The sequence below is a fragment of the Phaseolus vulgaris genome, chromosome 1 (genome assembly GCF_000499845.2).
Source record: "Phaseolus vulgaris cultivar G19833 chromosome 1, P. vulgaris v2.0, whole genome shotgun sequence".
In the NCBI taxonomy this organism is placed as follows: domain Eukaryota; kingdom Viridiplantae; phylum Streptophyta; class Magnoliopsida; order Fabales; family Fabaceae; genus Phaseolus; species Phaseolus vulgaris.
Window position 1 is genome coordinate 38,223,422 of NC_023759.2, and position 52,622 is coordinate 38,276,043.

Sequence of the window (52,622 nt, forward strand, 5' to 3'; positions counted from 1 at the left end):
AATAGAGGTCCTTTTTACCAATGTGTTTCTCAACTTTTTATAACATTAAATGAACAATAATATATTGAAAGTTGTAGCAAAGAGGGACTATTGGTCATAGAAATAGTAAATTCTGCTTTAAAATAGCCTCTTCCCTAACTTAGCATTTCAAACCTCCTATCATAGCATTTGCTTCATTCATCAAAGTTCAATAACTGAACACTAAATAATCTTTACACAACCCAAATCATCCAATCCAAATTTTATTCTTGCAAATGAATAAAGTGAAGGTCTTGATTCTCCTTCTTTTTTTTATTGATCTAGTTGGTACACTACAATATCTTCAGTCTTTGGTTGGTTAAGGTGAGGGTATTTCCAAAAGATACTTTGATGTCTAAGTTAGAGTTCAGTAGGTGAGAATAATAAATATTATTTAATATATACTATATTGGTCGGTACCGATGAGGCAGTCTCAATAATCAATTGCCCGAGTCAAATAATATATAACATAACGAATACAATAAATAACAGTTATCACTAGGATCGACGTCGACACGAAGAAAGGATGTCCCTTTTGAAAGAGCAAAATAAGTATCTGCAGCAACAACTTGATGGACAGGAACGGGAAGAATAATCCTAGGCACCACCAACCCTTCAAACCCATCAAACTCACCAAAGCTTAAAAAACAATCCTATCACGGACAACAAAGGGGATCCAAGAGGATACCCTTTCACAGATGAGATCATCGATACATCACTTCCTGCCAAGTGGAAAGGATTAACCATCAAGCTCTACAATAGTTCCACCGACCCAGACGAACACTTGAACGTCTTTAAAGCGCAAATGACCTTATACACCACCAACAAGTCATTATGGTGTAAGGTCTTTCCTGCCTCTCTCCAAGAGGGATCGCTAGGTTGGTTCACCAGTCTCCCTCCCAACTCTGTGGGAAATGTCAAAGTCTTGGCGTCAAAATTCATCCATGTCCCTTCTAAATGTAAAGCAAGAAAATGGGGAGTCCTTATGGGAATTCATGGACAGATTCAACAAAGTATGCATGGGTATAAGAAATTTGATGCTTGAAATAGCCATGCATCATCTTGTTGGAGCCATCTGATTTGGCCGATTCACACCACAATGGACCAACGAACTTCTCAATGTCTTATGGGCTTACCGATGCACACTCCAGTCCACCACACAAGAAACCCCATATAGTCTGACCTATGGGACTGAAGCGATGATTCCTGTTGAAGTCGGAGAACTCTCTCTACGATGACAAACTCTGGATTTGGATTTGAATAAAGAAAGTTTGTTGACCGGCCTAAACCTTATCAACGAACTCAGAGAAAGGAGCAGAATAAGAGAAGAAGCGTGTAAGATAAGCGCGACGAGAAGGTATAATTCAAAGGTCAAGCCAAGAAACTTCCAAAAGGGAGACTTGGACTGGCGCATGCGCAACGACGCTCGGAAGGACGACGAAAAGTTCTCGAGCAACTGTGAAGGACCATTCCGCATTGCAGACACAATGGAAGGCGATGCTTATCATTTAGAATTTTTATCAGGAAGAAATGTACCAATAACATGGAATGCCACGCATCTTAAATTTTATTACAGTTGATAAAGTTTAATAAAATAGTGTAATCTTTCCTCGGTCGGTCGTTTTATCCCTAAGGAGGGTTTTCGACTGATAAGATTTTAATGAGGCACTTTAAAATTCATATCTTTGTTTTATTATTTCTCCAACTAAACCTACCCTTCGTACGGTTAGAATAGACCCCATCGAATCTATTAAGACCATGGACTCGACCTGTGTATTTACTCTTGTATAATCAAGTCATGAAAGATAACTCAACACGATATCCATCGTTTAAAACAATCAGAGCAATTACTAGAATTCATTTCTCGGTTGGGACGAACATCGTTTACACGATTTACTTAGGAGTTTTAACTCCAAGTGTACTTATCATCGCACACGACTAATATTTATCGTTCATAACGATTGGAACCAATGCATTACGTAGAGTAATCAGAACAAGCATATATACACTGCTTAGTGTGGTCGAAATAAAACAAAAATATTGTATCGCGTGACCAAAATGGTACAATTGTTCACTTTATTTTACCAATTAGTCAAGGTCAGAATCCTTACAACATATCTTCCAATTATCAAATACTAAAATCGTACCACTCGGTCAGATTTTACTTGTGAATAAATATAATTCATACAGATCAAATTCCTAAAGGCTCAACATGACACTACTTTTGTGTAATTACTCGATTATGGCAGAGATTAAAAAATACATAAACATTAAGTTCACCAAGTTATGTAGTTTCGAAAGATCGAATGTTCACATAGATGCATAAAAAATATATACTTAAAATTGTTCAAAGCCCACATCCCAGGTCCAGAATAAAACCACTTAAAGTGGCTCTAGTATTTCTTCAAAGGATGGCTCCAATTCGGCTTGGGGAGTGATAACGTTCTCCCCACCTGCATCCTTCATGGGAGTATCGATATTCCCGCCGATTGGCACTAGCTTGCCATCGACCACATCCTTATCTAAGTCATAACGAGGGTCTTCAACCGGTACCCCATGGTAAAAGGCCACTTGTCGAAGACTCTGGTGAAAAAAATCTTCACTAATACGCAACATGAATGCATGACACTTCTCCACCCCGGTCGAGAGTTCCTTCTCCCTTTCCTCAGCTTCGACTTTCTCCTTGGCAAGTTCAGCTTTCTCTGCCTCCATTGTCACCAACTCATCCTTTAAAGCTTGTTGAGCCTTCTCAGTTGCAACTGTCTTGACGTATTTTTTTCTTAAGAGCTTCCATCGCCTCTAAGGTTTTCTTAAGCGAATTAGCAAACTTGGTCAATTCATTATTCTGCTTGGTCACCACTGTAATAGTTCTTTCCAACTCTTCCCCAAGAGTTCAGCCGACCACCAGCGACCGACTCTGCAGCTCCACCCACTTTGCGACCAAGATGTTGGTTAGAACAACCACCAAGACGCTTTCAAACTCCAGAGTCATCTCAATGTGAACGCCCGATGCCGCCTCCAACTAGGGGTTCGGCACGGACGACCACCTAGTGGATGGTCCTGTTTCTGCACTAAGTCAGGACATTTTGGCAAGCCGACCTCATTTTTTGGCCACTGGAAGAGCAATGGCTTGCAGAGGCACTACGTCGGCTGGGACAACCGGATTCCCCTTCCCGACCGCTTCAAAGCTATTGATCTTCCTATTGGCCACTTGGCGTCTCAAGTTGGCCATGAGGTCTCCCAAGGCTGGATCCATCTGAGTCATGATAGTTGCAAAACAAAAATGAATTAAATACCATCAACATGATGAATATGACCATATACACAAGAAATTTACATACCAGTAAAATTCGTCAACCTCTCGGACGACCCATACAAAGCTACCAACTCCCGGGTAGGAAACTTATATTGGAGATGTTCAAACACAACTAAAAATGCCTTATCCAGAGGTGACATCGACGACCACATGCAGGGGACAATTTGACTAGGATTTCGGGTCTAATGAAAAGGAAATTTTGTTTGACCCTCTGTGTTATAAAAATAGTCTCGACCATCAGGTTCCACAAATATTTTGAAGTACTTTTCTTTAAAAAATTTATAAAAGGTAGTAAACGCTGCAAACCGAACACTCCCCGAACGACTTGATAAAGACAACCAACTAACTGGAGTACTCGGGCACGAATTGTAGTAAAACAAAATCAATTGAGGTGTTGGAATGATCCTAAATATATCACAAATTATTCTAAACACCAGAAGACACGCCCATGAATTGGGATGCAATTAAGTCAGCGCCATATTGAGGATTCGAAGAACCCCCGTAGTGAAATCATCAAAAGGAAGGGTTATGTGTAAATCATGAAAAATGTATTATAGACAAAAAATAAATCATGGGGCGCATTTTCTCGCCCGTGACAAACTTGGTCAGAGTAACCACATATATCGGCCATCAACGTATATGAGGGAGCATCAGATTTTATAAACGATACTTTGGATAGAAATTTATCCAAAATGTCAAAATCCCTAAAAGATGTGAGGATTTTCAACACACGTGGATCGACCCACTCATAACTCGAACCTTCTAAGATTGAACGGTCTAAGTTACTAGTCTCTCTCGTACTGCCAGATGTAGTACGGGCAACCTCAAAAGACTCGATAGTAACCATATTATTCGAAGAATCGACAAAAGAAGACATTACTGACCTGAGAATACGACAACTAAAGAAGAAAACTGGTAGACTCGGCACTCAGAGCAAATAACACAAGTTCTATAGGCAATGACGAAAGTGTAAACTCTGTCACATTGAAATGATGCCCTATTTATAGGAAACCAAATAGAAGAGAGGTTATTATGTCCCTCGTTTGGAGTCGTCAGATTTATTTTCATCCAACTGTTAATATCACTCGGTATACGAAACGATACAAAATCTCCACCGTCAAATTCATCTGATTAAAAAGTAAATATCAAAACGATGACTTTTTCCTAAAAAGCAAACATCATATCTCTGACAAGCATTAAATGCTTCCAGCGATCACATCTCGCCTCGGGAACTCCATCAGTTATCTTCGGCTCTTCAAAAATTAATCTCTTCGAGCCTGGGGGGCAAGTGTACCGGTCGGTACTAGACAAGTTAGTCTCAGTAACCGACCGCCTGAGTCAAATAACATATAACATAACGAATATAAGAAATAACAGTTATCGCCAACATTAAATGAGTCAATGCACATCCCAAAATATCCGGGAAATATCTCCAATATATAATGGATAAAACAGATTAAGTCGAATATACAGTTCCCTGAGATTAAGGAACTGCTACACTTTAGTTAGCAACTAATCTCCAACCCATTAAGGCCAAAAACCTACAAAGCAATAATATAAATAAAGCTCTTGAGAAAAGAGTAAGATACATTTTTTACATTCTACTATAATACATCTAAATCTCAGCACTGACTTGAGTGTCAGAGTGCAATCGCAGGTACCCCCCCCCCCCCGACCGATTGAGCATCAGTATTGAAGGAAAGTGGTTTAAGGACATTTGGAAATCACCGACACGTCAACAATTCTATATCAAGCCACAAGTCCTATATGGGCCCTCAACCTATACAGGTACATATACATTTGTATTGATTGATGTGCTTATTTATAGGATCATGATGGACCTTTGATATTGAGCCTAGATTAGGGTAGGCTACCGGGTTAACATTGGAATCTAGGTGATATTTTGTACTATGATTACATTAATGTGTTAAAGAGCGTTTATTAGATTTATGAAAGTCGTGTTGGTCATGTCACCCATGAAATGTTCGGTCAATGATTCGTCTGAGAATTCCTTGGCGTATGGTATAAAAATAGTTAAAGAGGCATAATAAATGTTAGTTTATCTGATTATGGGGATAACATGGTTGTGGTTGCTTTTTCAACCAAGAAAAAAATTGAAATTAAAACAAATATACCCAATTTTATAATAACGATAATGATAGTTGTCATTTTGTTGTCAAATTAAAACGATTTTAGCGTAGACCTATCTAACGCTAGAGAGATGATAGTATAATTATGGTCAGATGACCCCAAGTCGTCTCCCAATGAATCTAATAGTAAAATCAGTTAAATTCTTCCACCATTGAATTCTTCATAGGTTATCTAAAGATTACCACCCTTAAATTCTTACACAAAGTTAAACCAGATTGAACATGCGTCAATCTAATTCAACTTGAATCTCACCAGTAAAGCATGTGTCTACTAGTTTAATTAGTATCCACTTTATTCCATGCGTATACTCCATTAGAATAATTATTTCCTCTCTCTTGAATCATGCGCCCAATAAATTATCAATCATGCGTTCAAGTATAACCTCTCACAAAAGCCAATTTCCAAGGAGATTAGAAGATTAAAACAAGGAATTAAAAAACGAAAGGTTTATTGATAAAATCCTCAAAACTCAATCGTGAATTACAAAAGAATCAACCAAAAAGGTTTAACTTTCCATGTGGAGGCAAAAAATACTAAGATAAAGAATGCAAAAAAATAAACAAAGAAAACAACTTTGCACTCAAAGATATTGTTGGTGTCCTGTGTGTTTCCCTGACTCTGCTTAACTAGGCATGATCCATGCAACCTCCTTCAGATTCCATGTTGGAGGCACCACCTTTTGGTGAAAAAGATAGGGTAGAAAATGATGGAGAAGATCATGGAGAAAATTTGACTCCAACTTAGTTGAAGAAAATCTCTCTTACTTTACATAAAGTGCTCTTAAATATTTTTCTTATGTTTTGATTTAAAGAAACAACTTTGACTTTGAATATTTAGCCAATTCACAAAGCTAAACACTTCTTATGACCATTTAGTCTAAAAATACAAAATTAACAAAATAATAATTAATGTTCAAATAAACTCAATTATATGAATCTTAATTAAAACAATCAATTTACGTATTATTATAATCTAATAATTTATAATTAAATTGAGTGCTAATAAATTATGTTCATCATATCTATAACTCTAATTTTAAAAGTTATATATACTTCTGTAACTATTTTTTTTACATATTTTCTTCTAATTTTATCTTTTAAGATTGTGATAACTGTTTGTATTATATTACTATTTTGTGTTACTATTTCAATAAAAGTAAAGAAAGAGAATACTTCATTATATTACGTGATAAAATTTAACGCCATAAGTCATAATAAAAAAAAAGTTGATTTAAAGATCTCTTCTACCAACAAGTTCAAGTAAGTCTTTTATTTTTTTAAGTATTTTTTTATTATTAAACGAGTTTCACAAATTTAATAATTGTATATTTCACTTTTGTATAAATATTATTTATTATGTTTAATATTTTGAAACTGAAATTCAATTTTATTAATTAATTTGTTTTTTTATAATATTATATTATCATTTTTATTTAATTATAATATATTTTCTTATATAATTAAAGTAGCATTGAAATGATATTTAAATATAATAATTAAATTTTTAAGTTCTAAAAAGTTATTGTGGAAACTAAAAATCATTATATACTTTCTCTATATGGGTCTTTGTTGTTGATTTCATAATCATTGTCATCCACATTCAAATCTTTCAAGAAGGTGTCACGCTCTTCGCAAAGAAGGGCATTAAGGATCGAGGGGGAGTAGTGTTGTGCATCATCATTGATAGTCATTCTCATGCTTCCCTTCTCCCTTAATCTCCTTTTCCCAATTTCATTTTCCCTAAAAGTTAAAATATAAAAAACAGAAATCCATGTCAGATAATGTCACAATACCAGGTGTTCAAATTGCACAATCCATGTGTGCAAACCAATGTCACCATGTGCACCAAGTCATCAACAATTAACGATTTTGGTGGAAACTTAACAAAATGGGCCAAATTGTACATTTTAAAAAAATTGGGACCAAATTGATTTTTTTTAAACTATTGTAGTAAATTGAATACTCACAAAAATGTATGAACCAAAAAGGTAACTAAACCTACATATTATTAAGTTGTTTGAAGAGATTGTGTGAAAATTTAAATAACTAAAAAAGATTATTAAAAGGAAATAATTAATTGTAAAAATCATCTTCGTGTGAGAATAATGTGTGAATAAAGATACACTCATAAAAGTTAATAACGTTTGTGACAAGTTACTAGTATCATGGACTCATACTACTAATCAAAATATAATCTCTATTGTTTGAGAGTTTTGAATTTTCTAATGAGATATATTTCTATACTTGCCATTATCGAGGATAAATTTCAATCCATAAAAGCAAACAAAACACCCATACTTATGCATGTGTCACATTTTGTTTGCTAGTGGAGATATTCTTACACTACAACAAAAATTACTTTAGACAACAACGGAGAATCCTTGTCTAAACTGTAAAAATCATTACTTAAACTTTAGGTAATAAATTGGCAACAAATTATGAGTCGTTGTCTACGTGGTCATGGACTAAAGTAATAGACAATATTTTTTGGTTTAGGCAATAAAATATAAAAATCCATTATCTAAAATATGAGAATAGACAACAATTTTTTTGGTGTTGCTTATTCTTTTAGGCAATGGTTTTTTTTAGTGTTTCTTTTTCTTTTAAACAATGATTTTGTGTGTTACTTATTCTTATAGACAAACAATTTTTTAAGTGCCCAAATAAATTGTACTATATTATTTTAAATTTTGTTTATACATTTAGGTGATCGTATTCTAAATCAAATATTAATAGATATTTTTTTAAAGATATTAAATAAAAAAATGTATTTTATTAATGTAGTTAAAATAAAATAATTAATTAAAACACAATTTAAAATATATACTGGAATTTAAAATATATCTACAATGATTACAAACTATTAAATGAAAATGGTACCTTCATAAAAAAAAAAGTCATATTTTCATTTGAATGGATATCATAAATTGTAATATCTAGAAAATTCATTATGTTACTTATGCGTTTTATTAACGGTTAATATTTTTTTTTGTAAGAGTTGCATTTAAACTTTGTTTATTATTTTGAATTTTGCATATATAATATAATATGTATATGGGTTGATAAACTTAAAGTATTTCTATCCAACCATATAAACTAAAGTACCTAAAATTGAGCAATATTAGATTTTTTTGTGGTTCAAAGTCTTGTAAATTTGGTTCCTACCACCTACTACGAAGAATATTTGTTCATAGACAAAAAAAAATAAAATAAGAAAAAGATATTCTATATATCATAAATTACCTAGTTAACCTGACCACATGAACAAAACAAGAATATATAATTGAAGAATGAAATTAGTAGATTATTTTAAGTTGTACTACTAATGTTGGATTCATTTGCAAATTGTGCAACCGATACAATCATGGTGTGACTCTTTTAATTTACAAGCAGGCAAGCACAATGCACATGGAAGGCAACCATTCAACAATAAGAGCTCACAACTTTTTTAAGATTCAAAACAACTTTGTTGAACATCATTAGCAAAAAGAACACTAATATATTGGCTAACAAAAAGGAATTAGGTGTAAGGCTATTCTAAATGGCAAGATGACAAAACGTAACCATAAGCATCCAACACAAATAGAAAGATATACTAATAACTCTAATAATATAAATTTAAATTGTACTTTTGGATCATGATAATCTAAATTAAGATTATGAGTTGATGCAGATGAAGGAAGTAGTGTTATGCTACTTTGTTTGTCCAAAACACGTGCCATCAATTCATCTCCATCATCATCATCTAATTCAGGATTTTGTTGATTAAGCATGAATTTCATCATTGCCTGTATATCTTAAATTTGCTTTACCATGTCACTCCTTTCAGCTTTATATGTTTTTTTCATAACAGTCATTTCTTAATTTTTCTTCCAAACTTTGGTCGTCATAGTCCTTCCATAACAACGCACTCGACTGGGCTTTTCTTTTCCAAACAAAGATTCAAATGTTTGTTCCACTTAATCATTTGAATTTTGAATGAAATTTTGAAGTCTAGTATAATAAAGAAACACAATGAAGACTAATAAATTTAAGATTTTAAAATACTTAGTAATTAAATCTTAAAATACTTATAATAGCATTTTGTGTCTTCATTTAGTGCTTTTCCTTTATGACTTGCACGACTTTGATGAGTTTTGATAAACATTTCAACATGACTAAGTTCTTCCCCTTCCTCCTTATTGACAAGTTCCATTAATTAAAAATTGGAAGGTAATCAACAAATAAGATTAAAATACATTTTCAAAAGACAAGACATAAACACATTACAATAATAATACCAAACACAAACTCTAGCAAAGTTTATTGTACCGTTTCCATCATAAATTTGAAAGGATTATGTGATCTTGTTGGAAGAAAAGCCCCTTATCTAGAATATGATAGAGTCCAAGTCATTTTCATATGTTTATAATAATATGTCATCCAATTTCATAGTTATAAGGAACAAAAAGTAAAAAAAAAAAAATAGCTAGTTCAACCAGTAGTAGGTCTAGAAAATGACATTTTATACTCTTAATTATATTATTGTGTTTCTTTGAATTTAGTTTTTTTTTTTATATTTTTTTCTAGACAATTGAAGTATCATTATTGAAAATATATTTAAAGAGTTTTTACACTATGTACAAACGTTATGTTTTTAATTTTGTTTTCAAACTTTAATTTGAATATATATTTTGTCTTTGTTTTAAGGATGTTGACCTTTCAAATATTTACATCATATATGAAAGTTAATTTTATATCACATAAGGATGAATGTCTATTTTAGGTTTTATGGAAAGACTCAATGAATGTCACTCTTGACAATTGTTAATGGACATGTCTAATGTATTAAATTTAACTCTATTAGAATGACTGTGAACCTAAGGTATTATGATTGTTATATGAGTGAGATTTCTTTTGTAATAAAATTAATTGCAATTTTTGTTATTATGGTTATCACAAAATACAACTATAAGGACATATGTTGATTGAAAATTTTATTTTAGTATTACTAGTTATTTTTTACAATAAAGAAAAATAAACTTTAAATGGAGAATGGAACTACGTAAGTTATGAACTATTAATTTTAATAATAATTTTCTATGTAGTTGAACTCTTTATTTGTTATTGAAGGAACTAATGATTAGGTAAATTTGGTTCTTTAAAGGATGAGTTATACATAAAACTTAATAAAAGTGTTATAAACTCTAAATGATGGTGTGAATTGAATAGTCACATTTTGGTGACCAAAACTATCATTATTTTAATATGATTATAGAAATGTAAGGGTAGATTAATGTATCCAAACAATGACTTGAAAACTAAGAATGAAAATTGAATGAAGAATGCACAAGCTTAAACCAAATATAATCAATATACATACAAAATTTGAAAAGAAAGAAATATAAAACAAAAATCTCCTTATGAAAATTCAAAGTTTTGAGAAAATTCCATCCAATATAAACTATGGTCAAATAGTAGACGATTTATTGTATGAGAATGAAATGATAAGGAAAGTCATATCCTTGACTGCGTAAGGGAATAAAGGATAAAAGATTTGATCTTCGCCCCAAAAAGTGTAAAGCAAACCTCATGATATAGCAACATTAGGATGCTATACTAAGGAGAAGTACAACAAATAAGCAAAAAGTCTGATACTTTGTGGAAGTATTTCAACAAGAGGGAATCTTTGATTTGGTACTCCTTGTTGACTTGATTAACGGTCAACTGGAAATCATTGTGACACTGTAGTTTCCGCACTTCCATATCCTTTGTCAGAAGAAGGCCTGTTACCAGAGCTTCATACTCGGCCTAATTGTTGGATGCTTTGAAGCCTAAGTGTAGTGATTGCTCTATTATGATGCCTCCCGGTCTTTCAAGCCCTGTTCCAGCCTCGCTTCCGGTTTTATTGGACGATCCGTCCACATACAAGACCCACCACTCCTCTATGATGGGGTTGCCCTAGAGTTTCAAGATGAAATCGGCCAGACATTGAGTCCTGATCTGTCCTCTAGGCTCATACTTGATTCTGAATTCTAACAGTTCAATTGACCATGCGATCATCCTGCCTACCAGTTCTAGCTTTCGAAGGACCTTGCTGATAGGGCAATCAGTTTTAACAATAATCTCATAACTTTGGAAGTAGTCCCGCAACCTTTCGCGTTGTATGCACCAATGCTAGGGCGACCTTCTCGATCATTTGATATCGAATATCTGTATCTTGCAATACTCGACTATTGAAGTATACGAGTCTTTGTTCGGTGGTTCCTTGCGCGATTGTCGCGCTGATGGCTTCTGCTGACACGACTAAGTAAACGAGTAGGGGCTCTCCTCTGTTTGGCTTACTGAGGATGGGTGTTGCCGCCAGGCCCTGTTTTACGACGATGAATGTCTTTTCGCATTCCTCGCTCCATTTGAACTTGTTGGCCTTCTTCATTACTTTGAGTATGAATTTTATCCGTTCTGCTAACCTGGGCACAAATTGAGAAAAAGATGTCAATCGACCGACCAACCTTTGTACCTCTTTAAGGTTTTTGGGATTCCTCATCTCTTCTAGGGCTCTGCACTTTTCGGGATTTGCTTCAATACCTCAGCTTGTAAGTAGAAATCCTAGGAATTTCCCTCTTCCACCTCAAACACGCATTTTTCGGGGTTGAACCTCATGTCGAACTCTCGTAACCTTCCAAAGACTTTCGTCAGGTCCTGAGTATGTTGTTTGGAGTTTTCGAACTTAACGATCATATCATCGACATAGAATTCCATGTTGCGGTTGATTTGCTCCTTGAATATTCAATCCATTAGTCTTTGGTACGTAGCCCCTATGTTTTTTAGGCCGAATGGCATCACTTCATAACAAAAGTTTGTCTTGTCGGTCATGAAAGTCGTTTTAGGCTTATCGCCTTTGTGCATGGGTATTTGATTATACCCTGAGCAGGCGTCTAAGGAGCTCATGACGTCATGCCCTGCCACGCCATCGACTAATCTATCGATGTTGGGAAGGGGGTATGCGTCCTTTGGGCAAGTTTTGTTCAAGTCCGTGTAGTCGGTGCATATACGCCACTACTTGTTACTCTTTTTCACCAAGACGGTGTTGGCTAGCCAGGTAGTGGATTGTATCTCCTGCACAAACCCAGCTTGTTTCAACTTGCTAACTTCTACCTCGGCCACCAACCTTCCCTCCTCCCCCATTCTTCTCTTTTTTTGTGCAACCAATTTTGTGTCGGTATACCAATAGCCTATGCGACATTATCCGTGGGTCGATTCCGGGCATATCAGATGTTGCCCATGCAAACAAGTCTTTATTTGTGGTTAATACCTCCATGATTCTTTGTTTGTCAGCTTCTCCCAAACTGGCGTTGATTCTCGTATTTTGTCTTGACTTTCCGAGCTGTAGATGAACGATTTCGTCTTTTGGCTTTACGCATGACTCGTCATTTGGCCGCGAATAGAAATCCCCTTTAGCAGCTATTGAGTTCACATCCCTCTTAAGCCGGGTGTACCTCGACAAGATTCTCATACTCGTCACATAACACTCTATGGCAATTTTATGATGCGTTTTGACTCTTGCCACGCACCATCCATCTTCAACCGGGAACTTGATGGTTAGATGGAGTGTTGACACTATAGCCCCCGGTCGGTTCAAGGGTGGCCTTCCCAACAATGCGTTATACAATGTCTTAGCGTCAACTATCTGGTACCAAATTTTAACGGTCTTTTGCTTCTCGTTTTCACCGAACTTGGTATGTAGGTCAACATATCCTTTGGTATACACCTTTTCTCCTAAGAACCTGACAATCTGCTCGTCATATGGGATAACCTCGTCCCACGAGATTCCCATTCTTTTGAAGGTTTTGAGGAAGAGAACATTTATTGGACTTCCTTGATCAACTAGAGTTTTCATCATTGTGCAGTTTGCCACCTCGATAGTGATAACCATGGGATTGTCTTGATCCGTGTCTATTCTTTTGAAGTCCTCGTCGGTAAATTTATCGAGGGCATGGTGCGCTAGTTTCTTCCAATGTAGTTGACAAAATGTAGGTTTCGAGCGTGACGTTTTCGAGTCGAGTAAGTGGTCTCCCCTGTGAATCTTCCTGCAATGGTTTTGATAATCCGTTTTGGGGGATCGTTGGCTTCTTGTTGTCTGTCGTCCCTTCGTTCTGGTGTTCGCGATCTTTACCGATGATTTCTTTGGTGTGTCTTGGCCCCCCACCCCTTATATTTTCCTTCTTCTTTGCCATCCTTCCGCATAGAGCGCCTTAGGTGATCGTCTCGTATCAACTCCTCTATTTTGTCTTTTAGTACAACGCACTCTTCGGTGGTGTGACCATAATTTCGATGGTACCGACAATGTCAGGTTTGATATGCATTTGGGGGGATAGACGTCCTTTGAAAGGTGGTATCAAGTCGGTATTGAGGGTTTCGTCTAGAACCTTGATCTTTCGATCGTCAAGGGGGTGTACTGAAGGAACCTGACCGACTTTGGGAATTCCCTCGGTCTTTCGGGCGGCCGCATAGGTCGTCGTGACTCTTCCATCCGCCAATTTCCCGCATCTTTACTCACCTTCATTTTGAATTCTCAAAGCTCTTCCAACTGCATGAACTTTGTCTCCCGCTATCTTAACTCGTCCATGCTTCCAGCCGGTTGCATGCATAAGATATCGAAAAAAGGCCCCGACTTCAAGGCGATCACCAACTGGTGTAAGGCTACTTCCGGGCTTAGGTCCCAAATGCAGAGGGCTATCTTTCTGAATCTCTCCATGAAGGATTGAAGGGACTCAGATCTCCTTGCTTGATTTTTACTAAGGCTAGGAAGTTAAGTTATGCAGTTTGCTAATGGCAAACTGGGTTGAGAACTTTGATACTAGCGTGTTAAAGCAATCAATTGTACAAAGGGTATGTGAGTGAACCAGTTCAACACGACTCCCTTCAGTGAGGTGGGGAAGACACGACAGAAAAGGGCGTCGTCGACTCTATACAAATTGACCTGAGTAATATACGCATCCATGTGCTCGTCCGGGTTGCCGCCACTGTCATACTTATCAATCGTTGGACTCTTCCAGCTGGTCGGGAAAGGGTGTTTGTGAGATGACATCCCTCCCACCTCATTCAAACACGTGTGGGTCGTACAGTGCTGCGTACTATTCTCCCCTTCCATTTGTGTCAACGTCTTGCTTTCTAAGTACTCACGGGTTCTTGAGTTCTCTTAACCTGTCGGGGTGTGTCTGAGTTCTAGATTCTTTTTCATCATCTCGTTCTCGGCTTGTAGGGCCCTTAACTTTGTTTTTTTGTTTCAAACTCTCAAGTTCCTTCTTCATTGCCAACATCATGGTTATGGGGTCCGCGACCGACTCTTCGTTTTGCTTGTTGTTTCCCATCTTACTCCGGGTGGTTACCATGCGACTTTTCGATAGGTTTTTCTTTCGACCCACGGTGGACACCAAAATGTTCTTACAATTATCCAAAACCGAATGTCCCCTACCGAGTTTCTTCTATCCTCTCTTCAACTTCAAAAGTTCTTCCAGGATGTTTGAGAGAGGGGGTACCTGCAAAAAGCACTTTGGCGCTTAAGTCAGCTAAAGTCAATTTTAGTGATTCAATTCAAGATTCAAAATACATTACCTTTCATCATGAGGGTCCCCTCTTATTTACACTATTCTGGTGGGCCTTATTCTGTCAGAATGGCTAAACCAGGCCCAATAGATGTTAATCACGCTTTGCTATCTCTTAATTGGAATTAACGTCCTTATTTCACGATATGACGTGGATCTTGGTTTTTACCGAAAGACTGTTAAGCTGTTTAGGAGGCCGACCATTCGGGCTCTTGGTTTCGTGGTATAACAATGGGTGTTCACATTAGGTGAAAAGTCTAAGTTCTAAGACCTAAGTAGCAAGAAAGGAGGATCAATTATGTTCAACCGAAACCAGAAGGAGAATATATTCGGTGTGACACAATGTTACACATTCTCTTCCATATATAGATAACATCTTATTAATAGAATATTTCAAATATAATCTGCTTAACATAAGTCTATTGTATCATAATTAATATAATGTTTTCTTTAACAAAGACTAATTTATAGTAAAATACAATGATGATACTATAATATTATATAAAAGAAAATGTAACTTCTATAAGATTGAACTAAGCGACTTATCAGATCAAATGGTCTTTTGCTTCATGTTTATAAAAATGATCATTGGGTAAGACACATAAAGGTGTGGATATGCTAGCTTAAGGTTAATGTCAATACTTCAAAAACACAAATTTGAATAGAGTTCCACATGTTTTCTAATAAGTAAAATCTTATGTGTGAAACATGTGTAAAGGCAAGCAAGTTAAAGTACATTTCCAAAGTACAAACAGTGGGTAGGAGTGAATGTTTTTGCGAAACCTATAAATAGAAGCTCACCATTCACATTAAATAATTGACAAAGAGTCGATAAACAAACTGCTTAAAATGCATACATTTACTTAATCTTTCATTCTTTCAAAGTTTGAGCACTTAAATAAATTATCTTCTAGACGACTTTGTAAAAGATAGTTCTTTGTTGCATGTCCTTAACAAATGTGAAGTTATCTCTTAGAATAATGAGTGTTTGTACTTGATATTCACTCATTTGAGTAAATATTGTAAACAACGTTCTTTTTTTGTTTTTATAGCTATAGTATGTCTCATGTACTTTGTTTGTAGAGACTTTGTGTATATGTACATCAACTTAAGGTGAGTAAAATATATAACCTAAAAACTTTGTATATTAATTTTGAAGAGAAATTGGATACTTGGATAGCTTGAAAAAACTTTATATATTTGTTATAAGTGATAATATAATACTTCTAAACATTGGAGAATTAGATATAACTCTTAAGATGACTTAGTATAAAAATTGTATTATTAGTGAACCTTCTCACACATATGATATTGGTTATCTCTTTTGAAAAGTCTTGTGAAGAATTTTGTAAAACCATTAGACAATCACTTATCCTCTCTTGTAAATTCTTTCCAAAGAGTGTTTTATTAACTCTTCAATAAGCTTTTTATAGTTAGTTATAAAATTCTAAGAGTACTTAAAAAAAATAAGCTTAGACTAACTATGAGATTTTATATCCATCTTTAAAATATGTTATTTTAGTGAAACTTTTTTTAATATTATTTGTGGAGATGAGTATAAATTTCGAAAGACTATTATAAGAATAATGCTTGAGAAGTTTTGCTTGAAAACAAGTTAAAGAATACTTGACTAGAAATCAAAAGTGAATAAAATCAGTATTAATAAATATTGATAATCCTTCATAATTAATAAAACTTAATTTAAAAAAAAACTAAATGTAGTCTCTGGTTAAAAAATTTTCAGTCATTAAAAGTTCTTCAAACTAAATATCGTATCAGTCGTTAAGGTAAATTAATATAAAATATACTTGATGCATTAATTTCTTTATTTACAAAGTTTTTTATTTTTAAAAAAATAAAAAACAATTATATATATTAAAAAAATTATAACCTTCGTACTCATATTAAATAATTAAAATTTAAATAATAAAAAAATAGTTCATTGAATAAAGATAGGAACATTAATGGTTTTGAAAAATGTATTTATAAGTACAAAATTGAAATTTATGGAATAAGGTGTAAGAATAAAATAAAATACATAATTATATACGGCAAAACAGTTTTTACATTATGAAACAGTATTATTAGTATTAATTAAAGTTTATTGATAATAATAAATTTTAATATATCTCATTTTTTAAATAAATTTCATCATATTACAAAAAAAAAGTATTTCTATATAGTTGTAGATTATAAAAATTTTAAATCCCTTAACTTATTTAATAAAGCTCTCTTAAAGTTTATAATTTCAATAGTGTTTAATCACAATAAAATCTATATTAGTAATATTTATATTGTATAAATTATTGAATGAGTTATTAAATAAAAAACGCATTTTTTGTGTGTGGATAAAATTAAAAAAACACATCTATTAATGAAAAACACATCTAAGATTCATGCCATCAAGTACAATTACATTAATGCAATTTCAGAGTAAAAGAGCAAACCTTCGTCAAATGGTAACTGTTGCTTCACCAATAAGAAGGCGCCACGTATCAACACACCATGCGGTGAACCCCACCAGAACGCACCCGCATCTCTCTCTTCTCCCTCTAATTCCTCCCGATTCAAAGATCTGCAACTCTCTCCCTCCCTCTCTTTCTCTCTCTCTCTCTCTGTCGCTCTCTCGCATGAATTTTCTCTCTGCGTTGCCATGACGGAACCGACGGAGCCATGCACGTCTTCTTCATTGGCGAGGGACTCTAGCACCGTGATTCACCCAAGGCGGGAGCCCTTTGAGCACGGCCTCCTGCCAATCCCACGCCTCATCTTCTCCGACCCCGCGCAAACCCTAATTTCGTTGAAGCGGAAGCTTCTACAGTTATCCTCCAACCAGCGAGTCGACTCGGCGGCCATCTCCGAGGCACTGCAGATCTCCATTGAGCATGCCAGACTCGTCATCGATACGCTCGCCTCGATTCTGCACTCCGACTCCGAACCTCTTGTCGCTGCAAAGCTCGACGAAGCCGATTCCGTCGGCGTCGACGTCCATGATCTGGTACTATTCCTGTACATTCAATCCTACAAGAGGCTCCTCCCGCGGACGCACAAGGACTCCGCTGCCGTCGCCGATGTCTGGCCTTCCACTTCCGCCTTCGATGGCTACTTGTCCGCCCTCTCGCCGCTTCAGGTGAATTTTCCGTTTTCTTTCGATTCCTTCATTTGTTGTGAGGTAATTCGATTTGTTATTAAGCGCTACTAGGTACGACGGTGCTGTTCCGGACCAATCAATTGCTTAGTTACTATAATGTAGGATTAATTTTATCGTAGTGACTCTCACATTTGAACCCCTGGATTAGTTTTTTTAGCAGGTGTTCGTTGCTGTTTCGTTCTTTATGATTAATTTCTGTTTGATTTCCGTATTAAACTGCTGATAATTTTGTTTTGAGTGATTCTGTCGTTGATTTGGTACAAAATGTGTTGATTCTGACGTTGAGTGTTTTGCAGCTTGTGCGCAGCAACAGTAGGCGGTTTATGCCATCGCAGACTGATGAAGAGGCGCATCAGTTGTCATTTCTGCAAAAACACTTGGCTAACATTCTGTCTCTTCTAGCAGAGCCTGTGGATGGAGAAGGCGTAGAACTTCTGGTTTGTTAATTTGTTGTATTATTGAATGCTATTTATTATTTCTCATTTTCTCAATTCAAAATACTTGGTTTATTACAGCATTGTGTGTTTATTATTCTTAAATTTTTTTTTTCATCTTTGGGATATATTCTTGTAATTCAAATAGTGTTTTTGGCGATTTTCCATGCAAACCAATAAAAGGGATCTTGCATGGCATGGAAAGTAGTTTTGCATCACTTGTTGTATGCTTGTTCTTGTGTCCAACTTTTGCTTAGCTTCTGTAGAATGATATTATTTATTACTTAATCACATTTCTACATTGTTTGCGCTTTGCTATTAATTTTGTCTGAAGTCTGAGCATATACTCTGAAGACATCAGCTGTTAAGAATTTTGTAGCAGATTATCCTCCCTCCTGTGTCATCGTTCCGTATGTTTGCAACTAGTTACTTTGTTTTTGTGATATATCGTGAGCATTGCAGTATCCTAAAGGGGAGCAGAAAACAAGATTCTGTAGTTTGTCTCACTCTTGTTTGATTTATTTGGCCATGGAGTGTTTCATGTAAAATAAGAATATTGTGCTAGTGCCTCTATGTTGGTTGAAATTCATACTTTTTTATTATGAATCATGGATACAAATTTATCATTGATCTGTTTTGTCTTCTAGAGTTTCCAAGGGTTGTGATCTTCTAGTTAGGGATGTACCGACTGACAATTTGTACTAATAATGATTGAAATTTGAATTGATCTATTTATATACATGTCATGCATCATGCACTAGAGAGTTAGCATGACTGCTCCATCTCTATCGACAAAAAAACAACCAACTTTTATTTATTTGTTTTGAGTTGAGGGGTAAAAACAGGCAAGCTGGTTGCTGGCCATTTTCTGGTTCTTGTTTGTTATTACGACATTTGTTCTTGTTTAGGATTCCAGCATCTACTCTTACTTGTTAATCCGAAACCAACTTCTCTTGATTGTAATGCTAGTCCCCTCACTTCTGTGCACTAATTAATTAATTCTTACTGTATATGCACATGGCACTGCATATTACCTTGTGCATTTGGCTGTCATTAGTAATTAGTAATCATAACAATTAAAGGATACGCTAGAGTGTAGAGTTACAGCAACATTCAATTTATTTTACTTGCTGAGGCATTGATTATCACATAGTTAAATGCTACCACCTTTTCATTGTGTCATGATAGTTTTAGGAAGTGGTACATTCCAAAGTTTTTCCCTCCCAAGTAAAACTGACTCTTAAGATCATATAGTTTGTTACTGGAAGGAAAGATTAATGAATTTTTGAACCTTTTTTAATTTGTCTTTGATTAAATGTTTCATTACAGCAATTTATTTTTTATTGAATCAAATTTATGTTTTTCTTTTAGTTTATTATCTTAATATTGTTTTGTTTAATTGATAGGTTTTAACTATGGAAAGATTTGAGCGCCTTGGGTTTCTAATTCAGTTTGGTGACAAGGGATCTGAAGGAAATTTTTTCAGTCAATTTTCTCCCTTTTTTGCAAATTCAGACCCTGACATGCCTGCTGTTCCTGTTCCTGTCGCTCAAGTTCAAGATTGGCTTCTACAGAATATAGCTGCTGCTTTGGAATATATTTCTGAACGGACTTCTTCTAAGGAAAATGGGCCAGCTAGTCCTTCTGATCACGATGTTGCTATGACTGATGCATGCGGTGCCTCAGTTAATAAGGTTTCAACAAGTACTAGAGGTGCAAGTTTCATTGAAGGGATTTCCAAATCGTCATATATGAAGCATGCACCTGACATTAAAGGTTCCACTGTTAAGGTATGTTTCTAATACATATATTCGGTTTTTCAAGTATAATGTCACTCACATTTTGGATTATTTTGAGGTCTCAGTGAAGCTATTGATCCTAAATAGCCATTTAACCCTTAATATTATGTTTTCATACAAGGATGCTAATAAGTGTGGGTATATGTTGAATTTAGAAGGGGAGATTTAAGATGAAATTGCTAAATGAAGAGAATATTTTAGTGAGAAATTCTGAACAAAAAGACCTTCTCATTTAGTTGCTTTTTATGCTTACACACATGCACACTCTTAATAGTCTAAGTGGGCTATTTTCTTGGCTAACATGTAAACGGGTGCAACTTCCTAGATACATGAGTAAAACAACTGGTGTACTTGAATGTGCAATTTCCTAAGCACATGAATCTACTATTTCTTAAGTACAGTAAGTATTGTTTGTTCCAATCCAACATACTCTAGATAGGCATTGGCTTCTAAATGAGTATATAGCTCATAGTTTTCCAACTTGATGTAATAAAAAATGGCCGAAGCTTTTTTTATTTTTTGTATTGATCACATGCAATTTTCTGTATGTTTGGAATCTGAAACTGCCAGGGTTTGTCTGTTTATATCTGAACAAGATATAGGTTCATGATTTGAAAATTATTCTGAATGCTTGATGCATTATGTTAGGCATGAGCTCCAGAATAGAGAATTGGGTTTGGAAGGTATATACTAGGTGGAGGAAACAACGTGGAGTTGGTGATCTGTTAAGGTTAGTTAAACAGACAGTTAGGGTTCAGAAATTTAAATAGGGAGATGGATACAACTGTTAAGGAAGTGGAAGTTTATTTTGTAGTAACTCAAAATTTCTGTTGTAAGGGCAAACCCTTTATAAGGTGGCAGTACAGACTCCTTGTTCATGTTTGTAGAATTAACAAATTTCTTTCACTATTTCTCCCATCTAACTTTTCCCTCTTCTTTCTATTTTATTTTGAATCGGAGACTAATCTGAATCCTATCATATTTCCACTCACTGTATGCATGAAAGATTTGTTTGTGCCTTGTATTATTGTTGTTGCATTGGTTTTGAAACAGTAGAAAGGGTGAAATGCATGTATAACCAATGTCTGCATTTGATGATGTCTGTTATCAATTGTGGATTGTGGAAAATGGAGGAAAACCAATAATCTGCTATGTCATGTAGCAAATAGCGTCACAGGATAATAGCAGAAGTCACTGAATGATTGAAATATATTGTATGATATCAATGATGTATTTGCAAATAATTAAATAGTTCACAAATAAAAATAAAATTCATAAAAATTGGCATAATATTAACTCTAAGGAGGTGTTTGTTTCATGGAATCTTTTTGCATTCTCGGGAATATGAAAGTGAGAATGTTTATTCCTAGTTTTTGTTGGGAGGTTATCAAAATATTCCTCAGTATCTTATATTCCTGGGAAAGTTGCATTATCTGAACTGATTTTACGTGCTAATGGGGTGAGAAAGGTACATTTCCATGGGAATGAGGAAAGTTATTTTTTAACTCTAGTTTAACTTCCATTCCATTTTTATATCTTTAATCATTTTAAAATTTAAAAACATTCCAAGGAATATGAAAAATGAACCAAGCATATTTTTGGACATGCATAGGAATAAGATTCTGACTAAAAATTCTCTGTAATGTTATTCCTGGTATTACAATTATATAACTTAAACCAAGTTCCCCCCTAAATTTCACCAAAGATGACTAGAGGATGTATGCTGTAACCACAACAATGATAGAGGTTGTAATTGAAGATGGATTCGCAATTGTGGATCCAAGAAATACCGCTATGCAGTTGAGCTATATCATCACTATGGCTGCTATTTAACAACTCTGATTGATATTGGTTATGTTATAGCCATATTTGAAATGAGGGCATAAAATTGCCAACTGATCAGTTTGTATTGGGTTAGGTTTGGTTTTCGTGCTTAGTTTTTGAACATCTATAGTAAACTTTTTAACATTTAGTTCCTTAAAAAGGATATGTCACCATTTTATGATATGGTATTGTTTGAGTGAATATATGTTTTTTCTGCTTGAATCATGTGTGTTTGGAAATTGAGAGGTCACTTCAGATTATGGTTGATGACTATATGTAGTAAGCTAATAAAAATTCTGTTTGATCGTTACAGGTTCTAAATTGCCACGAGTCTGCCATATACATCTTAGCACCTTTGAGATATGCTACTGTCTATGGGTGTTCAGATGCAACAATAGTTCTAGGAGCAGTAGGCAAGGTAATACTTAGTAGCTTTGTGTCCTGTTTGTGAAAGGAGCATAATGATTATACAAGGAATGAACAATTATGAAATTTGTTTTTGTACCATAGTGCAATATTGTTAAATGTTTGGAATGATGGCATATTGGCAGTATGTTACGGTGGAAAATTGATATCTCCCATACAAAGGCTATGGCATGGCATTTTGTTATGACAGGCCATGATGCCTGCAATGTCCGTGGTGCCTAATGTGCTTATGACAGAAATGAAAAAACTTCACACACAGAAATGGTGGAGCTGACCCAACTATTTTCATGGTATAACCCATCACCAAATGTTGTTTGAAACCCTAAAGCAGTAAAATACTTGTTCAGCCAGCAACCCATATTCTGGCTACCTACCGTTATTGGTTTATTTCTTTGTTTTTGTCCCTTTTCTCTTCCATTTTCTGACCAGCTTCTCCAATGACCCTCCTCTTTTTGTTTCAATCAATTCTGTCTCCGTTTTTTTAATTCTGTTACTCTGCTTTTTTCTTGGGCTCTAGGGCTCCATCCCACTGCATTCTGCCCCCTTGCAATCTAGTTCTCTTATGCTCATTTATTTTATTATTCTGTTGTTACTTGAACTTGATGTCTTTTGCTTTAGAATGAACTATTGAATCTTATTACATTGTCTTCAAAGTTTATGGAATATGCTATTTTTAGTCTATTGTTTTCTTAACATCAGTTTTTTGCTTTCTTCTTTCTAATTAGAGTCTGCAGTTTATGTTATTATATGTGTTTTGCATGTGTTATAGCCCCACACCTCTGCCGTAGGCCACAATGCCATCTGCCATACTTTTATGGTGGATTTGTGGCATGCTGTATGAACTGCCATCCACCTTTAATAACACTGTTGAATGTGAGAAACAATATTATTTGGTCATTTTAATGGTAAGGTGATATGCTTGGAAGATGATACTGGTGTGATAGATGTGCAGGGGCTTCAAGTGAATGAGATTTCCTTAGGATCGAAGTTCTACTATGTATGGGGAATGAAATTATGGAACTGGGGGGGTGTATAGGATTAGGATTTAAAATTATTTTAAAAGACTTATTTGTTAAAAAAAGTAGTATGGTATTCAATCAAGACTTTTAAATGATATAAATAAGCCTTGTGGCATTCAATTAATATAAGTAGGATTTTTTAAGAAGGGCAACAAAATCTAATGATATTCAATTAAGATGTTTTTCAACTTCTAAAAATCCGTTGAGTTCTTTCAAATCTAATAAATCCTTAAAATCTTTGCAATTAAATTCTTACATTATAAATCCATTCAAAATCTAAACTGCAAAATCTTAATCATAAAAATCTTTTAAGAATCCTAATAAGTCAACATTTATACACAATCTTTTAAGATCCTTAAGACTTTTTATTCCGAAGTAGTCTTATAGAATCCTGATCCAATACACTCACCTAATTTTTCTATTAGATATTCTTCTACTATTGTAACCTTGAATATCATCATTTCCTAAGGAATACTCTATATTATAACTAAGATGTATTTTAAGTAAAGTTGATTTTAGCTTCCATTGTATGGACACAATTTGGGAAAATGTTTTTTTCTTACTCGGGTGTACAAGGAAATGGACATTAAAGAAAGGATCATAATCTTGTTGATTCATGTTTGTGAGTTCCATAAGAAGTGACAGAAATTATGATCTTCGGAAAATTTTCAATTGTGTAAAAGGAGATTGAAGTTCATGTCTAAGAATGAAAAAGAAAAGCAAAATAAAGGATTGGTGAGATGCCCAATCAATCAGAAAGATTGAATGTTCAAAAGTAAAGACTTCAACTTTCTTTGGGTTGGGGTATGATAGTTGATATCTAAACTTGTTTGAAAGTGATAGTTTCTTGTGCAACTGTTGGTTCTTCACAATAAATTCAAAAAGTAGTATTTTTTTAATCATTAGCTTTTGTGTCTGTAAATTTTCACTTTGTGAAGGACGAGATAATGATTATTGTTTCATCCCCCACACTTATGCATGCAATGGTAATCTGTTATTACTCTGTTGCTTGAAAACCATTCAATGTGATGTTTTTTACTAGAAGTAAATGCATATTTGGAGAAGTTTTTTCTATAAACACTTCTAAGAAAGAAGAATAAGAAGGAAAAATGAAATCAGTTTCTCTGAAAGTTAAAATTAATCTATATATAAACTAATTTGTACGAGTTTTTTCCCTTCACCTTCTTCAGAATCTTATTTGTAACATATGTATAGGCTAATGTTACCTGTGGAGGGGCTGATTTCATTTTTCTTTCTTATTTTTCTCCCCTGGAAGTATTTATGGAGAATCAGATAAGGCCATAATTGTCATCATTTAATATAACACCTTTCAACAAGGTACTTTTTGGTGCCAATTTTGTTTTTATTTATAATGATTTATTCTTTTGGATTCACTTTACTGCATTTTACTACTTTCAGAGATACAATAGAACTATTTACTCATCATTTTAAATCCTTTTGGTAAGACTTGGTAATGGGAGGAGAGGCATTTTACTGATATTCTGCCTACAATTAGTACTAGAATAGCTGGCGCTTAATTTGCAGAAAAGAAGTTGATCTCTGTGTTTGTGTTTTTGTTTGCCAGGCTGTCAGAGTAGAACATTGTGAAAGAGTTCATGTAATCGTAGCAGCAAAACATATTTGTATTGCTAATTGTCGGGAATGTGTTTTCTTTTTGGGAGTGAACCGGCAACCTCTTATTGTTGGTGATAACCATAAACTGCAGGTGAGCTTCTTCATTTACTGTTGCATTTTTATGAAGTTGGTACTTTGCCCTTCCAGGTTGGCTTCTGCATGAAAATGTGCCTATAGATTTTGGAACTATGTTAAGGCATAATGCTTCTACAGAAAATTTTAAAAGATTGACTTGTGATGTTCTCTGTGGCTTAATTGGTATAATTTTGCACAATATAGGTTGATACCTACGAAAAATGGTCCTCTTGGGTTGAGGTGTAGTGTTGGACATTTCTCTGACGCTGTAGGTATACAACACATGTTAGGCACTCCTCACTAGTTGCCTACATATTTTCTTTCGACAAATTAGCTCAAATACTTGTTCCAAACCAACACCTCAATCTTGGAGTCTAAGTACACTTCAAGGACAGTACTATTATGAAAAATGTTCAATATTTTAGACCACTTGACAAGTCAGTTTAAAATATTAAAAAATAATGCATCTCACTTTTTTTTTTCGGAAGGTCATTATTTGATTATAATAAAAAAATGTAAAACTTTGCAAGTTCTTTTTGAGGTGAGTACACTTGTATAGGAAGATAAAATTCTTCTTGTTTTTGAGATATTTTATAAGCAGAGAAAATGCTTTTTGACTGTGACTCAATAAATATCATATAGGAAGAAAGAGAATGAAAATGAATATACAAATCTTAATTTTTAATTTAAATAATTTGTTTTATGCCTTTGTTCCTCATATTTAATTTCGTCTGAGTCTCTCTCTCTCTCTCTATAGACACATACACAGAGAGATAGAGAGAGGGAGATTATAACTGAAAGCACTTTTATTATTTTTGTATTGCTGCTTCTATAGTTTACACTTTACAGGGTTAGTGTCAAGTGGCAATATCTTGGTATTTTTAATCATTGAAATGTCATTTGGCCTTATTTGTATTGTTAGTACATTTGTTTCCTCAAATGTGCAGAAAGGACATAATGAATGAAATCACTGCAAAATATTGGGCAACTATTTATGAAGTTACTCTCGGCCTAGTACTTTTAAATCGTGACACTGTGATACACGAGTGGATAAAATAGTTACTGTAAATAGGTGTACTTTGAGCTTGTTTATGGATCGTACTTTGTTGATGTACTGGTATTATTTGCAATTTTTAATTCTAATGTGTTGATTATTAAATTATTAAAACGCAGCACATACGTATTTATAAGGTATAACTGAGAAAGAAACAAAAAGACTAACTCCATCACCATGGAAAAGCTTTAAGTGGTGAAATGGATAAACCCTTAAAAGTCATCCTAGATTGGTATATTTGGTGCTTTGCAAGAACAAGCCTTGAGTTTGTCTTCAAAATCTCTAGTAACAGATTACTCAACTATTCTTTTAGAACACTGCAGATATAGTATTTGTTTAATTAGAAAAAATATGGTCTCTAAGAACATCTTACCGAAGTCCTTTTTTGACCACATTTATGGATCGTACTTTGTTACTGGTATTATTTGCAATTTTTAATTCTAATGTGTTGATTATTAAATTTTTAAAACGCAGTACATACATATTTAAGAAACAAAAAGACTAACTCCATCACCATGGGAAAGCTTTAAGGGATGAAATGGATAAACCCTTTAAAGTCATCCTAGATTAGTAAATTTGGTGCGTTGCAAGAACAAGCCTTGAGTTTGTCTTCAAAATCTCTAGTAACAGATTACTCAACTATTCTTTTAGAACACTACAGATATAGTATTTGTTTAATTAGAAAAAAATATTCTCTAAGTAACATCTTACCGAAGTCCTTTTTTTGATCACATTTATGCTTCTAGTGACACTACTAGCTTCTTTGTTCTTGCAATGTATGCATATTTTTCTTTATAATTCTCACTCTTCTCTGCTGAATTCCTGGTTTGAAATCTTCTTCCTTATAATGTTAACAGGTGGCTCCCTATAATACTTTTTATTCCCAGTTGGAGGAGCATATGAATGAAGTTGGAATTGTGCCCACAGTTAACCGATGGGATGAGCCTCTAGCATTGGGCATGGTTGATCCGCATGATTCATTGTCTCATCCAGCTGGTGTCTCTGATGTTCAAGCTGAGTCTGCTATGCAGGTGGACCCAGATCAGTTCACTAATTTTGTGGTATGAATTTTTTTCAACACTGCTTGTATGGAAAGTGTAGATTTTTATGATTAGGTAGTCTTTTAATAGATATTCATATGTTTTCCATTAGATAATATATCGTCCAGGGTTTTAAGTAGTGCAATATAGTGCTGCTATTGCAGTGGGGAGCGGCCCTTGCCTGCTACAGGGGCTGATGTAGCGCGGCCATAGCAGATCAAATAGTGGGCTGAATAACAGCCATAACAAGCACTATAGCGACACTTTGTGTTGATTCCAAAATTGAAATCTATAGATGTACTAATAGTGATATAATGATAAAAATACTTGGAGTTAGAAGATGATAATTGATAATTTTTGGCTAGGAAACTTTTATTTGAATTTGTTGGTCTTTGTATGTTTTGTTAAGAGTTAAGACACCGGTGGCATTTTATTTTTAATTATGAATATTATGAATTTTGAGTAATTTTTATCATTATTAAGAATTTTTATATAGTAAATTAATTCAAAATAGTGGCTATCCAGCTATATTGTTTGTGGAACGGGCTACTATTTGGAATTTAAAACATTGATCTTGTATGATTTTTGTAAATTTTCAGGTATGAACAGTGTTAAAGGTGCATTTCCTTAATCTTTATTTAGTCGTGATTTTACTCTGTCCGCATTGTTGTCATGCAGATTCCAAACTGGTTTGGAGGAGAGTCCACTGGGTCTACAAAAAGCAACCCATTCACGTTACCAGATGCTTATATGGCATCTCAGAATAAAAATGTATGCATGCTGTTAATTGATGAGTATATGAACTATTTGATTTCCAATTAAGTGTTTTTTTTTTTAAAGAATGAATTTATGTTTCAATTTGAATGAATTTTATCTTTGCAGCAAAAAAATTTAGGGGAGATAAGGCAGCTCTTACGAGAAGCACCTTTAGAAGAAAGTCGCAAACGAGAATTGTCATCTGCTCTCCATGTCTACTTCAGGGACTGGTTATATGGTAACTATCAGTTTTTGCCTTTTAGGCCCAATGTAAATGCGTTTTCCTACAAGTACTTGAAGGAGAAAATAAAGTGAATGTAGAAAGTAAGTTGAATCGAACTTTCCCCATAAGATAATATCAGCATGAAGTAATTAAAAGAATCAAAGTTCTAAATAGAAGTTTTAATCACAAGACAACTGATGGACAGTATATCATAAAAGAAGTCTGGTACAAGGCGGGCTGCTCTAACTATTTTCTGGAGGAGAGGCTAAGCGGATAGTGCTAATAACTTTTTTTCTGTTGCAGCTTCCGGAAACATTCGTCAGCTTTATTTTCTACAAGGCGATTGATCTTTTTCAGACAATGCAATGGCACAGTTAATGGTACAGGAACGAGGTTTCTGGTTTCCTTTTTGCACTTCCTTCTCTATTCCCCTTGCCAATTATATTGGCGGCATAGGTAGCAGAGTTCCGATCAGGTGAATTCGACTGACACCTATTTATGCCGTGACATCAGCGGTGCACAGAATCGATGAAAAATACAGTTGCTAATCTGATTGTAATATTTTTTTTTTGTTTATGAAAATAATTTACTGTAATATTTTGGTAGCCTAAATTAATGGCGCTTTTGTGGAAATTCCAGCGGCCACCATCTAGTTTACTGTATATCTCCTCTTCCATTTTCGTTTAGTTGGGAATTCACTTCGTACATTAAGGTGGCTGGTTTACAACTCATTGGGGGAGGATTCTACTTTCTACGTTAGGGCATAAGGGAGTGCACGTCAAAAGAGCTTTAGTTATTGGAAAACATATATTTAAAATTTTAATGAATATAATTCAGCACTCCCCTTACAAATGCACAACTTATTCTTCAAGAGTCATTAACTGCCTACATATTCAACCAGCCGTATATGCTAATGAATTATTTGTTTTAAAGTTTGAGTAACTCAAATAATTTTATGAATATGTTTCTAACATGACCTAATATCAAAGTCTGCTAAATGTGTTTTGTTTGATGAATATCTTTATTGATAAAATACCAGTTGAAGATTCATCGCAGAAGCCAAACCAAACATCCACTCCAAGCTAGATTTAGTGGCACGACTTTTTGGGTGGTTAATTTTTTGTCAAGTAGGGTATATTTGTGTTAATTAAGAGTGAATCTATAATTTAATAAATTAAATTAACTAACAAAATATGAAGTAAAGAAGAATGTACTAAATAGTGATTTATTTTCTTTTAGCAGTGTGTTGATAATGAATGTTTAAATTTAATAAGTTAAACTAATTATTATTTAAAATTTGGTGTAACAAAATATGAAGTAAATAATTGATGTATTAATCTATTTAACACTTGATTTTGCAATATTTTAATGAATTGTGTTAAAAATATTTAATAAACTTTGTTGTAGAATTAACTAGTATATATATTGTGGTGTTATAGTACTTTATTAAGTAAAAAAAGATGAGTAAATAGAGTAAAAATAAGAAAATTATTAGAGAAAATAAAATAAATTACATAAAAAGTAAATGTGGATTATAAAATTGTTTTTATTACATAAACTTAAACAAATTATTTAGGAGACATTATGTTACATGGTGGTCTTCCTCTCTGTCTTTAAGGTCATCTTTGCGACTCATGTTCAGTATTAAGAAGTGGTGGTACTGGACTATCATAATTGTGTTCTGGTTGGTTGTCGTCAAGAGGATTATCATATTCGTGTGAATGAATTGTGGACTCATAATAATGCATCGATGATACTGGACGAAATGTGGATGGTGGTGCCATTATGGAAGTGTCAAACATGTTTAATTGATTGAAAAACACATTTGGCTTCGATCGAGAAGTGGTGTAAGTGGATGGAACTTGTTGGTACAAAAATTAGGAAAACATGTTGTGGTGATAGTTCATATATCTGAGTATTTCACTTGGTTGAGCAAAAGTTTGTTGTTGAGCATTTGAAGAAGATTCAGGTTGATAACTGTTTGGAACTCTAAATGAGGTTGTTTAGTCTTTTGTGGTGTTGTCGTACTGATGGAAAAAAATATTTTGTTAGTTCATTTTAAATAAAAGTACAATAACATAGAAGAAATATGAAATGAACTTATATCATTGTCAAACGTAGATTCTAAAGACGTTATGTAGTGGATAGTATGTTCAATGTACCATTGCATGTAAGTTGTATTATCATGCAAGTTAGTCTTTTTGTGGAACTGGATTCTTTCAAATACACGATTATGCTTGCCATTCTACATTGTTATCCACCTTTCGTGATATTGTGGTCAATATTGATCAGTTTTTCCTCTCATGTCCTCTTTGTGCACCTGATCCAGGTTTAATGGGTTTGATGGAATATTTTGGAAAAACTTAATCTGCCACGTGAATCAATCAATTTCATGAAATTCAATTGTTGCAAAATCGATTATAGGAACAACCACCTAACTTACATGAGAAATATCAAAATTAGAGGACTAAGTTCATTGTGGTGATAAGGAATCCACAAGAACTGTCAAGAAATGTCATTATCATTAATAAGTGGTAAATTATGGTAAAATATATAAGTTTGTTGAATAGTGTGATGGAAAACCTATTTAGGATGAAGATGATCAAATATATTATGTAATTGAGTAACTGTAGTGGTGGTTGTGTTGATCCTTTGCATTATCCGAGACCACCTTACATTAACAGTAATTATGTTAGACTTAAACACTATAATGCTTTAGAACCACAAAGTTTATATTTGAGTGCAAAGAAAAATTAAAATAATCTTTACGCAAGAGGGATAACAAGACTTGCAACAACATCTTCATCACTTAATGGCTTAATAGCCAGAGAAATACATGTAATACGGTTTCAAGTCCAACATTGCATAAGTAATATGCAGTCTCCAATATTGTCTTGGTTGAAATCAATTACGTGGTCTAGATCATGATACAGACATGTCAAAACAGTTAAGCCCCAACTGTAATTTGACACATAATTCAAGTCAGTCAATAATAAAAGATACATCAAATAGACTTTGTTGGTTGATGTATCAGGCATTAATAAATTTTTAACATTAATATGTGTGCTCGTGCATGTTGTGTTGTGACAACGTATAATCTAAAACTTCCTATAGAGAATTGTTTAACCAAGACAATTTGATTGAATTTCTTCTTACCACCATTATGGGTGACACCAAACCTAATAGTTTTTTACATAGGGAAACCTAGTCACCATTAATCACACCACTGACAGGTTCTCCATCAATTGGAAGATCGAGTTGCACTGCCACATCTTTTAGTGTAGTTGTTTCCTGTCCTAGTAAGAGATTAAATGTGTGAGTTTTTGTTTTCCACATCTCCTTTAAAGTTGTGACCAAGTAGTGGTTAATCTCGATATGTGTAAAAGTCAATAACTGTTCAAATTTGACATATAATGAATACAAATTTGCACATGTTGGTCAAGTCGGTTGTGATGCTTGAGAACCTAAATAGAATGTCGTCCAGATCGAAAGTGTCTTTCATTGCCTTCCCATATTGTCTTACTGACATTTTTATTAGAGACGCAAGAGAGATATATTGATGAGAATTGAAATAAAGGTGAAGTTATGCTTCTATATAAAGACTTCTAATATATAGAAATCGTGCCCATGATAAGAACTTCACTTGTGGTGAAGTCGTAGCACATGAAGACAACTTCACATGTGGTTAATTTCAAATGTGATGAACTTGTGATATGTCAACATGACTTCATATAATGATCCTTAAACAAAAACTTATGAAACGAAAACTTAAATTACGACAATTGGTCAAAATTGAATACAATAATAAAAAAAATAATACAATAACAACTTTTCAACATTTAAATTTTTTAAAGTACGTGCTCTAATTTAAAATGAAAGAAAAAATAAATTTTCTAATTGCACAATTTAAATGATGTTACAATAAGTCCTTACAAATTTCAATTTCTATATGTGTGAGATGTGCACAATTTTTGTATTCATGAGTTACAAGAAATGGTCATAAAACCTACTTCAATTCACTAAAGCAAATTTCAATTCAAGGAATCTCTACCCATATCAATGAAAACAAAATAATTACCTAATCCAAAAGCAAATTTCAATCAATCAACCAAGATCACTGCCACATCCTCAAATGTTATATAACACCAATTCAATACCATTCTATACACATATTTTTGAAGGAGTTCAACAACAACAACCATTGTTGGAATATTGAGAGAGTGAATCACATTCTTTGTTGAGAAAATTGCATAGGTATATGTTTTTTCCAAGTTCTCATGTCGTAGGGGATGTTTGCCCGACATCGACATCCTCAACCCATCTATATCAGTCTAATAGTAGGGCGTGACAAAATATTCAATATGACCTTTTTGAACACATGTGCTTCAATTCAAAAGAGTCTATTTTCAATGAGAATAAACAATTTCACATTAAGCAAGACTACAAATTTCTAGTTGTCGAATCAAAGACAAACAAATTGTAGTAAGATGCATCTAGTATGACAACGATTGCCAATGACTACTTCAAGCATCTTATAGAAAAATTCAACATAAATGGGAGATAAAGAAAATTGAAGCGCCTCACATGTGTTTTTCAACCGCTCTTTCCCAGGATTAGGTAATTTTGGATTCAAACCAAATTGCTTTAATTGTGGTCAATTCAATGAAGACAAATCCTTCCATCCTGATTAAAATTTTAATCGCAGAAATAAAAAAAATGTCATGATTATTCTATCACATATAGAGAAGTCTGGAGTGAAAAATAAAAGAATCTTGCAATGGTACTCAATGATTGGGAGGAATCATATATCATATACCAAGATGGTTAGAAGCTATACAACAAAGTATTTTAGGCAAAATTGTACAATATGGTACTCGTTCGTATATTGTTAACAGTGTCCAAGACAACTTGTGTTACACCTTAGAACGCATGTTTTGGCCTCTCAAACCTTGCATAAACGAGTTTAATTATTGCAAGCCCATAATACAAGTTGATGAGACATTTTAGATTGGAAATAGAAACTCCCATCTCTAATGTCGACCTATGTCATTCACACTCAAATTAAGTGAATGGTGGTGTGGTGGTAGGGAGTTTCAAGCTCTCTACTTGCCTTGTCCTCATATTATCATTGTTTGTATTATCATTTGCAACTAATGACATTTGTTGATCTAATTTACAGTCTTCGCTATAATTACAAAGTTTATGAATCCAATTGCATCCAATGCAAAATGAAGATTATTGGTATGCTTATATAAAACAAAATTTCATTATCGATCCTCACATGAGACATACAAAATTTGAAAGAACAATAACTACACATATTCATGATGAAATAAATCAGCGTGTTCCAAACAAAAAAAATGCTCTTATCATCAGACTGAAGATCATAATAAAAGCAATTATCCATATCAACAATAAAATATTGTGTCACTTGTAACATTTATGTAGCCACTTTAATTCCATATCATCACTCAACCTAACATTCTTATTTCTTTTACTTAGACTTTTTCTTTTCAACAACATATTTCTTACATGTAGTTTAAGTACATTAAATTGCCTATTCATCTAACATACATAAAATAAATTGATTCAAAATTTCATTTCAAAATTAAATCAATCATGCCAAATTTTAAAGTCATGATTTATCAAATATTAATTAATACAATTCAACACTTTATCATATATATCACCTTAATCCTAAATAAATATAACATTATTTTAAATATTTTCATAAAAAAAGCACTTTCTGATAAACAAAAATTAACAAGTCATATATTTTCTGTTGTTTTTGTTTAATATTGAAATCATGTTACTATGCACCACTTCAATTAAATTTTAATCCAACTTTTAATTAAAGTTCTGCCTACCACGATTTCCCTTACAAAATTTTGAATCAATGTTGTTCTTCACGACTTTGTGCTGAGACTTCTTTCAAACAAAGTGGTACCATCATCAAAGTTGTAAATATTTTTTTTTTCTGTAGATTCTGATAATGAACAAACGAAAGTGAATATTTTGGTGAAAAAGAAATACAGATTTAATACTGCTTTGTATTTCTTGACTATTGAACAAAGCAGGAAAAGTGTAAGAGAAAAAAAGGCATTACATAACGAGAAAAATGCAAAATCCAGTAGCTGCAGCAACCACGGAAGCTCTCCTTACACTGCTCGCTCTCAGTGTTTGTACCTCAATGAAAAATTCCGTGCCGCAAAATTACAAAAGAAATACGAGTACTAATCTTCCAGTACAAATGCATTTAAATGTGATTTTCGAATTTTACCAATAGACACTGTTCAGAGGAAGCCAATCATAATGCGCCACGTAACCTCACGACCTTGAGGTAAACCCCACTAGAACGCTCCCGCATCTCTCTCTCTCTTTCTCTCTCTCTTTCTCTCTTGTGCCCGAATCAAAGATCTGCAACTCTTTCTCTCTCTCTCACTGTCTCGTTTTCCCATGTTTTTTCTCTCTGCCGTGCCATGACGGAACCAACGGAGCCATCCACCTCATCTTCATTGGCGAGGGACCCATGCACTGTGATTCACCCAAGGCGCGAGCCCTTCGAGCACGGTCTCTTGCCAATCCCACGACTTATCTTCTCCGACCCCGCGCAAACCCTAATTCCGTTGAAGCAGAAGCTTCTACAGTTATCCTCAAACCAGCGAGTCGACTCGGTGGCCATCTCCGACTCACTTCAGATCTCCATTGAGCACGCCAAGCTCGTCCTCGATACCCTCGCCTCGATTCTGCACTCCGACTCTGAACCTCTCACCGTCGCAAAGTTCGGCGAAATCGATTCCGTTGGCGTCGACGTGCATGATCTGGTATTGTTCCTCTACATTCAATCCTACAAGAGAATCCTCCCGCGGACGCACAAGGACTCCGTCGCCGTCGCCGATGTCTGGCCTTCTACTTCTGCCTTCGATGGCTTCTTGTCCGCTCTCTCGCCGCTTCAGGTGAATTTATCGTTTCAATTCTCTGTGACGTAATTTGATGTTCTTTAGCGCTATTAGGCATGGAGGTGCTGTTCTGGACCAATTCATTGCTGAATTCCTGTAATAGTTCATTAATTTCATATTTGAAACTTTGGATTTATAGCTGGTATCTGGTACTTTTTTGTTCATTATGATTCTATTTTATTGACTTCTTCATTAAGCTGCTGACTATTTCGTTTTGCGTGATTCTTTTGTTGATTAAATACTAAAAGCTAGAAAGTGTTGATTCTGATGGTGAATGTTTTGCAGCTGGTACGCAGCAACAGTCGGCGGTTTATGCCTTCTCAGGCTGATATAGAGGCACATCAGTTGTCGTATCTGCAAAAACACTTGGCTAACATAATGTCTCTTCTAGCAGAGCCTGTAGAGGGAGAAGGCGAAGAGTCTCTGGTTTGTTAATTTACTGTATGCTGCCTTTGTTGCTGATTTTAGCCGCAGTTCATTATTTCTTACATTCCCAATACAAGACTTGGCATATGGGATCCATTCTTGTTGAGGTTGCGTACTGTCCTGAAAGTCACCAAGTTCAGTGTCATGGAAGTTATTTTGCATCATTGGTTGTATGTATTTTTCACATACAGCTGTTGCTCCTAAAGCGTTGGCTCCGGTTAAATGATGTTTTTTGCTTTTCGCTTAATCATATTGGTCTTTCTGTACTCATTTTCCATGTATTTTATCCAAACTCAATGTGCTTACAGTTAGACATCTGCTGTTAAGAATTTTGGTGCAGATAGATACCCTTTTATATCCCCTTACAGTACGATTGCAAGTTTATACTCTGATTTTATGACGTTTCACTAGCTTTGCAGTGTGGAGAGCAAAAACATGATTCTTTTTATTGTATGTCTCATTCTGATTCTAATTTGATTTAATTGTGGCCATGGTGGTTTACATGTAAAAGTAAGAATATTATGCAATTGCTACTACATTTGGTCAAAATTCTTGTGTATAATGCATGTTATTTTTGTGATTCAAACACAATTTATCAGCGATCTATTTGTCTGTAAGAATGAGGCTGGGGTTGTGATCTGCTGTGAGAGCTTTGGTTCAGTGAGTTATGAATGTGCTGACAATATACGCTAATAATCAGTGAAAATTGATTTATGCATGCCTAGAGAGAGTAACATGACCAAACTGTTTTTTATTTTACGGACAAGTAGCCTTTTCTTTTGATTTTGGGGGATAAAAAAGGCAAGTGGCTTGTTGGCCATTTCTTTGTCCTTATATGGTATTAATTTGAGAATATATTCTTTCTTCTCCTCAGAGGCTTCACATACCAGTATATCATATAGTTAATCATACTACGACCTTTTCATTTGGGGAATAGTATATTGAGTCATCTGTGGACTTCCTTTTTAAAGTCTACTGAATTAAACTTTAACACAGCGAGGCTTATTACAATTGTAAAGGTTACTGCCTCAAATCCTGGAAATAGTTTCTCTGCAATGCATTCTGAAATAATGTTGCCTATACCTTCTAGATTCCGTTTGTTTGGAGCCTTACAGACTGTCACCCTTTTATTAGTGAGCTCGACTTTGTAGGCTAATAGCATTTGTTTACTATGATAGCAAAGTATGAGGAATTTTGTGAAAGATTTATGTTTCCATAGATTAAAATTTACATTTTTTTTTCTTTTAGTTCTTACTTCTATTATTGTCTTGCTTATTTGATAGGTTTTAACAATGGATAGATTCGAGCATCTCGGGTTTCTATTTCAGTTTGGTGATAAGGGATTGGAAGGAAATTCTTTTAGTCAATGTTCTCCTTTTTTTGCCAACTCAGACCCTGACATGCCTGCTGTTCCTGTTCCTGCTGCACAAGTTCATGATTGGCTTCTGCAGAATATAGTGGCTACTTTGGAATATATTTCTGAACGAACTTCTTCTAAGGAAAATGGCCCATCTAGTGCCTCTGATCAGGATGTTGCCATGACTGATGCAAGCACTGTGTCAGTTAAGGTCTCAACAAGTACTAGAGGTGCAAGTTTCATTGAAGGGATCTCTAAATCATCATATACGAAGCTTGCATCTGACATTAAAGGTTCTTCTGTCAAGGTTTGTCTTACACTTCTTTTCACATGTTTGTTTTTTAAGTATTATTTTGCTTGTAATTTGATTTTAATTTTTGATATATCATTGAAGCTATTGATCTTAAGTAATATTTCAACTCTTCATTTTTGTGTGTGTATATAACGACTAATAAGTGCAATGACTTCCCATATAAACATATTATTCTGAATGAATAGCTATTTAGCTCTTAATATTCTTACTTGATGTAATAAAATGACTGATGCTTGATTTTGGGTATGGTTAAGAACTTCAGTTATAACTTTCTGTCTAAAAGTTTGAAATTTGGAACTGCTAGTCTGATTAATATCTGAACATTATGCACGTAAAATTTTTGGAATTACTAGTGTTGGACATCTTTGTTCTCATATTCTGTGTGGATCTGGTTGTTAATATGCATTAAATACCTGTACCATCTTTTCTAATTGTTGCACTGGTTTTACAGTAGAAGAAAGTGAAGGAAAAATCAGTAGTGGCAGGCTGAGTAGTTAGTTAGAGGGGATCAATTAGATAAATAAGGGGAAGAAGAGGAGAACTTTAAAGAAGCCATTTAAAGAAGTTGAAAGTTTGTAAGGAAAGAGAAACCTTAAAGTTATTTTCCTCGTATCCTCAGTTCAATAAAATTGTCCATTTCCTTTGTTTCTATAAAGTTTCATTTTTCTTTTCGGGTTCTTAAAATTATACAGTTGAATTTTGACAAAGAAAATTTTCAAAGTCCTTGATTGTAGGTCAAATGTTGCCCTACACTGAAAAGCTTTAAAGTGAGACATTTTTAATTTTTCATCATTTGTTCTACTGAAATGCCTATAAACCTTTATATGCCTATTGATATTGGTAATATAAACTTATTTGAAAAAACGGGATAAGATAATCAATGCTTGCTGATCAGTTTGTATTGGTTTTGATTGTTAGTTCAGGATGCGTTAAAATTTGAACATCCCTAATGACAGTTTAAGCTTTTTTGAGACAATTTTCCTTGAAAAGAAATGTCTAGCTAGCTAGATAGCTGATATTTGAAGTTTAGGTTGAGTGCTTGTGTTAAACATATTTTTTGCTCTAACTCAGTTTGCTTATGCATATTACTTCATATAGTTTTGGAAACTGAGATCTTGAATTTTTCACTATGGGCATGCTTGTAAAAATTATGTCTGGTCATTACAGGTTCTTAATTGCCACGAGTCTTCCATCTACATCCTAGCACCATTGAGATATGCCACTGTTTATGGATGTTCAGATGCAACAATAGTTATTGGAGCAGTTGGCAAGGTAACAACTAGTTGCTTTGTGCCTGCTTTTAGAAGGAACATAATGATTCTATGCATCTAGAAGAAACAATTGGGAATGTGTTTTTCTACTGGAATATTGGAAGCAATATTATCTTGTCATTCTAAATGGTATGGTGACATACATGTTACACGATAGATGATACTAATATGATAACTGTGAAGTGGGCGTGCCTTGAACTGAATGATATTTCCTTAGGATTATAAGTCCTAGTAGACTAGGGAAATGGAATTGGTTCTTTCTCTTAAGAGCCAATTTGGATAAACCTCCCAATAAAGTACTTAAAGGAGAAGAAAATAATATGAATCATAGTAAAATAAAATAAATCAAACTTATCCTATGAGTTAACCTTTATATAAGCTCTCATATAGGACTGTTAAATTTTTTTTGAACTGAACTAAATTGATACTAAACTGAGCTGCATAAATAAATTTGTATTAATATGAAAATAAAATTGAACTAAATGCTATTTTAATTTAGTTTTTATAAACTGAATTGTTCTTAAATATAACTGCTTGAACCGAACTATAACTATAATTGATTCTTTTTACCTATTCAGTTTGTTTATTTTCTTTACCTTCAAGTGTTTTGTAGAAAAGGTATCTTTCTTTCCAATGTGAGTTTGAATATCATCAATTCCCAAGGAATACTATAACCAACATATTGTTAAGGTTATTTTAGCTAATATAACAGAAAAGATAAAGTGAAAAGATGGAAAGGTGGCATTAAATCAGAAAGATTAAATGTGGGAAAGTCTAGACTTCAACTTTGTTGAGTGAGTGGATGATTATTGTTGCCTAAACTTATTTAAATGGAAAGTTTCTTTTGTCACTGTTTCTTCATTACATGAAATATGCGAGGAGTATTTTTCTCATTTGGCTTCACTTCTGTGAATCCGTGCTTGGTAAAGCACTTCCAGGTATATGAGAAGAAGTGTGAGATAGTGATTAATGATGTTTGCCTGCTCTTATGTATGCACATTAATCTGATTTTCAAGCATCGCATAAACCTTTCAGTGAAGTACTTTCAATTGAATTTGTACTTCAAAAGAGGCAATGACATTATTTAGTTTTGTTAAATGCATGTGAGCTGTCTATGTTTGGAAAGACTTGGTAACTTAGAAACATTTTACTGATCTTAAGCTTAGCATAGCTGGCACTTAATAGCAGGAAGGAAGTTGATCTCCACCATTTTTTACTTGACAGGCTGTGAGAGTAGAACACTGTGAACGTGTTCATGTAATTGTAGCAGCAAAACGTATTTGTATTGCTAATTGCCGTGAATGTATTTTCTTTTTGGGGGTGAATCAGCAACCACTTATGCTTGGTGATAACCATAAGCTGCAGGTGCGCTTCTTATTTTCTTTTGCACTATTTATGAAGCTGATGCTTTGCCATTTTGTGTTTGTCACATTTGAATGCAACTTTAAAATTTTGGAATATTGTTTAGGTCTCATTTGGGAGGGAGGCAACTATATGAAGTACAAAACGATTTGATTTTTATATATCATATGTAGCTTATCTGACTATAACCGAACACCCCAAAAAACTCATAATTCTTGGTTATAGAGAGATTATAGTTATAATTTATACTAGTGTTTTAATTTTTAAATTATATTTACTCGGGAAACACAGTCTCTGACCAATATGTTATTTATAAGGTGTTAGTTAAAGCAGAGAAATAGATGAGAAGGTTAGTGATTAAGCTTTAAGTAATGAAATGGATAGTTTTATAAAAGTCTTCCAAGATTAGTATATTTGATTCTTTGCAAGAGAAAGCCTTGGAGTTTATCTTCAAAATCTGTTAGCATATTTCTTTACCATTATTTTAGAATACAAAAGTGTGGTTTTGGGTTTAAAAAAAAAGGTTATTTGGTCCATTATGAAAGGTCTACTTTTTCTGCTCACACTTCTGCTTCTTCTAGTTGTACTAGCTTCTTATAATTTATCCTCACTCTACTCCCCTGGATTGCATGAGAACTTCCTTTCATTATTAACAGGTGGCTCCCTATAATACTTTTTACTCCCAACTGGAGGAGCATATGAATGAAGTTGGAATTGTTCCTACAGTGAACCGATGGAATGAACCTCTCGCATTTGGAATGGTTGATCCACATGATTCATTGTCTCACCCAGCAGGTGTCTCTGATGTTCAAGCTGAGTCTGCTACCCAGGTGGACCCAGATCAGTTCACTAATTTTGTGGTAAGGATGTTATTTTTACACTGACTTTTAGGGAAAATTAAGATTTTTATTTTTAAATTGAGTCACATTTAATGGATTTCAATACTTGTCTGGTATCTTGTTTCCGATCTTTTTTGGCATGAAGAATCTTCAAGGTTCATATTTATTTCTTCCTTATTTAGTCATATTTGTTTTTGGTCCATGCTATTGGCACACAGATTCCGAGCTGGCTTGGAGGAGACTCTACTGGGACTACAGAAGGCAATCCATTCTCGCTACCAGATGCTTACATGGCATCTCAGCATAAAAATGTATGTGCAGTGTCAATTGACTAATATATTATTGATAGGATTTCCAAACTTATAGCAATCAAATTGTAAAGTGCTGTATTTTAAGTGAAATATGTTCTCATTTTAATGAAGTTGTATCTTCTCTGCAGCACAAAAATTTAGGGGAGTTAAGGCAACTCATACGGGAAGCATCTTTAGAAGAAAGTCGCAAACGAGAATTGTCATCTGCACTCCATGTGTACTTCAAGGACTGGTTATATGGTAATCGTCTGTCTTTTTTATGTTGTGTTTTATTTCAGCACATGTGACTTTTACCTTTATAATGAACACTGTCTTCCCATTTAAGCAATTTTTTTTTTATGTCCTCGAAGTTGAAACTTGGACTAGTTCTCTACCAAGTTTATGATTTCTCTGGTAATTGTTGTGGAGATTTCGCTGGTACGTTTTATTGTGGAACCTTATACAAATAACCACTAAATTAAATAGTGAGTTTCATTCATTAGTCACGGAACATTCAATATTACTGCAATTGGGCTGTGGTACCACAGAATTTTCCATTTTCTTAATATTGCATTGGCCGTTTGGTCTGTCTTCCTGTGCCTTGGACGAAACACAATTTAACGGCACCTATAAGTAACGTGGTTTTTAATGGATTTGATTTTTCTCTTTCTGAAGTAATGCCTGCATCCATTTATGCAGATCCAGCAATAATCACCATCCCTGATTTAATGATTTAAGCATACATGCATTCATGTTTATAGGTTTCAGATATTCTGTACAGAATATTTTCTCGACTCTAGTTGCTGATAGGAGATAGTTTATGATTATGATTTATGATTTAAGTAGTCCTAAATTTGTCTGTCAGAAGGCAATTGATGTGATAAAGTTTGGTACAGAGCTGCCTGCCTAAATTCTAATTATTGGCAAAAGGCAGCTACGCAGATAATGCTAATAATTTGTTTTCTGTTGTGGCAGCTTCTGGAAACATTCGTCAGCTTTATTGTCTACAAGGCGATTGATCTTTGCCAGATAGTGCAATCAATGACACAATTAATGATGGTACAGGAACGAGGTTTCTGGCTTCCTTTTTGAACTTCCTCTTCAATTCCTCTTGCCATTTCTATTGGCTCAACGGGTAGCTGAGATCAGATGACGTGAATTAGAGTGCCAACCTATTTATGCCGTGTCATCAGGGGTACACACAATCGAATGAAGAATATAGTTGCTAATCTGATTGTAATATTTTTTGTTTGTGAAAATAATTACTGTAATATTTTGTTAGCCTAAATTAATGGCCTTTTGTGAAAAATTCCAGCTGCCAACATCTAGTGTACTGCATTGCATGTCTTCCAACTTCCACCTGTTCTATTTAATTAAACATCCCGTTAATTTCTGTTGGGTGCTCTCGCTTTCTGAATTTACTGTGTTAACGTTTCTGATTTACTAGTACTAATTGCAATTATGGATTTCAGATTCAATCGCTGACCTATATACCTGTTCTATCACTTTTTTAATAATACTGTAGGACAAGTGACTTAACTTCGGTTCATTGCACAAAACTGATCCAATTTTTAACCCGTTGTGTCTCCATCAGTATTTTGGTTTAAGTTCATATGGTGATCTGGATTGTGTAACAATGAGATGGAAGTGTTAGTTTGGTAGACGTTGGTGTATGGTGGACAACTGGTCTTCATATATCGCTCATTGCCTGATTGTTATAGAACACTAGAATGTCTCGATGGCCTACCGAATTGTAGAATTGAATGAGAAAATCATTCATTTAGTTAAATAATGGAAGTGAATTGTTTTGAAGTAATTAGAATAGCGTAAGTATATAAAAATGAGAATTATATATGTTAGATAGTTCTAAGACTGAACTCTGATTACACCTTAGTATAGTAGAAGAAAGAATCCCGAAAAAAAAAAACTATCTTGAAAGGAAAACTAACAGAAGTAGAGTAAGTAGAGATGAAGAGAATATAGGTAGTTGTCCTTGTAACGTATATTCGAAACAGCTGATACCTTGAACCTAGTAAATCAGCACACACCTTGCTTAATGGATAATACTACCGTTGGACAAAGTCTCAACTCTTCCATCATTTACTTCTCTTCATTTTAGGCTCCTCAATTCTAATCACACCTCCCTTGTTTATGCTACGCGCATGCATAATTAGTGGGGAAGAACAAAACCAGGAGAGACTATAATACAAATTTTCCTTGGATTCTCACCAAACCAGCTTTTGCCCACATTCTCCAACTCCGTCGATATGTTCTTAAACAATAATTGTTAGGCGTTTACTTCTAAAACTAAGCCAAAGAATTATAAAACGTGGTTCTGCAGTTTGAAGGAGAAATGTTATCCGTTCTACATTTAAGAAACCAGCTTCCTCTAACTTGTTTTCTGATGCGGCAGACCTTGAGAGTGAAAAAAAGAAAATCTCAAGTTAATAGATTAGGCTATTAAAACTCAATGCAAGTACAGCGGAAACTCAAGTCAATGGATATATATGTAGGAATTTTGTGCATCTTTTGTCCATACATGCAAGGGGATGGCGATGGGTAACATAATTTACTAAAGTCAAACTCTTAACATTCTCAATTATTTATGCAGAACACTGTGTTGATTCAGTATCTGCGTAAGTTAAAACAATTACACTTTCAACTTTTATATAAACTCTTTCATCTAACCTTTTAAAAAGTTGAGGTATATGATTTGGTTTTAGTTTATGAAAAAATATCATTTTGTTTATTTTATTTTTCCAAAAGTATTACAAATCTGTCTAAATATGCCGGGATCTGGCTAAGAATACCCAAACTCACGTAATGCTGGTCCTTGTTGGTAAATCATTCAGGTAAACTCTGCCAAGTCTCAGAAGCAGAATATGTTTTCTAAATCACAGAGGCCAAGATTTACATTTAGTTTATTACATACTTAAACTCCCTTCCATTCAGGTAATTGAGTTCAACTGCAGCTCTCCTTTCTCATTCTAAACTATACACTTAATACATATAATCTTTGCTCTGGCTGTATTCTATATCCCATTTTATTACAAAGTCAACTTTAAGTATAATTCAATCCTATAAAACCGGTTCAATGAGGTGAGATTTGCACCTACTTATATACAATGAAAGGCTCTAATTCATGTGCATGTAACGCTTTTAAAATATGGGACGATGGAGTGTAAGTTTTTTTGTACAAGTAGTCACAGAGGTGAAAGACCTAAGCACTATGACACTACAATCACTGACGCATAACAACATTGAAGTATGGAAATTATTAATATATAGGCAATGACCTTGATCATATTTCATAAAATATATTTGATAAGCTGATATAATAAAGACTGTCTTAGTTGGCCTGCAACGTCATGAAAAAGGTTGAAGAAAAACCAACCAACTTAAAAGTTTGGTGAAAGTTGGAAATTTCCCCAAGAAAGAATAAGGACAGGGTAGATTATAAGACATGCCATTAAACCTTTCCCTTCAAGTGCATTTTTTGACATTTTATTTTCATATATATACAGATTTCAAAATTTTCAGCCTCATCCCTTTTCACACCCTCTCCTGCATTCAAAAAAATCAGAAAATGGGTCCCCAAAGCAACCTCCTATCTCTTTTGGTTGCTCTGGCCGCAGTTTTTGCATATTTGTATCTCATAAATCCAATTCCACAGTTTCTCATTAATCCAATTTCACAGGATCTCATAAATGCCTTGTCACCTTCATCTGCATACTTGGCAAAACCTTTAACAGGGAACTTCCACCGACATCACAAGAAACACCCTAGTGGTGGGAATACTGATTCTATTTGTGATGATTTTCCATCAGGAATTCCACCTCCAAATACCAATACAACTTCGTATCTTTGTGTTGATCGAAGAGGGTGTTGTAATTTCACAACAGTACAAGCAGCCGTGAATGCAGTTCCAGATTTTAGTGTCAAAAGAACCATAATATGGATAAACATTGGCATGTACTAGTAAGTTGGTCCTCATCATCATCAAATAAACCTCCTTTTTAAGCTTCCCTTGTTTTGTTTCATTGGATTTGAATCACTCCACTCATGTTTGGAATCTTTTTTCAGGACAAATCACTTAATTTTCTAAAATCTCTGAAAAAGTTTGATAAAAAAAGTGTGCTTAATTTATACGAATTATGACAGCATAACAAACTTACCATATATCTTATTTCCTTGAAAATAATTACTTTTAAACTAATCTTAACTTCATCTATGATGCCATTTATTTTTGGACAGTGAGAAGGTTATGGTGCCCAAAACAAAACCCAACATTACATTTCAAGGACAAGGCTATACTTCAACTGCAATTGCATGGAATGACACCGCATTATCCGCGAATGGAACATTTTATAGTGGCTCTGTTCAAGTTTTCGCCTCCAATTTCATTGCTAAGAACATAAGCTTCATGGTGAATGATTTTTACTTGTATGTCTAGAAGAAAGAAAATATAAATAACATATTACAATGTCACTGACACCAGAAACTTTGTACTCCAAATAGAATTTAGCACCAATGCCAAGTCCTGGGGCTGTTGGGGCACAAGCTGTAGCTATTAGAGTATCTGGAGATCAATCTGAATTTAGGGGTTGTGGATTCTTTGGAGCACAAGACACCCTTCACGATGATAAGGGTCGCCATTACTTCAAAGATTGCTACATTCAAGGCTCCATTGACTTCATATTCGGCAATGCAAGGTCCCTCTACGAGGTACCCTATCTTCATCTCAATTACTACTCTAACCATTCTAATTTTACTTGTTTTTAGTGATATTATTACAATTTACAAATACTGATAAAATGATGTTATGTATGTACTCAGAATTGTCAAATAGTTTCTATAGCGAACCCCGTACCAGTGGGACAAAGGAGCATAAATGGTGCTGTTACAGCTCATGGTAGAGTTTCAGGTGATGAAAATACAGGGTTTGCATTTGTGAACTGTACAATTGGAGGAAACGGTAGAATATGGTTGGGTCGAGCATGGAGACCTTATTCTCGTGTTGTCTTTGCCTCCACATTAATGTCAGATATTATTGCTCCTGAAGGTTGGAATGATTTCAACGACCCTTCTAGAGACCAGTGAGTCTCTTCTAATCAACAAACTCTTCTCTTCAAATAATTGCTAACTATCCATATATTTTAACACATGCATGCATGCATGCAGGACTATCTTCTATGGAGAATATAATTGCTCGGGCTCAGGGGCTAACACGAACTTGAGGGCTTCTTATGTACAGAAATTAAATGAAACAGAAGCTTCTGCTTTCTTCAACACTACTTTTATAGATGGCGACCAATGGTTGGAAACTTCTAAATAACCAACCTTCCCCTTCCAATCCCTGTTGTTATTTCTTTTTCCCTTCATCTAGTCAAAATTCAAAATGTGTTAACAAAGTCATTCAATATATTTAAAATTATTTCTTTTAAAAGCTGGAGATGTTAGAATAATATGATGATAACTTGTTCATTTCTTTATGTATGTTTGACAAAGTTTATCTATAATCTTGCATGGGAGTAGATTCAAGTCGCTCCCAATATTGACATAAATATAACTAATATTTATTTGTTTCTTTTACTTGTTTTTGAAGTATTTTGTCTCTATCTCTATTTTGTGTTTTACATTTTCTGACATTCTTATCCTCATAATTGAAAAAGGAGTGCTTATAGGAGATACTATAATGTTCAAGTCAATAATAAATGATGATTTGTAAGTATTAAATATTCATAAATAAAGTTTTTGAGTTGAGTATGAGATGTGATAATGAGTAATGTCTCCTTGACCCATAGTTAAAATAGATAAACAATTTTTATGCCTTAATTACTTGATTATATGGTAAAGTGTGCTTTTATTACTTGATACCTATCGACAAGATATGTGAAACGGGTTATGTTCTCAACTTAACTCTGTGAGCATTCGGTGAAGGCCTAGTATTTCTCTATCTCAAGGGTGTACAAATTTCCATCAACTTGACATAGTTGTGATCTTTTACAGGCAAAATTAAACAAATGTTACAAAGACTAAGTTGTTCTATCTACCTAAATGATGTGTCATATGGTAGTTTTAGCTTTTAATGCTTTAAATGGAATTTGTGACCTTAAAAAATGAGGCATCATATGTTCCCAACCGTTGATTTATAGAGATCTAATAGTATAAATGTTACATTGCTTGGACCTTTGTGGCTTGGAACCTATAAACAAGGACCATGGTGATTCATTTTGCCACATTCATTTGTTAGTGAAAAATTGGTATGAACAAGCCTTTGGGTACTTTATAAGTTTGTTATAGGTACATATTATTTTGACTATGGGTTCTTTCGAGGAGTCCAAGGACACATATTCGGGGAAGATGTTGTCAGCGGAGGTAGAAGGCATGAATACTATGGGTACATCATCAGATACCATGAAAGTATATTTGTTATCAAAGTTTGCTAAAAGTTATTGTGTAAAACAAGAAATAATATAAGAAGTTATCAAAGTTAGCTAAAAGTTATCGTGAAAAACAAGAAATAATATAAGAATATAGTGTTGAATTGTGTTTTTAAAAATTTGTAATCTTGAACTTATATCATTTGTGTAAGTGCTTTTACACTATACAAAGATGAGATGAATACACCAACAAAAATAAAAATAAATCTTCGATTAGATTTAACTTTTCCATATATATATAAAGTATTTTTATACTAATTTTGTATAATCATACAAATTACATTCAGTTATTGACCAACCAGTCAAGTTTAACTAGGAAAGCTCACGTTGCGAAGTACACGCAAGTACTTTTTTCCAACCCATTTTTGGCTCAAACAAGTATTCTTTCAACAAGTTACTCCTGGTTTAACCCGAGTTATCTTTCAACTCCCAATCACTCCTAATCGATCCTATTCAAGTATTCTTTCTAAAGTCACCTCTAACTTAAACAAATATTCTTTTCCAAGTTACTTCTGACTCAATTAAGTATTCTTTTGACAAACCATTTTTTACTTTTACAAACACAAAGTTTGGGTGATCAACAAATCACATGCTTAGCTTACTAGAGAGAGTAGCGTCTTTTGACATATACAATGTCAGGCTATCTCCCTAATTCACTGAAATGAACATAAATTGTTCTTTACATAGCTTTAGAGAACAAAATATTTCAATAGAGTTTCAACACTTGCATATAATGACTCTCTTTTATATTTCTCTTCGAAGCATGTCTTCTTATATGTTTGCAAAAAGTAGTTATTACATTCTTTTTTCTGACCATTGAGCTTTAAACTCTCTTCGTTGTCTTCTTCTTCTACTTCTGCTATTTTTCGGTGAACTCTTTTGTTGAGAAGCATTAAATGTATGACATGCAACATTAATTTCTTTTATCTTCATACAAACTCTCTAATAGTTTAACATACTTATCTTCCTTTCTAATAATTTTTTATACCAAACAATTGTTAAAAGTGAATATCGTACATGATATACCACTGAGTTAGAGTTGAAAAATAGTTGTTTCAAGAGAGTTAGTGGTCATTGCAACTCCAACTCACATCTGAAGAGGTATTTGAACATTATTGTTTGGTGCAAATCTTCTCAAGTCAGATGTAGAAGGCATTCTCTATATCTTTAAACTCAAGCTTTGAAATATTCTTTATGTGTTTTAGCTTGAAGTCTTGATTTATACTTATTGTTTGATTGATCTTCAATTAACTTATCAGACGAAGTGGAATTTGACACAATACTCTATCGTTTGTCCAACGAGGCACATGCACTCATCATCTGATCACGTTTGCTAGATGTAACTATTACATTTTTTAAAGCTCCTCACTTGTTATGTTTAAATGAACAATCAAAACATTTAGGGTGTTGTATGTTTGTTCTTACAGTTATCTCCATGGGGTCAAGCAAGTATGTGGAAATTTTAGGAAGAAAATGGCTATGGTACTCTAAGCATCAAGCCAGAAGTTGTGTGTCATGAGGTGCATGTCAACTAATTTTTTTGTCAAACTAATAAAGTTGATAGAGAAATCAAGGTGAAAATTACTTTTTCGGGCAAAATTGGTGAAAAAGAAGGTAGTTGAGTACCATTCCAAGTACCACTCGTCTTTACAACTTGCCAACTTCAGGGATGCTTCCAATATATTAGGACCAGAGTGTTTTGGTTGCATGGAAATTGTCTAAGGAGGGGGAAACATTGTTCTTGAAGAATGATCACATGTCATGCAACTTCTTGATGTTAATGATTTGTCTCTAAAAGGCTTCTACATTTAGGTGCCCATTGATGAGTTCACAATTTATGATTTTTCTGTTAAACGTTACTTCAACATAGCTTCATTTAAATGCACGAATGTATATGTGAGCATTTAAAATTCCATGTAAATCTTTGTATGTCAGGCTGACTTTGGAGATTTTTCTCAACCACTAAACTACATGACTAAGAGATCAAATCAAGTTGCCATCTCTTTACAAGAATTTCAAAGGAGACTTTTTTAAGATTGTCATAAAAGATGAAGGGAAACCTTTCTTTTGATAGGACGGGAAAATATAAGTACCTTGAAAATAAAACTATTATCCAAGGAGATTGTTGTTTAAGAAAGATAATGAAGATCTAAATATTTTGAATTCCGTCTTGGCTTAACCCTTGTTGGGTTTATATTAGTTTTACGATTTGGTGTCACATTTGGTGGGTAAGGTGTTGCTCTTTAGAGTTTTCTACTATGTTTTACTTACATTTATTTATTATCACACTCTTCATTCCAAGAATCATGAGGATTGTCAACAACCCTTCCCACATGAGCAATCTTTTGAGACAAATATAACTATTGTTGGGGGTTCATTATGCAACCATTTCCTCTTCTTCTTGATACTAAGAAGAAGTACCACGGGAGACACCACAAAGGTAAGATGGGTTGGGAAGAGTCTTAGTTGAGTTTTATACCAAATTGACGGGAGGAGACTTGGAAGTCAATGTGTACAACAAGGTACTTTGCAATATGTCGCTAGTTTCTTTGGTGGTGATTGGAACATCCTAAAAGGTCTTCTATAAGAAGAAATTCAATCCTTCCATCCCGGTGAACTTGTCAACCTCTTTATCTTTTGGCAACAACTTTTGGCCAAGAAGTCACTAACTAACTAGGTCATGTTTTGCAAAACTTAGGCCTAAGCTATCTCCATTACTCACTTTTCACATGAAGAATTTGCCAAGGGAATTGGTTTCTTTTGTTAAATGAGACCCTAAACACTAACAATAAATTACTGTTGAGTTATAAAAGTCATAAAGTGTTCAAGTTAAACGAGCCAACAAGGTGAAGGTTTCTCTAAAAAATTGATAAGGATGTAAGACATAATTTTTTCAAGTTAGAGATTATAAATGGGAGTTTGTTCATAAAATACATTTTGGATTGAGACATACTCGACAGGGAATATTAGGAAAACAAGTACATAATTTGTACAATCATAAACCAAGAATAAACATTGTATTGTTAAGTGGGTGGATTATGAGAGTCTTGTTAAAACTTTAATGGAAAAAAAACACTTAAGGAGATTAATTTTTAAGGAAAGAGTACTCCACCTTTACCAGTGTTAAATATAATAGTACCTACTTAGTATTACTTCGCTAAATAGATGTTTTAGTCAATATATCTTGTTTCTAAGTTGCTCTTTTACTCTGATGTGGCTTTTCTAATTGGCTATTAACTTCCTTCGTGAGGATCATAATATGCAACTCCTTGTGATATCAACACAAAGTCTCACATCTTAAAGCTTCTCAATGATAACTTTGAGTTGTGGTGTCAAGCATCTCTAACTTTGTATGCTTTTTCCAGTGTGCTTTTGACTTCTTCGAGAAGGTAAAGGCTGTGTTTATGTTCTTATTCATTGCTCTCATGTTCAAAATGACTTCAACAAATAATTTACTCTTCAATTTGACAATCATGGCTTATATCTCTTATGTCAATCAAAATGAAAATTCTTGTGTGGTAGATTGGGGTGTCGTGGTACCTTTATAGTACTTTCTTAAGCTCTTTGGTGCACAATCCTTTAATGATTCCAAACCTTTTCTTTTAGTTTCCCTAAGATGACCTTATTATCTGTTTTTGCTTCCTTATAGTCTAGGAATGTTCTACTTAGATGACCTGTGATTGATGTAAAGATATTGAAGGAACTCATTGAAATTTTTGTTGGTAAATTGCTAATCATTGATAGTGATTATTTTTATGGGTACACCAAATTGATAAACGATATTTTTCCATGTGAATTTTTCTACATTTTGGACATTGATAGCCACTAACGATTCAAATTGTATCCATTTGATGAATTATTCAACTCCTACTAGTAATAATTTAAATTGATTTTTGGCTATTTGGAAAAGACCCATAATGTCCATTCCTTAAGTCGGGAAGTGTTAGGAAGTAATAATGGACTACAACTCCTTTGTCGACAAAAGAATGTGTTTCTTGTTCTTTTTGCATTCAATGCATTTCTCAGCACACATTTATAATTGATCTACAAAGTTAGACAATAATATATCAGTGTTATGATTTTTGGATATACATGTTGTGGTATACAAAAATACGTGCTCAAGTTAGTAATCACCAGTGATAGTTGTAAGACTTAAATATTTATAAATGGATTCAAAATGTCCTTTAAGTTGATTCCTTATTATACTTTTCTATTTAAATCTTGGTCAATAGTGAATAATATTATCTTGGCCTATAATTAAAACAAGATAAATCATGTTTATACCTTGAATATGTGGTTATGTATATTTTTATTACAAAATACCAATTTAGAAGACACAAAGAACAAGATAGTTTTTTTACTTGATTGTGTGGGATCTCAACCAAGACCTTCTAGCTCCGAACTTAGGATGCACATTTGTATTTACGTCATTTCCCTTATTATTACTACATTTTTTATATTTAATTTAATACTTAGCTTATTATGTTTCCTTATAAACTTTAGATAAAATAAGCAAGTTAGTTCTTTTAAGTTAGAAATAAAAATGAAAAAATGAACTTTTCTTAAGTATAAATGAATATTTAAAAGAAAAAATAGTTGACTTTTTTTTCTCTTTAAAGTTAAAAAATTAAAATTATTAAACATTTTGAAATCCTATTTTAAACTTAAATTTAAGAATGTATAAAGAAACATGTGTGAATTTGACTTTTATACACGTGAATTTTTAATTTTAAGTCAAAAAAAAAAGTTTGGGCTTAGGAAAATTATAGATGTTAGGAAATACTGTTAGATTTTCATGACACATCATCATTTCTCTACTTTGATTTTTCTGTGGATTCATGAATCTAGTTTGAAT

The 52,622-nt window shown here is 34.0% G+C and overlaps 3 protein-coding genes across 3 annotated transcripts; all 3 read left to right on the plus strand.

Annotated features, from left to right (window-relative positions):
* The first annotated feature begins 17,475 nt into the window (after nt 1–17,475).
* LOC137814118 (uncharacterized) lies at nt 17,476–29,169 on the plus strand. Its single transcript, XM_068616689.1, has 9 exons — nt 17,476–18,201; nt 18,519–18,659; nt 20,063–20,446; nt 22,593–22,697; nt 25,310–25,450; nt 27,346–27,549; nt 28,207–28,299; nt 28,411–28,522; nt 28,811–29,169. The coding sequence occupies exons 1-9, from the start codon at nt 17,725–17,727 to the stop codon at nt 28,852–28,854; spliced, it is 1,701 nt and encodes a 566-aa protein (XP_068472790.1). The 5' UTR covers nt 17,476–17,724; the 3' UTR covers nt 28,855–29,169.
* A 5,199-nt stretch (nt 29,170–34,368) lies between these two features.
* On the plus strand, nt 34,369–42,717 carry LOC137814120 (uncharacterized). The gene is made up of 9 exons (XM_068616690.1): nt 34,369–35,463; nt 35,752–35,892; nt 37,176–37,556; nt 38,730–38,834; nt 40,058–40,198; nt 40,852–41,055; nt 41,253–41,345; nt 41,474–41,585; nt 42,300–42,717. Exons 1-9 carry the CDS (start codon nt 34,987–34,989, stop codon nt 42,341–42,343), a joined length of 1,698 nt encoding a protein of 565 aa, XP_068472791.1. The 5' UTR covers nt 34,369–34,986; the 3' UTR covers nt 42,344–42,717.
* Nucleotides 42,718–44,874: 2,157 nt separating this feature from the next.
* Nucleotides 44,875–46,916, plus strand: LOC137816172 (probable pectinesterase 8). Its single transcript, XM_068619252.1, has 5 exons — nt 44,875–45,302; nt 45,579–45,750; nt 45,843–46,049; nt 46,161–46,420; nt 46,506–46,916. The coding sequence occupies exons 1-5, from the start codon at nt 44,911–44,913 to the stop codon at nt 46,657–46,659; spliced, it is 1,185 nt and encodes a 394-aa protein (XP_068475353.1). The 5' UTR covers nt 44,875–44,910; the 3' UTR covers nt 46,660–46,916.
* The last annotated feature ends 5,706 nt before the right edge of the window (nt 46,917–52,622 follow it).

What these genes read in the sequence shown, in the direction of transcription:
- LOC137814120 (XM_068616690.1), top strand. Translation starts at nt 34,987, where the DNA reads ATGACGGAACCAACGGAGCCATCCACCTCATCTTCATTGGCGAGGGAC. An exon ending in TTATTGGAGCAGTTGGCAAG is followed by an intron (nt 38,835 to 40,057) that starts GTAACAACTAGT and finishes TTTACTTGACAG; the next exon opens with GCTGTGAGAGTAGAACACTG. An exon ending in CTTCAAGGACTGGTTATATG is followed by an intron (nt 41,586 to 42,299) that starts GTAATCGTCTGT and finishes CTGTTGTGGCAG; the next exon opens with CTTCTGGAAACATTCGTCAG.
- LOC137816172 (XM_068619252.1), top strand. Translation starts at nt 44,911, where the DNA reads ATGGGTCCCCAAAGCAACCTCCTATCTCTTTTGGTTGCTCTGGCCGCA. An exon ending in ATAAACATTGGCATGTACTA is followed by an intron (nt 45,303 to 45,578) that starts GTAAGTTGGTCC and finishes ATTTTTGGACAG; the next exon opens with TGAGAAGGTTATGGTGCCCA. An exon ending in ATGCAAGGTCCCTCTACGAG is followed by an intron (nt 46,050 to 46,160) that starts GTACCCTATCTT and finishes GTATGTACTCAG; the next exon opens with AATTGTCAAATAGTTTCTAT.
- LOC137814118 (XM_068616689.1), top strand. Translation starts at nt 17,725, where the DNA reads ATGACGGAACCGACGGAGCCATGCACGTCTTCTTCATTGGCGAGGGAC. An exon ending in GTGATAACCATAAACTGCAG is followed by an intron (nt 25,451 to 27,345) that starts GTGAGCTTCTTC and finishes TAATGTTAACAG; the next exon opens with GTGGCTCCCTATAATACTTT. An exon ending in CTTCAGGGACTGGTTATATG is followed by an intron (nt 28,523 to 28,810) that starts GTAACTATCAGT and finishes TTTCTGTTGCAG; the next exon opens with CTTCCGGAAACATTCGTCAG.